This window comes from Mandrillus leucophaeus, unplaced genomic scaffold (assembly GCF_000951045.1).
Source record: "Mandrillus leucophaeus isolate KB7577 unplaced genomic scaffold, Mleu.le_1.0 Scaffold97, whole genome shotgun sequence".
NCBI lineage: Eukaryota > Metazoa > Chordata > Mammalia > Primates > Cercopithecidae > Mandrillus > Mandrillus leucophaeus.
The window spans coordinates 1,292,376-1,359,952 of record NW_012110585.1 but is presented as its reverse complement, the minus strand read 5'-3'; the positions used below and the strand labels follow the sequence as shown (position 1 = coordinate 1,359,952).

At 40.4% G+C, this 67,577-nt stretch overlaps 1 protein-coding gene and 1 long non-coding RNA gene across 2 annotated transcripts; both read right to left on the bottom strand.

The window, feature by feature from the left end:
- Positions 1-36,251: 36,251 nt before the first annotated feature.
- On the bottom strand, positions 36,252-38,324 carry LOC105532565. The gene is made up of 2 exons (XR_001005008.1): positions 38,205-38,324; positions 36,252-38,025 (listed from the first exon to the last, which is right to left on the bottom strand). It is a non-coding gene; the product is annotated as an uncharacterized LOC105532565 (long non-coding RNA).
- A 797-nt stretch (positions 38,325-39,121) lies between these two features.
- ERI1 (exoribonuclease 1) lies at positions 39,122-62,783 on the bottom strand. Its single transcript, XM_011970730.1, has 6 exons — positions 62,597-62,783; positions 58,686-58,896; positions 54,249-54,332; positions 51,906-52,015; positions 49,852-49,966; positions 39,122-40,315 (listed from the first exon to the last, which is right to left on the bottom strand). The coding sequence occupies exons 1-6, from the start codon at positions 62,647-62,649 to the stop codon at positions 40,073-40,075; spliced, it is 816 nt and encodes a 271-aa protein (XP_011826120.1). The 5' UTR covers positions 62,650-62,783; the 3' UTR covers positions 39,122-40,072.
- Between the last annotated feature and the right edge of the window lie 4,794 nt (positions 62,784-67,577).

The following is a 67,577-nucleotide window of genomic DNA, read 5'->3' as shown; positions in this document are numbered from 1 at the left end:
AGCTTGCAGTGAGCCGAGATTGCCACTGCACTCCAGCCTGGGCAACACAGCAAGACTCCGTCTCAAAAAAAAAAAAAAAAAGATTATTTTTCTCCTTCACTATACTAGTTAACCCCTGGGTGATCATTACATTTTATTTCTTCAGTTCATTTTCATTTCTCCCTGAGCCTGAAGGGTTAATCTGTCTGTGGTTGATGTGTGCACACCGTGGGGATTCTTTGTGGCTTTCCTAAGCCCACTGTAAGTCTCTTTGGAAGCAACAACAACAACAAAATGCATGGCTAATAGATTTCCACTTCTAATAATAGGGTCAGTGCTATTCCATGTAAAGACCATGTTCATAATGAAAACAAAGCATTGCAAAAAAAAAAAAAAAAAAAAGAACACCATGTTTAGCATGCGATATTAACCTAATGTTTACACGGAAGCTCTTAAAAGTGAATGTCTTTAGCTGTGTTATTATTATTGTACACAAACTCCTCAGTAATCTCTCATCAGTCTCCAAACCCTGAAAATATTTCCCAAAATGTGTCTGCCTCCTTTCCTCATAGCATATAACACATGTATCCAAGGAAAACTAAGGACAGACTGGGTTTTTGGTTTGTGTGGAAACAATTTCACTTTGCTTGCAAAAGTGAAAAGGTCTGTCTGGGCTCAGCTGATAAAACAAGATGTTTTGGTTTGATAAGATTTTTCTTCCGTGTTGCTTGGTGTGGAGACATACTCAGATTCATTTAGAAAACATTTTTTATTGACTGTGACTCATTAGAAAGAATGTCATGTGCTGGCATTTCATCACTGAACAGGGAATCTTGGCCATATAGGGCCTTTGGCTCAGATAGGATTCAGGAAAGGAATAATGGGCTTCCACGGGACCAGAGGAATGCAAGTAAACACGTGGTGCGCCCAGTGCTCTTCTGTGTCACCTCACTGTGGTGCTGGTGGGGGCAGGCTTGCTCTTGTGACACTGAAGATTAAAACTACACCAGACAACACCAGGAGATGCTGCTTTTCCCTTAGAAGGACTGACAACCTAAGAGGACGATGTACTCTATTAATTAAGGTTTTAGGAATTTGGAAATTTTTAAAAAGGAAATATGACAGGAAGTTCCCATATACATGCAGGCACAATAAATATAAAATACTGGCCAGGCGTGGTGGCTCACACCTGTAATCCCAGAAACTTTGGAAGCCCAAGGTGGGAGGATCACTTCAGTCCAGGAGTTTGAGACCAGCCTGGGCAACAAAGTGAGATCTCTGCTCTACAAAAAATCAAAAAATTAGCTGGGCATAATAGTATGTACCTGTAGTCTCAGCTACTCAGGAGGCTGAGGCCAGAGAATTGCTTGAGCTCAGGAGGTCAAGGCTGCCATGAACCATGTTCTTGCCACTGCACTCCAGCCTGGGTGACAGAGCAAGACCTTGCCTCAAAAATAAAAACTTAAATTTAAATTTAAAAATATGGATCAGGTGCGGTGGCTCATGCCTATAATCCCAGCACTTTGGGAGGCCGAGGAGGGCAGATCACTTGAGGTCAGGAGTTAAAGTCCAGCCTGGCCAACTTGGTGAAACTCCATCTCCACTGGAAAAAAAAAAAATTAGCCAGGCATGGTGGCGAGTGCCCGTAATCCAGGCTACTTGGGAGTCTGAGGTAGGAGAATCACTTGAACCTGGGAGGCGGAGGTTGCAGTAGGCTGAGATTGCACCACTGTACTCCAGGATGGGCAACAGAGCAAGACCATGTCTCAAAAAAACAAAAACGAAAAAATAACACACACAAAAAAATATGGCTGGGTGCAGTGGTTTATACACCTGTAATCCCAGCACTTTGGGAGGCCAAGGCAGGAAGATTGCTTGAGCCTGGGAGTTCAAGACCAGCTTGGGCAACATAGCAAGGCCTCTGTAGAGCATAAAAATTAAAAAATAAATTTTAAAAATAATAAATACAATTTTTATAAAGTACAATGTTTACTTAGTAATGGTGTTTTATAAGGTGTTTCATAGGATTTGACTTTTTTTATGAAGTTAGTTGTGAATAAGTAAAAGACCCTAAACAAAAGGCAAACTGGATTCTATGTAGTTTCATGTCAGTCTTTAGAGTCCTGATTGCATAGAGAAAGATTAATTGAAATATGTTTAAGCCTATTTAAGAAATAAGAGGCTTTCTAATATCAGAAGAATATAATTATTTCATACCAGAAGAACATAATTTTTCAGCGACATTTTAAAATTATTTTTCTCCCTCCTGCACACTGATTCAGCAACATTTTTTAAAGCCTGAGTTAATGCCTCTTCAAAACAATATTTGAATATGGAATGGTTAAAAATTGAACTGGAAAACCAAAAGAAAAATCACCAAAATTCTACTTCTTGTTATTTTATGAAAATCTTACTTCACTGATCTCCTTTACAATGCTTTATTTGCTAACCTGTCCATGAGTAACCTCCCTACAGACACCCCAAACTCTGCCTTCTCTCACGCTTCCCCTTCTTGGAAGTATTTGGGATAAGTTGAGATACTTTACTAAGAGTGGACAATACCCTTCAATAAAGAAGTCTCCTCTTCAATAACAAATAGTGCCTTACATCTTTGGGACGATTTGACAGATTAATGCTACTATGGGGTGGTTAAGATACAGCCTTCTGCAAAGATAAATAATGTTGATTCACTGCGCTTCCAAAATCAAGGACCAAGCCGAAGGCATGAGGCCGGGTGATAAAGTTTATGGCTGAGAAGGCAACCAAGATTCAAACTGACTGACAGCAGAAGCCAGATGAAGGATTATGCATTTGTTCCTTGATGAGTGTGGTGAATAAACATACAAAACTCCCAAAGGCCAGCAGAGTAGAAGAGGGGTGTAAATTAAAGAAAACCACAGAGCGAAAATACAATGAGCAGCTAGACCACACAATGGTTTTGTACTTCAGAGGAGGCCGAAAGATGCACGCCTGTAGGTGGAACTGAATGAAGGGGTGCGAGGCTGAGGAGGTCCTCGAGGCTAAGTCAAGACCTGCAGTTCACCCGAGCACACTCGGTGCTGACGCTGACCCTAACCCTCCACTTCTCTCTCTGAGGCTGCTTCTGTTGGGAGCGGGGCGGAGGGTCACTCTGTTCCTTAGTGCAGTGGCATCGGCTGAAGGGCAGAGCACACGTCAAGATGAAGCTCTGGTGAAGAATTGATCAAAAATAGTGGCAGAGTGAGATGGAAATTTACATCAAAGGGCTGATTTATGAAGGCTTCAAAGACTTAAAAAAAAAAAAAAAGGAACGTAGATTAGTTGTTGCTGAGGGCTGGAGGGGACAGAGATAGAGGTGGCAATGGAAGGATCCTTCAGGTTTCTTCTTGAGGTGATTAAATATTCTGAAATCGAGTGTTAAAGCTCTTTTGGAATTTGTCTAGCAGGTTTTCACCGCAAAAACCCCACAGCAAAAAGCAGAAAGAAAAAATTATGCTAAAATTGGTTGTGGTAATGGTGGCATATATGCTGTGAATAGGCTTTAAAATATTGGAATGCACACTTCAAATGAGTGAATTGTATGGTATGTGAATTATATATCAATAAAGCTTTATAAAACAATAATAAAAACCTTCAAGTCACTAGAAAGGAGAGCCAATGTGGTATGAAAACAAGACTCAACACACCACCTCAGAGGGCTATGAAGTCAAGTCAAAGATCACTGACTCTCTCAAAAGGAAAGCTATTATCAAATGCTAGGGAAAGAACTACAGGAAAACTAAATCATGGCATTCCGGTATTTCATTTCCACTTGGGAGAATTCTGCCTCTCTGTCATTTTGTGTGTGTGTATGTGTGTGACAGGGTCTTGCTCTGTCACCCAGGCTGGAATGCAGTGGTGCAATCTTCGCTCACTGCAGCCTCAACCTCCCAGGTTCAAATGATCCTCCCACCTCAGCCTCCCAAGTAGACGGGACTACAGGCACGCACCACCACGCTTGCTAATTTTGTTTGTCTTTTGCAGAGACGAGGCCTCACTGTGTCACTCAAGCTGGTCTTGAACTCCTGGATTCAAGCAATCCTCCCACCTTGGTCTCCCAAAATGCTGGGATTAGAGGCATGAGCCACTGCACCCAGTCTTTCTCTGTCATTCTATTTCCAAAGTTGAATCACCTTGCCCTGTTGGAGCTCAAAAACTAAGGGTGTGATGAAGGTGTTACAGTTTGAACTCTTTCAAGGAAGGCATCGGCCATAGAGTGAGCCGCAGGAGGACTTTTCCTGTTTCCCTGCAGAATGGGGTACCGTGTTAAAGGAGTCAATTATCCTGTCCTATCTGGAGAAAACATTCCTCAGATGAATGAACTGGAAACTGAAAACTGGAAAAGGTGATTTTATTTCTTTTTGTAATTAGGACATCATTTATAAGACTCATATTTCTTGGATGTTCCCCAAATTTCTCACATAGAGCTGGCATTACTAGAACTTTAAATACGTGCTGCTTTTAATTATATTGAATTCCACTGAGGGAGCGTAAAGGTTAGGCATTTTGTGATGGGTGTGCATTCTACTTCCAAATGTAATAACTAGAACAGAAATTCCAGAAAAGGAAAAGGAGTTATCAAACACTGAAGCCGCTTGGAGAAATGGCTTTGTCGAGTTAGCTGGTTATCATTAGATTTATTACAGTGGTTAGGAAAAACTGATCTCGTAGATGTCTCTAACAATGCCATCATCTGCTTAGAACACTGCCCTGCATTAGACAGCTGTAAACACAAGAACGTTCCCTCGCGAGCTCAATAACCTTAGCAACAGTTCTCTTTCCAAGCAGGCCAAGAAAGATGTGTTGCTTTGGGAAACTGGAAAATCAACAGACCAAAACACCCAGAAGAACTGGGTGGAGAGAAGCTAGAGCCCGTTCACTCTGCAGTCTCTGTAGAGGTACAGAGTGACAGCAGCCATGGGTGCCCTTGGAAGTCTCTGTCCCAGCTCCCAACCCTGCCACCCCGGGGCCTCCACCACAATTCCCTGCCCGGCCCTGCACACACGGGCTGCAAAAATGGTGAGGAGAAAGGAGATTTCAGATGAATTCATCCCCAAGTTACAAACATGGTTCATGGAACTTTAGTAAAAATTATTCAAAAATTTTTACTTTGATCTATAGACATGCGACTTGAACCAGATTCTTTCAGATGCCAAATGTTCTCTTTCTGCGTGCATTTGCAAGGATGGACTCCACTGCTGAAGTGGGCTAATTGATCCTTATGAGCAATGAGTCCTGTGTGTGTTCATTAAGAATGTTCCGTGGATGAATAAGTAGCTGGGAAATGAGTCAATCAATTTCTTCCTTTCTGTTCCATACTAGTAGTTCTGAACCTGCCAATGTGTCCCAAATACAACTAGGTATCTTTAGAGTCCTTTTTGTTTTTCTTGAGACAAGGTCTTGTTCTGTTGCCCAGGCTGGAGCTCAGTGGTGGGATCATAGCTCACTGCAGCCTTGAACTCCTGGGCTCAGGCCATCCTCTGGCCTCAGCCTCCCACAGGGCTACGATTATAGGTTTGAGCCACCACACCCTGCTTCTTCAGAGTACTTCATTTTTATACATACATGTTATTTCTTTTTTATTGTTGTTTTTCTTTAATAGTCTTTTTACTTTTGGTTTGGTGTTTTTGTTTTTTTTCTTTGAGACAGAGTCTCACTCCGTTACCCAGGTTGGAGTGCAGTGGTGCAATCTCAGCTCACTGCAACCTCTGCCTCCCAGGTTCAAGTGATTCTCCTGCCTCAGCCTCCTGAGTAGCTGGGATTACAGGTGCCCACCACCACACCCAGCTAAGTTTTGTATTTTTAGTAGAGGCAGGGTTTCACCATGTTGGCCAGGCTAGTCTCCAACTCCTGACCTCAGGTGATCCACCCACTTCAGCTTCCCAAAGTGCTGGGATTACAGGTATGAGCCACTTCTACCCGGCCATAATAGTCTTCCTGAAATTAAGCAAAACTAATCAATGTTCAGAATGATTGGAGCAACTTTCTAAAACCTGCAAATTCCTCTGTGGACTTACAATAGTTAAAACACTCAAGGAGGAAATAACATGTTCAATAGTGTAATCATTTCCTTCTCTATGATTCTTCCTGCTCCCACATTTGTAAAGTAGTACTTTACTTTTTTTATTTACCTATTTATTTAATAATTTCAACTTTTATTCCAGATTCAGCGGGTACATGTGCCGGTCTGTTACATATGTATATTGCATGATGCTGAGATATGAATGATCTTGTCACTTAGGTGGCAAACATTAGAGTAATTTAAAAGTGCTATTTGAGTGAAATCATTGTCTTCTGTACTCTCGTCTTGAGCAAAAGAAACCATTCTGATTGCCTAACTTGTTTATACTTCTCAAAATACTTTCATACGTGTTTGATGCCCATAACTAAGAGAGGGTGACACAGTCCCCTTTAATCCATCCAGCATTGCCAGGGAAGATTACCAAGGAGGTATTGACATAACGGAATGTTACCACACCTTTTAAAAATCTGTCGGAATAACAATCTTTCTAAAATACATCGCAACAAAGAAATGTAAATTAAAATATGAGTGCTTTTAAAAATTTTTCCTATCATACTAATAAAGATTTTAAAAACCATCATACTCGGCTTCAGAGAGGATTCAAGGGAAAAGATCCTCCTAGACATTCCTAATGGGAGAGTGAATTCTGACATTTTGGGAAGGTGATTTGAGAATATGGATCCAGATGTTCAACCCGTTAACCCCACAATCCTTTTGTCCTTTTAATAAATATTAAAAGTGGCTGGTGTGGTGGCTCATGCCTGTAATCCTAGCACTTTGGGAGGCCGAGGTGGGAGGATGGCTCAAGCCCAGGAGTTTGAGACCAGCCTGGGCAACACAGCGAGACCCTCATCTCTATAAAAAACAAAAAGATTAGCCGAGCGTTGTGGTGCACACCTGTAGTCCCAGCTACCAGGGAGGGCTGAGGCAAGAGGATTGCTTGAGCCAGGGAAGTCAAGGCTGCAGTGAGCCATGATTGCACCACTACTCCAGGCTGGGTGGCAGAGACTCTGTCTCAAAAACTAATAATAAAATTAAAAAATTTTAAAACCTGTGCCAACCACTGTCCGGTCACTCAAGGTACGCAGGTGAACAACAAAAGCCAGCTCTCTGCTCTCAGGAAGCGTACATTCTAATGAAGAGAGAGTAAGACAATACATGTGTACACAGATAAAGAAAGAAGATAAATTCAGACAATGCATTCTAGGAAGAGAAGCAAGCATGGATATGAGGACCCCAAAGGTGAGGGAGAAGGTTGCTTTGCTTGGTGCTCAATAAAGACCCCTCTGGCGAATGGCCAGCGCTCCCACCAATCCAGCCTCCACTCAGCATTCATAAGAGAGCCACTAGCCAGGCATTGTGGCACACACCTGTAGTTCCAGCTACTAGGGGAGGCCGAGGCAGGAGGATCACTTGAGCCCAGAGGTTCCAGCCTGCAGTGAGCTATGATCGTGCCACTGCACTGCAGCCTGGGTAACAGAATGAGATCCTGTTTCCGAAAAGAAGAGAGAAAGAAAGAGAGCATTTACTAAAAGCAAACCCTGAAACCTAACCTAATTTCCCCAAGGGCAGGACAGCCACATGAGGTGCGAGGGAAGTCGTTGGGCGACGTTTCCAGAAACGCTTCCTTAAATCTGAGACAGTCTCAGGTCAACTGTATATCATACTATTTTAGATACATCTGAGAAAATTTGAATTTAAAAAGAAGTTAAGGGCAAGGAGAAAAGCAATTCTGGATTAGATGTTGCTCTGAAACTATATGTTCTCTGCTTCCTCCACGTTTTTAGCCATAAAGCTTTGAGTGAAATTGTTCAAGGTTTAGTGGAAACTTCTTGCTTGGGGAAAGGAGACTGTTGAGGCAAGAATGTTATATAATATTTGTGTGTGGCCAGGTGCGGTGGCTCACACCTGTAATCCCAGCACTTTGGGAGGCTGAGGCGGGCGGATCATGAGGTTAGGAGATCAAGACCATCCTGGCTAACACGTGAAACCCTGTCTCTACTAAAAAATACAAAAAATTAGCCGGGCATGGTGGTGGGAGCCTGTAGTTCCAGCTATTTGGGAGGCTGAGGCAGGAGAATGGCGTTAACCCGGGAGGCAGAGCTTGCAGTGAGCAGAGATAGCGCCACTGCACTCCAGCCTGGGCAACAGAGTGAGACTCTGTCTCAAAAAAAAAAAAAAATTTGTGTGTATATACGTGTGTGTGTGTGTGTGTGTGTGTGTGTATTTGCAGCATAACTTTCTGTGCTCATATGTATGGGAAAGCTGTAGAATAAGTGAAAGAAGCAAAATGAGGTAGAAAAACCTGCTGGGGCAGGAGTTTTTTGACTTGGAGACCTGTCCTGGTTCTGCTCAGACTAGCTGTGTAATCTTGAAATCATTCAGTGAATACCGTGGAACGCAGCTTCTTTAAAACTTGAGGAAATGGGACTGGAACATCTTTAAGGCCTTATCCATGTTATGGAAGGTCTTGTCACCTTTGTTTTCTTTTTTTGAGACAGGCTCTCACTCTGTTGCTCAGGCTGGATTGCAGTGGTGCGATCTTGGCTCACTGCAGCCTTGAGATCCTGGGCTCAAGGGATCCTCTCACCTAAGTCTCCTCAGTAGCTAGGACAATAGGTGCATGCCATCATGCCCAACTAATTTTTGCATCTTTTGTAAAGATGGGGTTTCACCATGTTGTCCAGGCTAGGTCACCTTTCTTTTTTCCCTCCTACTATTGACATTGCACACACACACACACACGCGTGTGCACACAGGTTAAAAATGAAATCCCACCATGACCTTTATAATAAACAAATGCACAGAGCAGGAAAATTCCAGTCATAAAATAATAGACTCTTGATATCTAGAAAACTTAATACAGATTTCAGGCTGATACAGGAATGTGTATACAGTCTTTGAGTATAACATACTTCATGTGCATGAATGATGTACCCTGTAGCTAAATCAACAATGGGGGCTTATATTTGTATAGGTCTTTAGTGTTCACAAAACAATTTTATGTCATAACACTTGCAATTTTGGAGACTCATGCAATTTTTAGAAACAGGTAGGGCAATGAGAATGATTTCCCTTTTACTGAGGCTTAGAAGCGTAAAATGGCTTGGCCAGGTTTATGCAGCAATGGGCAGCCATCAAATCTTCTCCCAGTTCATGGGCATTTATTCCCATCTGCCACGTTGCAAGGCAGCTAGAATGACTGTCACCGTTCATGCTTCCTTCACCCCCTCACTCCACTGCAGCTCAGCTGAGGCCACTGAGAACATCAGAACAGTGAGGCAATGTGATCACCAACTTTCCCAAAATAGAAGCCACCACAGAGATAAACCAGTCAACTGTTTCCTTCTCAACTCACCCGCTTGTCACGTTTTATTCTCTGCAGTGGGGTCTGCCAGACCTCTTATTTCTTCCTTTCTTTTAAATTTCAGGTAAGAACTAGAATACTTAAAATGTTAAATCCCTTCCTTTAAAAACAATGACCGGCACTCATAACTGAACACTCCTTGAAAACATCCTGCATCTTCACAAAGTCATGCATCTGATTCCTTTCTGCCAGTAATCTGTCACCCTCCTTCACCATGCCCAACAACCCAACAAAGGCCAGGTGAACACGAAATCGAATCACTGCCAGTGTTGGCGACTTCAAAAGTCATCAGGTGCTCACCGGTTGCTCTGAAAAGCCATCTTTGCATTGTGCCCATTTTATTGGCAGAGTCCTCAAACTCTTGTTTTCTTGTTATCCAACGCATGGGATCATCGGGGAGCCTGCTGTGTCACAGACGTCCATCTGTGGACACTAACTCTGAGATGACCACCAACCACTTAAAGGAGAAGCAGCAAGTTGTGCAGGTGGAGAAAGGGGAAGAGATGCCCCTGCTAGTGGGAACCCCAGTGAAGAAAATGGGGAGATGAGGCTGACGATGAAGAGGACAAAGAAGAGGAAGAAGGTGGGGAGGAAGGGCAGGAGGAAGAAGGTGGAGGTGAGGAAGAGGGTGGAGATGAATGAAGAAGCTAAGGCCCCTGGTGGCAAGATAAAGAAGATGGTGGTGTTGATATCGCGAAGCAGAAGATGAGGAGGATAACCAGACAGCAGAAAAGTCAAAGAAAAAAAAAGCGGCCGTGACCTATTCACCCTCCACTTCCTGTCTCAGAAACTAGACATGGTCACCTTGGAGAGAGAGGCCCAGCCACTGCAGATAGCGCCACCTGCTGGTGACACACTCTCCACCACCCGCCCAAAACCACAACATGAGTTTGCAACAGGAGAGGAAAAAAGAATCAAAACTTCCAAGGCCCTGCCTTTTTTTTTTTTTTTTTTTTAAGTAATTTTAAAAGGGAGATTTGTTAGTATTTTTGAGTTTCCTTTTATATTTTTGCACATATTGTCAGGAGTCCGCCATTTTTAATGATCTCAGGTGATCAAACCAGCCTCCTGAGCATCTTCTGTCCGACTTCTGACTTTACTTGTGCTGTGACCAAGTTCGTTATCACCTCAAAGGACAAAAGAAAACTCATAGAAAGAAGCAAAAACAATTAAACAATCTTACTCTGAGCATTCCACTAACTTTTTTTGTACATGCATTTAGCTGTACTACAGATGGTTGGTTTGTATGAGACGGTTAAAAAGGCTAAAGATAAAAGATGTATTTATTTATTTACTTATTTGTCTATGAAGTTGCTATTTATTTTATTTTTTTGGTCTATTTCACGGATGTGGGAAACAATGTTGTCCAACGATGAACTAGAATTTTATTATTCTGAGTTGTTCTAACAACAGCAAAAAAGACATCATGCATAAATCTTGTATAAGATCCACATGTGGTTACCAAGATAGGAAATAACTATCCTAATTCAATTAAGTAAAGTTAAACAGAAGACAATACTTTCAGGGATCATTTCTATAGTTTGCTACTAGAGAAGTTTCTCTAAACGTGTAGAGAAAAAAATGTTAAACAGTAATATATGAAGATCATCAAAGAATGGACCAAATGCCACAATGTCATTATCATTTTTATTCATCTCATTAACATGGATAAAACAATTGCCCCTTCTGAGTTCTCAAGGCAGGGATTAGTTATCATGCCCTTCATACCTGAAGCAAGCCCCATGAGTAAATGTGTCTTCTGGTTCAACTCTGGAAATGCTCAGACATTAGTTAAGGGACGATGGGGCACAGAGCAACCTATGAGGTCTTAAATAGAAACTGTCCGTGGCTCCACCCTTTCTCTCGGCGCACATTCACTCCATCAGGAAATCACATCAGCTCTGCCGGATTCCGGGATCTTTTCACTCACCAGCTCCAGGGCCATGTGAGGGCTCTGGGTAATTTGCAGCAGTCTGTCTGCTCCGCCCTCTCCTCCAACTCCTGCCTTTGACCCCCTGCAGTCTGTTTTGAATGCAGCAGCCAGCCAGAGCTACTCTTTTCAAACGCCAGACAGATCTCATCACTCTTGTGGCTGAAAACCTTCTGGTCCTCCCATTTCACCCTTAGGAAAGCCCAAATGCTTGCAACGGCCCCCAAGGCCCTATGAGATCCACCCCTTGGACTTCTCTGGCATCAACTCCTATTCCTCCGATTGCTTGCCCCGTTTTGGCCATCCTGGTTTCCTACTGTTCTTCCCCATGGTTGGTGCCTCTGCCAGATGCAGTGTCCCCAGGCAGCTCCCATGGCTCTCTCACCTCCTTGCTGGGCTCTGTCCTGACCGCGCTTTACATCTGCAGCAGGTTTCAACCTCCAGTTTTCTCCAAACCACTCCCAAACCTTGATGCTCATTTTCCTAAAGCAATGACCATCTTTTAATTTATTTGACAACAGACTTAATGATGTTTACTTTCTTCCTGTCCTCACCAGAATGTACAGTCCATAAAAAGAAAAATTTTTGTCTTTTTCACTGTGCCTAAAACAGTGTCTGGCTCATAGAGAGCCCATAAAAAATATCTGATGAATCAGCAAATGACTAGATTCCTAACACTTGTTTTGCAAACCACAAATTAGTTAACAACTGTGATTTCTAAACTTGGACCTCAAAAGTGATGGAGTCTGTGAGCTACGTGCTGGGTCTTCTAGGTGGCGATTGGAGTTGTTGCCAATCCCTGGTGGGTTTCATTCTGCAATTATAAGTTGTATGAGGCAGCACAGCCCAGAGCTGGGCAAAGCACCTGAAAAAAATAAGTGGCTAACACGTACACAGGAGCCAGGCACAGTGGCTCACGTCAGTAATCCCAGCACTTTGGAAGGCTGAGGCAGGAGGATCACTTGAACCCAAGAGGTCAAGGCTACAGTGAGCAGTGATCGCGCCACCATACTCCAGCCTGGGCGACAGAGCGAGACTCTGTCTCAAACAAAACAAAAAACAAAAAAACAGGCCTGTGTGGTGGCTCAGGCTTGTAATCCTAGCACTTTGGGAGGCCGAGGCAGGCAGATCACTTGAGGTCAGGATTTTGAGATCAGCCTGGCCAACATGGCAAAACCCCATCTGTATAAAAAACACAAAAATTAGCCAGGTATGGTGGTGCCCCCTGTAGTTCCAGCTACTCGGGAGGCTGAGGCAGAAGAATCACTTGAACTTGGAAGACAGAGGTTACAGTGAGCCGAGATCTCACCACTGCACTCCAGTCTGGGTGCAGAGCAACACTTTGTCTCAAAAAACCAACAGACAATTACATGGGGAAAGTGTTCCTGTGTAATTGATGGAATAGTCAAAATTGACGGGTAATCCAAAGTGTTTGATTACATCAAAAGTAATCAGGGAAGTATTTATCAAATCAATACAACCATTTTTCAGCTACTACGTTGGTAAAAGTTTTTAAAAACTATAATAATGCTGGCAAAGGAACGAAAAAAATGTACCTTTAGACCTTGCCTTTTAGAAAACAGAGCCCTTTGCGAAGTTATTTGAAAAATGGACCAAAAGCGTTAAGATGTTCAGGAATTAATTTGTGGGAATTTACCCTAAATTTGGAAATATCTTTATGGACAAATATTTTATTTACAGATGCCTTTATAAAAGCCCAACTTGAAAGCAACCTATATGACTGGCCATAAGAACATGGTTAAGCGAACTATACATGGCTCATTAACTCAATCCTGTTTTTAGTGACTCATTAATAGTTTAACAATGTAGGAAAGTCCTAATGTGATGCCATATAACCCCTTACCCCAACAGATTAGGGGAAAAAGGTCAAATAGCAACAGAGGTAGGAGCAGGACAGAGCTGGTGCTCCTGCATTCTCTGACTTCAGGGAGTGCCCCATCCATCTGATCCCAAATCCCCCGTGACAGTATCTTCCGCTTCCAGCGGAGCTGGGCATCACAGCTCCAAGGCCCAAAAACCTTTCCATTTCCCAACTCTTCTTCACGATGCCTCCTCTAAGCTCCAGGAACCCATAGCACATAGGCACCCTGTGAGATCTCAGAGCTTCTGAGGATCGTGTATGAATTAGGATCCAGAGTAACAATGTTGGAGCTCAGAAAGTGATGCCCCAAAGTGAAGGCCTTAGGAGTGAAGTTTCTCTCTGACCTTCCCCTGCCTTTCTGTCTCTTGTCCCTCATTCTTCCCTGAGGCAAGCCATAGAAACTGGTAATCCTCTTCCCCAAGGTGGGCCATAGAAACCAGAACCCCTTTCCCTCAAAGCCTTAAAAATATTCCTCTCTTGGCCGGCCTGGCCAACATGGCAAAACCCCATCTGTACTAAAAATACAAAAAATTAGCCAGGCATGGTGGTGGGCACCTGTAATCCCAGCTACTTCGGAGGTTGAGGCACCAGAATGGCTTGAACCAGGGAGGCAGAGGTTGCAGTGAGCCAAGATTGCACCACTGCACTCCAGCCTGGGCAACAAAAAAAAACGTTACTCTTACCTTCCCCCACATTTCAATGTATCAGCTGCTCATAAATAAAGCCCCTCATTCCAGAGGGGGTCCTGCCCTACACCAAGGAAGAAGAAATGCTGCAACCCAGAGGCCAACAAGAATCTGAACAGGCAAGCCTGGCTAGGTCTCCCTATTCAGTTTATTACCATCAGCTCTGTTAAATCAAGTCTCCTAAAGCTCTCTCCTTACATATTTTTTTTTTTTTGAGACGGAGTCTCGCTCTGTCGCCCAGGCTGGAGTGCAGAGGCCGGATCTCAGCTCACTGCAAGCTCTGCCTCCCGGGTTTACACCATTCTCCTGCCTCAGCCTCCCAAGTAGCTGGGACTACAGGTGCCCGCCACCTCGCCTGGCTGGTTTTTTGCATTTTTTAAATAGAGACAGGGTTTCACCGTGTTAGCCAGTATGGTCTCGATCTCCTGACCTCGTGATCCACCCGTCTCGGCCTCTCAAAATGCTGGGATTACAGGCGTGAGCCACCGCGCCCAGCCTCTCCTTATATATTTTAAGTTTGACCTAAAGTACCTCATGAACTATACCTGAACGGAGTTGTAAACAGACTGTAGTTTACTTTTGTGCCAATCACCGAGTTTTGGCCAATCAAATGTGGCCAACTGTTTAAATTGCATTCAAATAAGGCAAACACTAAGCTATAACCAATCTTCCTGTGTCTCTGTGCCTCACTTCCATTTTCTGTATGTCACTTTCTTTTTTCTGTCCACAAATCTTCCACCACGGGGCTGTGCTGGAGTCTCTGAGCCTCCTCTGGCTCAGGCGGCTGCTGATTCGCGAATTGTTGTTTCCTCAATTAAACTCTGTGAAATTTAATTCAGCTGAAGTTTTTCTTGTAACAATTTATACCCTTTTTGTCCAATCACATTTCTATTTATTATGTGTTTATTTAATTTATTTATTTATTATTTATTTTTGACACAGAGTCTTGCTTTGTCACCCAGGCTGGAGTGCAATGGCGCGATCTCTGCTCACTGCAGCCTCGACATCCCGGGTTCAAGCGATTCTCCTGCTTCAGCCTCCTGAGTAGCTGGGATTACAGTTGCCCGCCGCCACCGCGCCTGGCTAGTTTTTGTATTTTTAGTAGAAATGGGGATTTGCCATGTTGGCCAGCCTGGTCTCAAACTCCTGGCCTCAAGTGATCCGCCCCCCTTGGCCTCCCAAAGTGCTGGGATGATAGGCGTGGGCTATGGTGCCTGGCCCAATCACATTTCTACATGGCTGTCCCTGCTTCCTTGACCCTAAATGTAAACATGGATAGGTTACTCTGGGTCTTTGGGTCTTTATCCTGAAGCCTCTTGTGCCACATAAAACGATGATCAAATGCATTTGTTGTGCTGTTTCCTTGGTAACCTGTCTTTTGTTGTAGGAGTGTCAGCCCTAAGCCTTACGATGGGGAGGAAAGGGATCACTCCCTTTCTGACTCTACAATCCTCACTTCAGTTACATAATGAATAGAAACAAAAATGTAAGAATAGAAGTATGAAAAAGAGAAGAAATGTATTTGTAGAAAAGGAAAGCTGAATCCCACAAAAAAGTGCAACAGAATAGGATTAAATGGGTACATAACTGATGTGTTTTGATGCGGATCATTTAGCCCTCACAACTGTTTTCTAATGGGAGCCCGCCATACAGATAAGTCCAAAAATAGGTTATTTAAAATGTGCTCTAAAACACCATTCCCACTACAGTTTATATCACCTTTGATGTACTCAATCCCATCATGTTACTTTTACATGGTAAGAGAGTTGGACCAGCTGTGGGGAATTTCAGCAGAATAAATCACAAATCTGATCAACTTCATATATGAATGTGGAAATGGGAGTTGGTTATCACACCCCGTAGCCTATCAGGCCTTAGAACTCTGCGTGCCGCAGGGTGTGGTATAGCCACCTATCACAGATATACTTCCTTTCACTTCCAAACAATCTGTTGAATACCACAAAAGAAAGGAAGAAAGCAGAGAAATAGAAATACTATACTCTGTTATCAATGATTTCAACGTGGTTCTCTGGAGGCAATAGAGGACTTGGCTACTTTTCAGAAGAGAATTCTTACAATCAGTTCCTCCAAAGTTGTTATGGTTTCAACGTCAATTCTCTAACATTCACTGGGTGTCCTACAGTTCAGTTCTGGTACTATCTGGAGTTACCGTCATGTCCCACAAATTAAGGGCTCAGTTCCATAAAACGTCCAGGGCCAGTGGGGTCCCCAGGCTGCCTGCACTTCTACCTGGCTGACTATAAATTTAGGAGTTTCCATGACTGCTTCAGGTTCATTAATAGACTACAGTGACTCATAGAACTCAACAAAGCACTGTATTGATGATTCACGTACAGTTTCCTATAAAGGATACGACTCAAGAACAGCCAAATGGAAGAGACGCATAGGATGAGGTATGGGGCTAGTGGCTGGGGTGTGGAGCTTCCGTTCCCTCTCTGGGCATGCCATCCTAACAGGACATCATGAGCTCACCAACCCAGGAGCTCCTGGAAGCTTGTTGCTCAAGAGTTTTTATTGAGGCATTATGACTTAGGCATGATCAGTTATTTCATTAGCCATTGGCTGGGCGCGGTGGCTCTTGCCTATAATCCCGGTACTTTGGGAGGCCAAGGCAGGCGGATCACTTGAGGTCAGGAGTTCGAGACCAGCGTGGCCATCATGGCGAAACCCCAACTCTACTAAAAATACAAAAATGAGTCAGGTGTGGTGGTGTGCGCCTGTGATCCCAGCTACTCAGGAGGCTGAGGCAGGGGAACCGCTTGAACCCAGGAGGCAGAGGTTGCAGTGTGCTGAGATTGTGCCATTGCACTCCAGCCTGGGGGACAAAGCAAGACTCTGTCTGAAACAGAAACAAAAACAAAAATAAATAAATAAATAAATCATTAGCCACTAGTGATTGAACTCAATCTCCAGTTCTCCTCTTCTCTCCAGCGGTTGAGGGGTGGAGCCCAAAGTTCCCACCCTCTAATCATAAGCTTGGTCTTTGTAGTGTGGCCAGCCTCTCTCTTGAAACTGTTTAAGGACCCACCCTGACTCGCCTCAATAGCATAAACTTAGTTATGATCAGAAAGGATTCATGAATAACAAAAGACATTCCAACCACTCGGAAATTTCCAAGGGTCTTTGATGCTCAGTGCCAGGAGTCAGGGATAAAGACCAAACCTATTTTTTATTACACCATAGTTCTGAAATGTGTTTTCTGGGTAAATCTCTTTATTGCAGTTTCCTTAAATGTATCCCGAAGCTAACATATTTAACCTCCTTGCCAACTGTGCCCCAGTTCTGTGTGCAAAAGATGCCCCTTCATATATGTGCACTTAGCGTGTTCCTTGATTCGTTCACTGATAATAGTGGTATATGCTGCTTACCCAGAATGCTGCTGGTGTCAGTGTCAGTACATTGCCAGAATCCCAGAAGACTCAGTGCTCTAGGAGAGTTCAACCAATTAGCACAAGAATAGAAGGTGACTGTTCTCACACTAGTGGAGTTTGTCCAGTTCTTTTGGTAGCAAGAGACACCTGACTCAATTTTGCTTAAAGAGGATTTAGTTGGGGGGGGAAGTCTATCTAATCCTATACATGGACACGGAAGAATGGAAGAAAGCAGAGAACTAGAACACAGAGAGAGACAAAAACGCTGTCAGGAAGGGTACTAGGAGCAGTAGCTGAAACTCACAGAGAACATCCCATAGAGAACAAGCCCCAAGTTTTAGCCTTGTGCAGACCAGTGTAACAAGAGCTAACACAAATAGGTCAATACAATAATGGCTAACATTTATTGAGTGGTTATTATTCACTAAACACTATTTTAAGTACTTTATAAACATTAATTCTTTCATTTCTCACCATGACCCTATGAGATCTGGGCTGGCATGCCCCTGTTTAACAGAGCAAGGTCATTTATTTAGTGGCATGGCATCTGAGCCTGGGGTCTCAATCCTTACACCATACTCACTCTCTGAGGATGGCTAGAAAATGACTCTGCAGCTACAGTCTGAATTTTAAGCAATTATGGTCAAAATGACCGAAAATTCTCATAAGTGAGTGCATTCACTTGAGAAAATGAAGTGATCATTCAAACTCATACTTAAGGAAAATGTATAACTAATAGGACACTTACAAAGATCTAAATGTACAAACTCAGAAGAACAAAAGAAGTGGTTCTAGGCAGGACCAAGAGGAAGGCACTTCCCTTAGTTGTGCTTCTTTTTTTTTTTTCTTTGAGACAGGGTCTCAACTCTGTCACCCAGACTGGAGTGCAGTGGCGCAGTCTCGGCTCACTGCAACCTCTGCCTCCTGGGTTCAAGTGATCCTTCCACCTCAGCCTCCCAAGTAGCTGGAACTACAGGCGCACGCTACCACGCTCAGCTAATTTTTGTGTTTTTAGTAGAGATGTAAGTTTCACCATGTTGGCTGGGCTGGTCTCGAACTCCTGACCTCAAGCAATCTGCTCGCCTCAGCCTTCCAAAGTGCTGAGATTACAGGCATGAGCCACCATGCCCAGCCCTTAGTTATGCTTCTTAAAAACACCTCCAATTTGAGTATGTTAACAATCTCAGCCCCCTCACCATGTGATGCCCTGAGCCACCTCAGGACTCCACAGAGTCCCCACCAGCAACAAGGCCCTCATCAGACGCAGTCCCTCAACTGTGGGCTTCTCAGCCACCATACTGTAAGAAATAAACTCCTTTTCATGTGTGTGTGTGTGTGTGTGTGTGTGTGTGTGTGTGTGTGTATATACACACACACACATATATATAAAAAAAAATATTTAAATGCCTCTGATTCCCTATGGGAAAGTAATATAATTAATACCAGAACTAATATCTATCATACCCACTTTAAATAGTAATTTAGCCAATAACTCCAGTTCATTCCATAGTCCAAGTTTTGTTACTTTCAGCTAATTCTTTCTGCTATCATTTTAAACTCCAGAATAAAGAATCCACCTCCAAAGATCATTAAAGTTCAGTCTCAAAACCAGATGAACCAGCCCAGGCAAAGAAATGAGCCACTGAAAGAACAATGCCCTAACAAAGCTCATTTCCATCCGAAGGTGCTGCCCTGAGTCACTTTTGCACCCTTCTTATCTCTTTGATCCCCACAACAGAAGAGCAATGGGAATGATACTGTTACTCTTATGGCATAAAGAAGGAAGAAGCCCAGAGTTGCGATGGGATAGACCTAAGTTCCAACAGCTAACAAGTCCTGAAGCTGAGACCAGAATCCAGGCTTCTCCATTCCTTCCGTAAGTCTGGCTCATTTTAGTGACAATTTCCCAGATTTTATATTAATAAGCATCAAAGCTCACTGGCTTGGCCTAACCTCTGGTGACTTACCAGGGAGCAGTGAAATGTGAGGACTCAGATAAGAACAGACCTAGAACAGACCTAGAAAATCTTTGTTTTTTGCTTTTTGTTTTTTTGAGATGGAGTTTCACTCTTGTTGCCCAGGCTGGAGTGTAACGGCGCAATCTCAGCTCACTGCAACCTTGACCTCCTAGGTTCAAGTGATTCTCCTGCCTCAGCCTCCCAAGTAGCTGGGATTACAGGCATGCACCATCACGCCCGGCTAATTTTGTATTTTTAGTAGAGACGGGGTTTCACCATGTTGGCCAGGGTGGTCTCGAACTCCTGACCTCAGGTGATCCGCCCACCTCCACCTCCCAAAGAGATAGAATTACAGGCGTGAGCCATTGCACCCAGCCTTGACCTAGAAAATCTAATAGTAAGGTGAAAATAACTGTCTTTTTTTTTTTTTTTTTTTTTTTTTAGCACTTAGAATGTACCAGGCACTCTGTAAAGTGCCTTACATACATTCTACCTCGTTTATCCTTAAAACATCACTGTGAGGGGTACAGTATTAGCTCTATCTTACAGACGAGGGAGCCGAAGGTTAAACAGGTTAATTTACTGAGGTAACAGTGAGTAATCCTGTATGATGGGGAGGTGTGTGTTCAGGTCTAGAACTTATCCCAGCCAAGTGAATCAACAGGGACAGGAACTCTGCAGGCTGCCCTTGGCATGGGCTGATGGTCATGCACTCAATTTGCCTTCTCTGGGCATGGCTGTCCACTGTCCCGCTCTCCTCACCTGCGGCGTCTGAATGACCAGGTTATCTCTCCATTGACGTCTTCTCTTTGATACAGAAACCCCATCCGGCCTTGGGGAGGCCTAGTATTCTTTTCTTTTGAGGGGAGGTGGGGTTGTGGGGGCTACAGGAGGAGGCCTAGTATTCTGATACTTTTCAAAGGGTGTGCTTCTGAGACATCCCCTCCCTCAATGCAGAAGGATCAACAAATCAAAAGTTGTTTAAATCCTTTACAGTTGGGCACACAATTTAAGAAAACTAATATTTTCATGCAATATTTTTTAAAAGTCAAAGTTAATGCCAAAAAATCCACAAAATTCAAATAAAGACAGGATCCAAAGGTCTACTTGCAGGACTCACCTCACTCCCCTCACCCCAACCTCAGCCCTGTCGGATGCTATCCATATTTCAACACTTGACATTGACATTTTTTTCACCATGAATGTTTTTGCATTAATTTTGCCCTTTTTTTTTGGAGACTGAGTCTCGCTCTCTCGCCCAGGCTGGAGTACGGTGGCGCGATCCCGGCTCACTGCAACCTCTGCCTCCTCAGTTCAAGCGATTCTTTTACCTCAGTCTCCTGAGTAGCTAGGATTACAGGCTCCTGCCACCACACCCGGCATTTTTAGTAGCGACAGGGTTTCACCATGCTGGCCAGGCTGGTGTCAAACTCCTGACCTCAGGTGATTCGCCCACTTCAGCCTCCCAAAGTGCTGGGATTACAGGCGTGAGCCACTGTGCCTTGCTGCCCTTTGTAAAGATGGCATTCAAACATTATTTATGTTGATGGCTGAGTTTACATCTCACTCACCTCCACCTATCTTGGTCCTGGACTGGGTGCATAAAGAACAGAATGATGGCCGAATGTGATGGCTCACGCCTGTAATCCCAGCATTTTGGGAGGCCGAGGTGAGAGGCTTTTTGAGCCCAGGAGTTCAAGACCAGCCTGGGCAACATAGCAAGACCCCATCTCCACTAATAATAATAATAAAAATAAAGTAATTAGCCAGGGGCATGTACCTGTGGTCCCAGCTACTCGGGAGGCTGAGGCGGGAGGATCACCTGAGCTAAGGAGGTTGAGGCTGCAGAGAACTCTGATTGCACCACTGCACTCCAACCTGGACAACAGAGCAAGATTCTGTCTCAAAAAAAGGACAGAATTATGACAGTGGGCTTTGATTTCCAGTGGACCTTTTTCCCGTGTCCTTCCCTGCCTCCTTCACACATCAACTGTTATCTGCTGGCCCCACCAGAAAAGCGACCAGTGACCGCCTGGTGCACACAGTTTACAGCTGGACAACGCCTCACTCCACCAGGCCCTGGGGGAGATGGAGGAAAGGAAAAGTCTTCTCCGTTTTCCACCAGAGCTGTAGGAGGAGTCTGGCTGTCTTTCTTCTTCTTAAGGACACTTTTTAAACCATCAGTTGAGTAATGTGCCAGGAGGGAAATTCCTATGTTGAACCCTCACATCAGTGCTGACATGTAATTCTAATTATTGAACTCCCATCACTGCTTCTCTAATGCAGTGATTTTCAATCTTTAAAAACACAAATCCCTATGCCCAAGCTGCTCTCAGATCGATGAAGCAAACCAGTGCCTCCAGAGGTGACAGCCCAGCGTCTGCGCTGGTCGCAGCTTCCTCGGTGACTCCAGTATGCAGACAAGGTGGAGAACAGTTGCTTTAGAGAAAGACTGGGTTTTGCTTTTCTTCACTCAGGTGTTGTGGCCCTTCCCAGAGGACAATGGCAGGAAAGGCTGTAGAGTCTGAGGGACCTAGGTTCAATTCCTGGCTTTCCCACTTACTGGCTTTGTGGCCTTGGACAAGATAGTTGACTTCCGTTTCCTCAGCTGTGCTGTGGACATAATAACAGAATCTCCCTCTTGGACTTGTTTGAAGAGATCAAGCCAAGGCATCTGGAACATCTGGCATGGTGCCTGGTGGGCGTGTGTGCACTCATGCACCCATGCACCCCAACACACAGCATGCGCAATTAGTATTAGCAGTTATGAATTCCCGTCTTCAAACAAAATGATAGAAGTCCAATTAATAAACAGGTAAAGGTGGAATTGCTCTGTTTGAAGCGGAGGGCAGGGACAGACGCAAGCCCCACTCTACCTTTCTTTCTTTTTAAGAGACAGGGTCTCCCTCTGTTGCCCAGGCTGGAGTGCAGCGGTGCAATCACAGCTCACTGCAGCCTCAAACTCCTGGGCTCAAACCATCCTCCCACCTCAGCCTCCTGAGTAGCTGGGACTACAGATGTGTACCTGTAGTACAGGCATGTAAAAATTAGCCTGACTAATTTTTAAAACATTTTTTATAGAGACGAGGTCTTGCTATGTTGCCCAGGCGGGTCAGGTGACATTTGCTGCTTCCGAACTTCTGCAGCCCATTTCCCATCTCCTGGTGGCAAGCATCTGCCAGCCAGCTGACTGGCTAGGCCCAGGGACCACTCTGTGGCCACAGGAGTGAGCAGAGCAGGGCTACTTGGCCTACGTGGCTTTCTGGCCGCAGGCTGATGAGTGGAGTAAGCCACCACTAGCTGAGCTCACCACCCACCCGAAAGGCACTGCTATAAACTCCCCGTCCCCAGCTGGATGAATGGCTCTGTTTGGTTTTTAGGTGTGGGATGGTGGCTAGAGGCCGGAACATGTTTCCTAAGCAGGTGAATATCTAAGTGCCCTGTGCAGGAAGACCCTCGGGGCATGCTGGTTTGGCAAGGAGTGCTCCGTCTGGGAAAGAGCAGCTTGCCCGTTTTCCCTTTTGGGAACAGCTGTGCTTTATTCGTTTCTTGGGCAGTGTTGATTGTTTCTGCCATATGCTAAAACCTAACAGGTCAAAACTCTCAGCCCAGTTCACAGACCTCTGCCAGCCTCTGGCTGATTACGAGGGTGAGGCAGAAGGTGCAGGCTGCAATCAGCGTGAGTGAGATTGGCTCTGCCTGGAGCTCACCTGTGCCACAGAACTGACTGTATTTCCTCTTCCCGGGGGGAGGCCGATGTGGGCCCTGCTTCTGAGAGTGGAGCTCCCACGGCTTCATTTCTTCCCATCAATACAGCATCTTGAATTTCTTTTTTCACAAGGGGATATTCTTTGGACCAAGCTAATAGCTGCATAAACAACTCAACAGTCAAAGTGTTTTTGTTTTTTCCTCCCTGAGCAAGAGCTCATTTCCAGAGTTGTTTGGGGACAAAGTTGATATTTCAAAACTAGCATGTTTAAAGTGTGTCCCTTCATTGTTCCTTAGGGATGCTATTTGAGTAACAGTCGTAGTCACTGGGCTCTTTAATTGCAAGTAACAGAAACCAACTTGTGCTGGCCTTAGCCGGAGAGGGGAATTTGTCATAGAAATAAAAGAGCGTCTCACGGAAGCAAGGAGAGGAGTGTGGCCGTGTGCAGCGTGGCCTCAGGAACTGCCTTATCTCCTCTAGACAGCCTCGCATACGTGCTGCTCAGGTCTCTCTCTGCTGATTGGCTCTCACTGCCAGGCTGCAAGGAGAAATGTCACTGTCACTGGGGGGGGCGCACTCATCACTGCCACTCAAGAGATGTGCTCAGAAGAATTAGCATCTTTCAGAACTGATTCTCAGGAAAAAGAACCTCATTGGTCAGATTCCATCGGCAACGCCCATGGTGATGGCTGATGGCCCAGTGGGGGTCCTCTCAGTCAAGGTTTCCAGATCTGTCTGAGGATCACAGTTACCTATGGGAATTTATTTTTTTAATTTAATTTTTTTAATTATTTTTTTTCTTTAACACAGGCCCAGCTCCACCCCCTAGAATCTCTGAGTGGAGTCTGGGACTCTGTATTAAAAATTCATCTATAAATATGGCCACACGCAGTGGCTCACGCCTGTAATCTTAACACTTTGCAGGGCTGAGGTGGGCGGATCACTTGAGGTCAGGAATTTGAGACCAGCCTGGCCAACATGGTGAAACCCCATCTCTACTAAAAATACAAAAATATTAGCTGGGTGTGGTGATGCATGCCTGTAATCCGAGCTACTCAGGAGGCTGAGGCAGGAGAATCACTTAAACCCAGGAGGTGGAGGCCACAGTGAGCCGAGATTGCACCACTGCACTGGGTGACAGAGTGAGACTCCATCTCAAAAAAAAAAAAAAAAAAACTCTATAGATTCTGATGATAAATTAGATTTATTTATATTTTAATACAAATAGGGGTCTTGATATGTTACCCAGGCTGATCTCAAATTTCTGGGCTCAACTGATCCTCCTGCCTTGACCTCCCCAGTAGCCGAGATTACAGGCATGAGCCACCATGCCCAGTGTCAATACATTAGATTTGAGAGTCACTGAAACACAGTTTTTGGTATCCATGAATGTTTCTACTAAAGTTTAATGAGAGCCTGCCTGTTAAGCTATCTATTTGTGGAGGCTAGACCTATACGGCTGGAGTGAGCAATTCGTTTCAGTGCAAGTATATGTGAGTGGGATGGGGAAGTCCCTACAGCACTAGCTGCAGAACCAGTCTAGTGGAAATCTGAGAAGCCAGCTCAGGGCTGAATGTAATATTACTACTCTTAAGAGCTTCGTGGTCAGGACTCTAAGACAAGATTTCAGAACAGTTCTCGCCACGTGAAATCTGGCTCAGTGTTAGCCAAGAAGATGCTGCAGGTGTGGCAGGTCAGGGTTAGAGTCAAGGACAGGTTTGGAATCTCTATTTTCACACTGAGGAAAAGGAGAACCCCAATGGGAAAATACCGCCTTGGAGAGTCCAGTGGTGTTCAGTGTTCCTGTGTTTTTATTTCTTCAACATGCTGAGTCTGCTGCTTGGTAAAAGATTGCTTCTCTTTCTAATATCATTGATTTGTTCTTTAAGGCTTAGCTTATGTTTCCACCTGAAGGAGCCCTCTTTGACCCCCTAGTCCATTAAGCTTTGCTTCTGCTCCTACACTGTCCTCTGTGTACTTTGGCCACATCATGGATTGTAATTATTTCTCCATCATCTTCAGTTGATGATGGGTAGTTGGCAATTTGGTAACTAGATCTACTTGTAGGGGGGCCAGTGTGAACTCCCCTACTGAACTGACACAGTGATGTGCCTGCTGGCCTGGCCCCTGGCTTCCCCTCTGTTCCTCACATCCTCCTTATTCCCACACCAAAGTCACCTTGCTTCTTTCAACAATCTCAACACCATTCCAGGATCTGGGATCACTTATCCCCTAATCACAGAAAACTGAAGGAGCTCTAGACTTGTTGCCCTGCATCCAGCATGCCATGCTAACAAGGACATCCTTTCGCACCATGATGAATTTTGAAGATGTTTTATTTGAAGATGTTTTATCTTACTCTATGATTCAGTTATAATTCACTAGGCATGATTCAGATGATATCCCATTTAACTCCTACAACAACCCTATAAAGAGTTTTGTAAGGAAAATTGGGAGCTCATAAAGGTTAAGTAACTTGCTGAGGTCCCACCACCAGCAAGTCTCAGAACTAAGATCTAAACCCAGATCCAATTCCAATCTCTTATAGCCTTAAACACCATGCTACAGGCCTCTTTTGAAACTTACTTTACATTGTGAACTATCTTTCCCTGCTTATGCCTTATTTTCTCAATTAGAATTAAATATTCAGTAAATATTTCTTTGTTGAATATAAACAATACAATTGTGGCCTGTAGTCCCAGCTACTCAGGAGGCTAATTATTCATAATTGAGTCACAAAAGCATCACAAAAGCTGGGCTTGAAATTGGGTGGTTGGGGGAGGGTGCTGCATACACAGGTTTCTCCCCGATATATCACCTACATATCTGAGCCACACAAAAACACACTCGTTGCTCGTCTTAAAGGTGGGAGTTTCAAGAAGACACACGTGTTCTAAAGAATGTCAGAAATGGTTTGCATCAATTATACATGAAGACGTAGAAATAACACTTTAAAAACAAATCAGAATTATGTACCCCATTCCACAGTCAAGCATGGTTCCAAGGCTAGAAACCCAAAGAGATGTACTTAGACATAAGAATAGAATCAAACACAAGCTATTCCAGTGGCAGTGATGAAGCGCCCACAGCCAGGAAGCGCCGCCACACCTTTCTTCTCCAGAGCCTTGCAGACTGCAGAGCGTGCCCTGGGGAACATACGGCGCTGCGCACGGGAGCATGCAGGGTAACTGACTCAAGCAACTGCAGGTACAGGTTAAGCATCCCTTCTCTGAAATGCTAGGGACCAGAAATGTTTCAGATTTTGAATTTCCTCAGATCTTGGAATATTTGCATTGTATTGATATTTATTCGTTGAGCATCACTAATCTGAAATCATGACAACACTCAAAAAGCTTCAGATTTTGGATCGTTTCTGATTCTTGGACTAGGGATTCTCAACCTGTATTACCTCCTCAAAGCATAAGACTTCCCTCCAGCTTTGTCAGCTAACTTTCATTCTAGATACAAAGACCCATTGCATCCAGGCTTCCTCCACGGGCATAAAGCCCCAGAAGGCCTGCAATGTGACAAAGGATGCTACCTCCTCATAAGCACCCCCAAAGAACAGGGAACTGGCAGATTCGAGTATAATGGGAAGGTGTTCCCTGACTTGAGTGACACAAGAGTAGGCTGTGTGTTTGCTGGAGGCAGGAGAGGGGGTAGTAGGTGAGGAAATAAACACCTGTTTGTTTCTTAATATATAAAATTTAAAACACTAGTGACACCTATGAAATACCCAGGAAACTGGAACTCAAAAGAGAGGTCAGGGCAATAGATTTTAGGAACCTTTTGCAGAGAAGGGATAGTTGAAATCTTGTGTGCCACAGGGAGAAATTATCACAGAGTTAGGACCAAGGACACAGCGTATGAAACATTCTGGGTGAGGCATTCTGGCTCTGCAGCCCCCAAGTTCCTTCTCTTCTCTTTACAGAGATTTCTCTTGGCCTTGAGAAATTCCTAATGCTTATCTTATTCTACTATATCTCATTGCTTTCCCCCGGAGGGTTTGGTTTGTTCTTGCTTTTCCAGTTCCTTGAGGTACACTGTTAGGTTGTTCATTTAAAAATCTCTTGGCCAGGCACAGTGGCTCATGCCTGTAATTCTAGCACTTTGGGAAGCCAAGGCAGGAGGATCACCCAAGGTCACGAGTTCAAGACTAGCCTGGTCAACCTGGTGAAACCATGTCTCTACTAAAAATACAAAATTAGCTGGGCGTGGTAGTGCATGCCTGTAGTCCCAGCAACTCGAGAGGCTGAGGCAAGAGAATCTCCTGAACCCGGCAGGCGGAGGTCTCAGTGAGCTGAGATCACACCACTGTACTCCAGCCTGGGCGACAACAGTGAAACTTGAAAGAGAAGAGAAGAGAGAAGACAGAAAAGAGAAAGAGTGTGAGAGAGAGAGAGAGAGAGAGAGAAGGAAATCTCTCTAGTTTTTTAATGTAGCCATGTATTGCTATAAACTTGTTCTCAGTACTGTTTTTGCTATGTCTCATAGGTTTTGGTACATTGTGTTTCTACTTCATTTGTTTCAAGCAAGTTTTAAATCTCATTCTTAATTTCTTCTTTCACCCATTGACCATTCAGGAGCATGTTGTTTAATTTGCATGTGTTTCTTTAGTTTCGAATGTTCCTTGTTATTGATGTTGTTTAATTCCCTTGTGGTCAGATATGATGCTTTATATAATTCCGAGTTTTAGAAAGTTCTTGAGACTTGTTTTGTGTCCTAACCTATGGTCAACCCTGGAGAATGTTCCATGGGCTGATGAAAAGAATGTGTATGCTGCAACACACCTAATTTTTAAAAGCTCCCCCTCCCACTCTCCTATCAAATCATGAAGTGGGAGAATACAAGGAAGTCGTCTGTAGTAAGGAATGTAGGATTTAACACAATTTTTACAACTTCAGGTTTCTTTATATTTTACCTGTTTCTCCTGAATTTCCAGAATCATCACTAATACGTTGTTGCTTGGAATTCCCACATTTTTCTCACCAGACACACAGAATGAACAAAAGTCACGCTCATTGTTCCCCCACTGTACTCTTCATGCATTTCAGGCAGCCTAGCAGAAGTGCAGAGTAATCGCTGAAACACTCAGCGGAGCAAGTGACTGGGGGCTCAGCTGTCTGCACTGAGAACTGTCTCATTACACTATACCTTGTATGCATGCAATTTCAGCAGGGCCCAGGACTGAGTAAGCACTAGACTGAGGAGGGAATAATGCTAACCCAGGTGTTACTGACATTATCAAAGGGCACTCAAAACGCTGGGTGCTGGCAGGCTGACGGAGAGGCTTTTCAACATGAATGAGGCAGGGGCAGGTTTGTGCTCCACTCTTTCTACAAAAGACTCAGCTTGTTTTCTCAGAGCTAAGGAAGTTCCAAACAAGAACCGTATCAAATGTGAACTCACACACACACACACACACACACACACACACACACACACACAATTACTGATGAAAACATTTTACGAACATACAAAAATAACAGAAATTTTCAACATTTCGAACCAGAGGTCTTCATGTGGGATATGTCTCACCCTAGGGCCACCTCGAAACTTTCTAAAGGGTGCCTCAGCAAGGGGAATTTTACAGGATGACCTAATCAATGTGGAATTTAAGGTAATTCTGAGCTTTCATACAGCCCTCTAACAAAAGCAAACCTGTGGCATCCACGCTTTCTTCCGTTCTACAAAACAAAGACACCACTCACCTTCCCAGCCCACTTGGCACTGCTGCCCCAAGGCGGTAGCGAACACAGAGCACAGAGCAGAAGCCTCCTACCCGGAAAGGTTCCTCAAGTCAGCTTAAGGCTTTAAGGGCTTTGTGACTTCCCCTGTTCTAAACTTCTGTAAAGGGGGATTTAGAAATGGGGATGTTCGGAGACTTGTTAGGATATTCAAAATGTGAATATGTGGTAAAGTGACAGTAATGATTTTTATTGAACAAACTGGCCACTTCCCTCTCCAAGACTCCTGCCAAGAAATAAATCACTCTTGGTGGAGGTCCCACCAGCAAACAGCGGCAAGTATCAGTAAGAAATACTGAATGCTACAGACAGCTTTTCTTCTAAGTCACTTTTTCAACTATTTAAAAACTCATCCACAGCACAATCATTGACTGGAAGGACAAACACCCTTGGACAGTCAAAACAAAAAGAGTTTAGTGATGCTGAGTATTTCAGTTGTACTTGGAATAATTTTCAGGACTATCAGAATTTTCATGATGCACTGAAAAAAACCTATAGACAAAACTGATCACAAAAAACAAAAACACTGACCACAATCATATTGTGAAATATTTACTCCAAATACAGTCAAATATCAATTTACTTCATCTTATGAAATGGGAAATATTTACCTCTTAACAGAAAATAAATTAGGTTCTAGATAGCTGCCAGTTAGTTTTTAGCAGGATAGCATTCTATAGGAAAAGCATAATCCTAGTAAAAGTTAATGTTATTTTTTGATTCCTAATTCTAACAAAAGCCAAACATCTTAGTTCAATATACATACACACCTTTATTGAAAGAGTATCTTGCCTTTTATCAACCTAACTTGCTTCCTAAATAACTTGTTTTTGCCACAGATGACTGTGACTTGTTATAAGTTAAATAAGGGAAATTTTAAGTCTTGACACCTTCACTAAGCATTTACAAAAGGTGTTCTGTGATGGTTTTTAATGATTTTTATAAGTTCAAAATACACTAACATGAATTTTCAAGTCAGACTTTTTTTCTGACAAAGTCAGTAGTTTGATTTGATTCATGAAATGAATATTTTGCTTGATTTCATTATATGATGGACATGTACCACGAATTGAATGACTAAATCTGTAGTTCCAAGGTTTTGATGAAACACATAATAAAAATATATTTAAAGCACTAACTGTACCAAGAGTATTATATCCAAAATGCACAGGTTGGATTTTCCCAACCCTTTAAGAATATACTGAAATAAATAAAGGTTTTCCAGGTTAAAGAGTAACAGATATAATTAATAATCATTTGATAGTCTTGGTAAAGCCCTTTGGGTTTACATCCCTAAATATGAGAATGAGTAAATTCTAAGTAAACACCTCCAAAAGTTAGGCAACTTTCAAAATTCTGTTTTCAACAAAAATAAACAAGAAACTAGTTATGCTGTCAGCTGCAGAATGATTTATCATCACAGATGATAGATGACGTGATTTTTTGTCACAGAAGTTAAAGAACTGAGTAAAAGGCTTTTAGGTAAAGCTATAGAATTGATGCTGGACCCTCTTTCATTCTAGCAATGTCATTTTAATTCAGCTATATAACCTAATTGTAAAAACATGTCATTAAAGAATTTCCAAAAATTTTAATATATTTATATCTTGATCCATTAGGCAAATGACTGAGTAAATATAGAATTTAACACATCCTTACGGTCACAATAAATAAATAGATCTCCATGCAATGTAGCCTCCACCTCCTGGGCTCAAGCAATCCTCCCACCTCAGCCCACCAAGTAGCTGGGACTACAGGCTTGTGCCACCATGCCTGGCTTAAGTTTTTGAATTTTTTGTAGAAAGAGGGTTTTGACATGTTGCCCAAGCTGGTCTCGAACTTCTGAGCTCAAGCAATCCACCCACCTCAGCCTCCCAAAGTGCTAGGATTACAGGCATGTGCCACTGCGCTCAGTCACATATAATTTTAAATGTATATACATTTGTTGCAAAGATGTATGACAGTATGATCAATGACTTTCAGGCATAAAAATATAGAGTAAAACCTGATGACAACAAGTTATAAGATGAAAACTGGATGTAGTGGAATTGGTCCCTATACTCCAGCCCAGAGCCTCTGCTCAAACACAGGAGCTGAAAGCTGTAAGCTTCTCTGAGATGGCAGGCGGTGGTGGTGGCTAGAAAGTGACTGCCTTGTCATCAATGGGGACTTTCTAAGTTTAGTGACTGGTCAGTTAATGATGGTGAAACAGTAAGCTTCATCAAAACTTTATTTCTGCAACTTTGTGCGATAGTACAAACTAAAATATATTTTTTCATTATTCTTGCAAAAATATGATCCCACATTTTCACAACTCAATTTTTTGGGGTCCTACCTAGATATTGTGGTGGAGTTTTGCTGTACAGTACTCCCTTATCCACAGGGAATACTTTCCAAGAACCCCAGGATGCCGGACACCTTGGATAACACCAAACCTGATGTTTTTTCCTATACTTATCTATGATCAAGTTTAATTTATAAATTAGGAAAAGAGATTAATAGCAATAACTAGTAAAATAGAACAGTTATAACAATACACTGCAATAAAAGTCATGTGAATGTGGTCTCTCTCAAAATATCTTGTTACTGCACCTTGGATAACTGAAACCATGGAAAGCGGAACCACGGATAAGAGGGGACTACTGTAGTACATTAGAATAAAATCTTGTGGGAGAACTGCAACAAAAATACAAGTTCCAGGAGAAAGAGGAATTTTAAAAACCTTTATGTATTTTCTATGTAGATAATGGTACTAAATTTCTATGGTATGTAGACTCCACTGATTATATAATGAAGCCTGTTTTGTTTTAAAATGTCAATATTTATACTATGCTGGTATTGTATCTTTTGCCCATATTTAACTTAGGAACACCTTTAAATGTGCAAATAGAGAGTTTCCTTTTAAAACAATATTTTTTAAGTATTAGGGAGTACTTGTGCAAAAAAGTTTGAAAAATCAGTGCTCAACACAGAACAAAGGCAAGCAATAACCTTTTTCAAGGCCAAAGATACTTGGAGCAGACTTTTTTTTTTTTTTTTTTTTAAATCAGCAATGTACAGACTGAACTACCAGGAAGGACAGCTTAACATTTGTTTGCTTTTCCTGGCACCTAGAGGGAAAGTCAAGCATAGACAGGGATTACACATTTCTACTGGAGATAGAGCCTGTAAAAATTTATTTATGGTGCACAGTAACAGAAAAGGGGATAGCTCATGTCGGTAACTCTGCCAAAGCAGCAACTCATTCATCACAGCAGTCAAGACTTATGCTACCTTTTGCAATTTCAGGAATAGGTACTAACCTTGGAGGATATGTTTTACCATCACTAATTATTTTTAACTAAGCACCCATTGTGTCTTAGGTTCTTGAGATACAAGAAAGAAAATGTGCCTGAATAATTTACACTCCTGTTGGGGAAACAGAAAAAACCCCAACAACACAGTACAAATGAATCTCTGCAGCACAAATGAAGGGCCCAATGAATACAACAAAAGTGCAGTGAACGAATAGAGGGAGTGGTTGAAAAAGGTCCGGGTCATCTGGGAAGGAGAAGGCTGAAATCAGAGGAGATCTTTAACAAAACAGAATCGAGAGGGTAAGACTGATGGGCTGACTTCCTGGGGACAGAAGTAGGATGGTGCACATGCAATTCAATTATGATGGTGAGGCGAATAACTATTACCCCAGAGCAGATGGCTACTATAAAAGTTGGTAGATGGAAATCGGACTGTGAAGGGTCTTATACGCCAACAGAGAGCTGAGTTTCATCCCATCAGAAATGGGAAGGTTTCTGAGATCAGTGTGCAAAGCAACATTTTAGGAAGGTTTTTTAATGACAGTGGTATATAGGAAGAGACAGCAAGAGAGAAGTCAGTTAAATTTTAGCAATAGTCTGTGTAGCAATGATGAAAACAGGGGTGAGGATAAAGTGACTGGAAAATAAAGGACATTGTGCTAAAAGGGGGAAGGAGGGACCATGAGTTTCATGGTTTCGATCCTATGTGACTGTGATAATCCTGGTCCCACAGACAAAAATAAATCCAAAGGGAAAACAGGTCTATGTTCAAAGGTGCAGAGATGGCAAGCAAGAATGGACACTTGAAAGGGAAGGCTCAACCTCTCCCTTCCATCAATCTGCCATTACCAGTGATGGTGTGCCACACTAAACTAGCAAGCAGAAAATCATAAGCTTTCTCCTCTTCTGTTCTTTTACTCAATTAAATAGAAAAAAAAGGACTTGTATTCTAAACTTGTTCTTGATCATACTATACACAGGCATACCTCAGAGATACTGCAGGTTCAGTTCCAGACCACTGCAATAAAGGGAGTATCACAATAAAGCAACTCACACAAATATTTTGGCTCCCCAATACATATAAAAGTTACATTTAAACAATAGTCTATGAAGTATGCAAAAGCATTATGTCTAAAAAATACATATACACCTGCAAGATTAAATTTCTAGAAAAAGCTAACAATCATGAGTGTTCAGAAAGTCATAATCTTTTTGCTGGTGTAGGATCTTGCCTCAATGTTGAAGGCTACTGAGTGATCAGGGTGGTAGGTGATGAAGATGGGAGTGGCTGTAGCAGTTTCTCAAAATGAGACAACGATGAAGTTTGCTCCATCAACTGATCTTTGTGCTTTCACAAAAGATTTCTCTTTATCATGCTATTTGATAGCATTCTATCCACAGTACAACTTCTTTCAAAATTAGAGTCAATCCTCTCAAACACTGCCACTGGTTTATCAATTAAGCTTATGTAATATTCTAAATCCTTTGCTGTCATTTCAAGAATGGTCACAGCATCTCCACCAGGAATAGATTCCATGTCAATAAATCACTTTCTTTGCCTATCTATAAGAAGTAATTCCTCAAGTTTTATCATGAGGTGGCAGCAATTCAGTCACATCTTCACTTCTAGTTCTCTTGGTATTTCCACCACATCAGCAGTGACTTCTTCCACTGAAGTCTTGGGCCCCTAAAAGTCATCCACGAGGACTAAAATCAGCTTCTTGCAAATTCCTGTTAAGGTTGCTATCTTTACCTCCTCTCACAAATCACAAATGCTTGTAATGGCATTCAGAATGGTGAATCCTTTCCAGAAGGTTTTCAACTGACTTTGCCTAGATCCATCAGAAGAATCACTACCTATGCTAACTACAGCCTTATGAAACGTATTTATTAAATAATAAGACTTGAAAGCCAGAACTACTACTTGATCCATGGGTTGCGGAATGGGATATTGTTTGTAGGCATTAAAACCAACATTAATCTCCTTATACAACTCCATCAGAGCTCTTGGATGACCAGATGCATTGTCAATGATCAGCCATCTTTTGAAAAAATTTTTTTTCCTGAGCACTAAGTCTCAACAGCAGGCTTCAAATATTAAGTAAACAATGTTGTAAACAGATGTGCTGTCACTCAGGCTTTGCCGTTCCCTTTATAGAGCACAGGCAGAGTAGATTTAGCATAAGGGCCCTAGGATTTTCAGAATGGTTAATGAACACTGGCTTCAACTTAAAGTCCCCAGCTACATTAGCTCCTAACAAGAATCGGCCTATCCTCTGAAGCTTTGAAGCCAAGCACTGACTTCTTTCCAGCTATCAAAGTCTTAGATGTTATCTTCTTCTAATAGGCTATTTCATCTACATTGAAAACCTGTTGTCTGGTGTGGCCACCTTCATCAATTATCTTAGCCAGATCTTCCAGTAACTTGCTATAACTTCTACATCAGCACTTGCTGCTTTACCTCGCACTTTTATTTTATGGAGACAGCTTCTTTCCTTAAATTTCATGAGCCAATCTCTGCTGGCTTCCAGTTTTTCTTCTGCAGCTTCCTCACCTCCCTCAACCCTCACAGAATATGAGTTACAGTCTTGCTCTAGATTAGGCTTTGGCTTAAGGAAATGTTGCGGTTTGATGTTTTATCCAAACCACTAAAACTTTCTCCATATCAGCAGTAAGGCTGTTTTGCTTTCTTATCACTTGTGTGCTCACTGGAGCAGCACTTTTAATTTCCTTCAATAACTTTTCCTTTGGATTTACAACTTGGCTAATTTGGATCAAGAGGCATAGCTTTCAGCCCGTCTTAGCTTTTGACATGCCTTCCTCTCTAAGCTTAATCATTTCTAGTTTTTGATTTAAAGTGGAAGACATGTGACTCTTCCTTTCACTTGAACACTTACAGGCCACTGTAGGCTTATTAACTGGCCTAATTTCAATATTATGTCTCAGGGAATAGGTAGGTCAGGAGAGGGAGCGATGGGGAAAACACAGACATTTATCAATTAAGTTTGTTGTCTTATATGGGTGTGGTTTGTGGTGCCCCAAAACAACCATGATAGTAACATCAAAGGTCACTAATTACAAGTCACCCTAAGAGAGATAATAATAATCAAAAAGTTTGAAATATAGGGAGAATTACCAGAATGTAAGACACATGAAGTGAGCAATGCTGTTGGGAAAATGACACCAATAGACTTTCTCCACACAGGATTCACACAAACCTTCAGTATGTTAAAAAAAGAAAGAAAAGAAAATAGTATCTGTAAAGTACAATAAAGAGAAGTGCAATAAAAAGAAGCATGCCTTGTGGCTCCACAATGATTGAGCAGTATTCATCCTAAAACAAATCTAATGAAACTTAACTTGAGAACATTCATTTGCAAGTAGAAAAGCAGATCTGGTTTAAAGCCTCAGGCATCAGCCCCTTACCCAAGTCTTGGTAAGGAATCCAGAAAAACAATTACTTCCACCTCTTAATCCATCCGTCAAGCTTAAGCCCTTTAGCCTGTGTCATTATAAACTCAAGACACTAACGTTTCTCATCTCAAGAACACTGGGGAAATTTTAAAGCAAAAATCCTTCTCCTTCTCCACTTATCCCCATCTCCAAAAAACGTCAGAGCTGGTTACATTAGAAGTTAAAAATACTTTATATTGCTTCAAAGAATGAACATCAAATTATCTCCTGATTTGCAGCATTTAGTAAAACCGCATTGAAAATGTCTAGTTTAAACTGTAGCAGAAAGATGTTTATTCTACCTAGGACAACCTATCTGTTCCTGGAATATCAGGTTAAGCCAAAGTCTACGAGGGGAGGCAGCATACATAGCACAGGGGTAAAGAGCAGTGGCTCAAGTCAGATTGCCAGAGTCTACAGCTCCCACAACTTAAAACTTTGGCAAGTTAACCACTCTGGACCTAATTTTCCCATCTGTACACTGGAGAGAAGGCCTCTCTCCCTCACCAGATTCTTATTAAACAATGGGGTAAAGTACTTAACAGTGTCAATAAATGTTTGGTGCAAGTATCATTATTGCACCTTAACATTCAGCTCTAGGCTCTCATGTGATCAGTCCCATTTCTTGTTTGTTGATGCAACTTACATATTGCATTCGATAAGAGAGGTAAGGGTAGGCAAACTTTCTCTGTAAAGGGCCAGACGGTATTTTTGGCCTTGCTGGCCAGATGGTACCACTGATGCAGCTATTCAACTCTGCCATTGTAGCACAAAAGTGGTCAGAGATGACATGAAAACAAATGAGAATGGTAGTTCTTTCCAAAACTTTATTCAGAGAAACTAAAATTTCGTGTAATTTTCATATTATACAAAATATTATTTTGAGCCATTAACAAATATAAAAACCATAGTTTGTAGGCCATACAAAAACAGGCAGCAGGCCAGATTTGGCCCAGGGGTGGCAGTTTGCTGACCCCTGCTCTAGATTAACAAATTTATTGGCTTTGGAAGCTCTGTGGGGCAGGGAGGCTTGAAATACAGGTTGGTGGTGCAGAAGAAAGAGGAAATTGCTAAGTATAACAGAAAAAAGATGTAAGGCTGTCCTTTATTTATCAACGCTGGATTCAACTATGTGCAAAACATTTTATTATATGTCGCTGGAATCAAAGATGCAGAAGTCACAGTCTCTGGTCTCAAGGAGCTTATACTTCTCCATGGTAGCTTAGAAATGGAAAGTCTTCCTTCAGAGTACAATACATCCTTCCCAGACTTTTACAATGCACCTGTGTGTGCTCATCTGTGAGGCAGGTAGTTTCTCTGGCACCTCTACCTACAGCTGAGGCCAAACACGCATTATTATCTTGACCACCTGTGCTTCTTCCCCTCCCCCATAATCCTACTACCAGTTTTTCTCCTGGTCTCCAAATTATTGTTTTGTATTATCATTTTGGGGATAATACTTGGGGTGATATACTAAAAGTCAACTGGTCCCATCTTTTAAAAAATTACCATTTTAATTAGTCTTCAGAGATACCCTCTCTCTTTTAATAGGTAACATGCTTGTGACTCCTGTGTTTTTTTGTTTCAATCCAGGCAGAAACTTCTCCCTAGGAGGCAGGATAAACAGCTCTATCTCAAGGCAACAAAGACACGTCACAAAAACATTTTTTTCAGAGCAAATGTTAAATACTTGATCCAAAAGAACACAAATAAAGACGAAATATAACACTCTATTATATTTTTCAGTTGGTTATAAAGATCGTGGATTCGAAAAAAATCAGCAGAAATCCACTATGTCAATGTCAGAGCAAATGAAGCATAGAATAAAAATTAACATAGCTAATAATTAATAAATTGTAAATACTATTAATAAGTAACAATAATAGAGTATACTAATATTGTTTTCGTGGGGATACCAGAAAGACATCCATCTCTTACGTGTTTCCTTGTACAAAATTGTACTATTTGTCTTTGAAAGACAACACAATAAAAGTCAGAGTAAAAAGCAGTACTCTCAATGTTTAGTATAATCTCATCAGCAAAATCCCAAATCAAATTGGAAGGGAGGACAGAGACTCAACAGAGGAATTAAAATGGGTTAAGATAGTAAAATCTATGGCTGAGCGCAGAGGCTCACATCCGTAGGAGGACAAAGTGGGCAAATCACTTGAGGTCAGGAGTTCGAGACCAGCCTGACCAATGTGGTGAAACCCCCATCTCTACTAAAAAAACAAAAATTAAGCAGGTGTGGTAGCACGCGCCTGTAATCCCAGCTACTCAGGAGGCTGAGGCAAGAGGATCTCACCTGAGCCCAGGAGGCGGATGTTGCAGTGAGCCAAGATCACGCCACTGCACTCCAGCCTGGCAGACGAGCAAAAACTATCTTGAACAACAACAAAAAATAGGGTACTGAGAGCTTATAATGTTGAAGGTCTTAAAAAGAAATACAACATAAGCTTGTTGGTACTTGGCAAAACGGAAAATAGGCAAAGAAATTAGCAGATAGAGCTAAAACAAAACCGGAAACGTAGTATTTCCTTGTCATCATCAGATTTTCCAATTGCAGTTTCAGCTATTCATGTGCGACTCTGGAAGTGCTGAGAGGCAATTAGAGTTCTGCTAGAGCATGGATTTGAATTCCACAGTAGGATGGCTATATGGAAAAAATCACCTAAAGAGTGTCTAGATCTCCTGCCATCTGTGATTTGCTATTTTCTACTCCTTTGCCCTGGCACAGTAAGGATTTGTAGGAAATTCTTTACGACATTCATTAATACTTTACAGTTTATCATACAGTGCTATCTGGGATTCACAAACATCTCAGCATATATCTGTCTTATCCTAAGAGTTTACCGTATAAACTTAAAGCACTTAGATTTCCTTATTTTACTATAATCTGTAACAGTTTATCTAGGAACACCACACACTCATGCCTTCTGTTATTTACACATTATTCTTTATGATACTGATTATATGACTACTGCTCAAAAGTAGAAATTTATTGGCTTAAGAAATCTACCGCCCTGGGTCAGGCGCGGTGGCTCACGCCTGTAATCCCAGCACTTTGGGAGGCCAAGGTGGGTGGATCACGAGGTCAGGGGTTCGAGACCAGCCTGACCAACATGGTGAAACCCCATCTCTACTAAAAATACAAAAATTAGCTGGGCATGGTGGCGGGAGCCTGTTAATCCCAGCTACTCAGGAGGCTGAGGCAGGAGAATTGCTTGAACCCGGGAGGCGGAGGTTGCAGTGAGCCGAGATCTCGCCACTGCACTCCAGCCTGGGCAAAAGAACGAGACTACATCTTAAAAAAAAAAAAAAAAAGAAAAGAAAAAGAAATCTACCGCCCTATGTAGGTAATTCCCACACCAAGCAAAACATCTACTTTCCTGCTTTTCACCCTATATATCAGGTTTGGAAACCTTTGAGGAAATTCATTTGATTATAAAATATAAATCTTCAGAATAAAGTAGCATCACAATTTTTATTAAAAGGTAAAAGGCAGGAAGCAAGCAATGTCAATGAAATCAAGAAAAACTGTCCCCTGAAATCAAGAAAAATTCAATTCTGAAAATACACGGGTTTAGCCTCTAGATAAGAGTTCTACCCTATCAAGTCGAAATGCACATTTTTGTTTTTAGATTTAGTTAAGAATAACTCAACAGTTAGCAGCCACTTACTATGTAAAATCAGAAAAACAAGTATTTTATTGACTAACTTCACTGGTGGCCAATGAAGTTTTTTAATAACAAAAACATAATATGTGGTAGAAAGTATTGACTTTATTAACCTCACTTATGATATTGAATACAAAGTAAAATTAGGTGGTGACCCTTAATTTTCAGTCTATTTCAAAGCATGGTCCCTCAGATTGCAGAATTAAGGCATATATATGTCAAAAAAGGAAGGAAAATCAAACAACCAAATCCAAAAAGACGCCAGTGATTTATGTATTATGAAGTTTGAGCTACAGTCCTTATGATAGTCCTTTCAGTATTTTCTTCCAAGTTCTCATTAATTCCTTCAGTAACTGAATTTTTAACCAGATCCTATAATCGATCACAATTCTTCCGATTATGAGTTGAAAAGAAACATAGGCAAATATGTATACCAAGTACCTTATGAAATTCATCACATACATGGTGAACTTCATATATAAACTCTGAAAAATCAAAAGGACTATGATATTCTTGAAATCCAAAGGCTAGATAAGACCTACCTTCCAATCACTTCTGCATTTTAAGATATGGTTTCATCTAGTGATGTTAATAAAGAAATACATTACATATTTTAACACCAGTATGATATGACATTCAAGAGAACAGCCAATGAGATTTTGCATTTTAAAACCAAAGAAAATATAGTGAACACCTTAAATTATAAAAGTCAGTTCTAAGCAGGAACTGTTACTGTGTAACGAATACTGCTCATATCAAAAGTGCTGGTGACAAAGAATTCAGTACGCCTTCCTGCAAAATCTGTTCACATACATCTATCTATCTCTATCACCTGTAATAAGATCTTAAATGTTTTAAGGTGCTTAAAGTTTGCACTATAGGACTAATTCAATGAGATTCATGTGCTACCTCTTCATAGCAACTTCAATTGGAATGATCCACACACAAAACTGCTGTTACTTTCTAAAATGTGGCATTTGTGGCGGTGGAGTGCCCTCTATTGGTAAGGAAGAGGACACACTCATTAGCTGTCCTGCATGTATTTTCTCGTTGATTCGGAGTTCACACCCATCCTGAAGCATTCGAACTGCTATTCGGGCGATATTCTTAGAGTCATCAAGACCACAGTGAGGCCGCCCATCATAATCCATTCCTAATTTTTCAAGCATTATTGTCAGTTTGGTTTGGCTTCTAGGAACCTGAAAAATAAACAGCTTAGTAAATAATTCTTTGGTGTTCTAAACTGTAATATAAGCCACAGTTAAGCTGAAAAATAGGAACTGAAAATTAGCACAAATAGCTAAATAAAGCTAGGCAAAGGGCAATACCCCCAGTCAAATAAGGCAAATAAAAAACTCAGGCCTGGCAATGTGGCTCAAAGCCTGTAATTTCAGCACTTTGGGAGGCCAAGGCGGGCAGATCACTTGAGGTCAGGAGTTTGAGACCAGCCTGGCCAACATGGTGAAACCCCATCTCTTCTAAAAATACAAAAAAATTAGCTGGGCGAGGTGGTGCACATCTGTAATCCCAGCTACTCTGGAGGTTGAGGCAGGAGAACTGCCTGAACCTGGGAGGCGGAGGCTGCAGTGAGCTCAGATCAAGCCATTGCACTCCAGCCTGAACAACAAAGCGAGACTCCATCGGGGAAAATAAAAGAAAAAAAAAAAAAAACCTCAAATTTTCAGAGTTCTAAAATATGATCTTAAGAGTTTTAGCTGAAAATACAGACCGAATCCTCAGACATCTGAAACCTCTGCAGTTTTAAAATTTAAAAATAATTTATTAAAGGGAATGTATTGTTCAGGACATGTAAGTTGAATCTACCTTTTTAAACCAAATTAGTTATTTTACATGGTATTTTTCTATCATGTTTTACTTTACTTGACTGATTTCTTAGATAAAAAGACTAGCCTTTTTGGATGGCTAAAGATAATGAAGATTAAGAATGAAAGATGATGTCGTGTGATGTTTTTCAAGTTATTTAAAACCTGTTCCTTGATAAACTAAAAAAAAAAAAAAAAAAAAAACCTCACACTCCCCAAATTCCAATATGCACCTCCACTTTTAAGAATTATTGGCTGGCTGTGGTAGCTCAAGCCTGTATTCCCAGCACTTTGGGAGGCCAAGGAAGGCGGATCACCTGAGGTCAGGAGTTCGAGACCAGCCTGGTCAACACGGTGAAACCCCATCTCTACTAAGAATATAAAAATTATCTGGGTATGGTGGTGTGCACCTGTAATCCCAGCTACTCAAGAGGCTGAAGCGGAAGAATCCCTTGAACCCGGGAGGCAGAGGTTACAGTGAGCTGAGATCACTCCACTGCACTCCAGTCTGGGCATCAGAGTGAGGTTCCATCTCAAAAAAAAAAAAAAAAAAAATTGTTACATTTTCTTCATATTTCTATCAAGATTTGTTAGGTTTTACATTCCATAGTTTGCACAGCTATTTTGCCTATCCATCATGGATCTCAGCTTCTTCATCCATAAAACGGGACTAACGGTTCTACTATTTACTCATAGGGTTACTGGGATAATCACAAAGCAAATCATGTAAAATATCCATAATTATCTTAAGCTGTTATACTGCAATATATCTTGTACCTTCCACTAATTATCACTTGGAAAATGCACTTCTAAAAATAACTTTTCCAAAATACTGGATAACTTAGATGGAAGGGACAAATTACTGGAAATACACAACTTACCAATAATTGAATTACAAAGAAACAGAAAATCTGAATAGACCTATACCTAGGAAGGAGACTGAATCAATAACTGAAAACCTCTAACAAAGAAAAGCTCTGAACCAGATTACTTCACTGCTGAATTCTAGCAAATATTTAAAGAATTAGAACAAAGCCTCCTCAAACTACCACAAAAAAATTGAAGAAGAAATACTTCCCAACTCATTCCATTAAGGTCAGCATCACGTTGATACAAAAGCCTGACAAAGACCTCACGAGGAAAGAAAATTACAGATCAGTATCCCCTATGAATATCATGATGCAATAATCCTTGACAAAATATAAGCAAACCTAAATCAGCAACATATTAAAATAATTATGTGCCATGACCAAGTCGGATTTTATCCTGAAATGCAAGGATGGCTCAACATTTAAAAAACAATGTTAACACAACCATTAACAGAAGGAAGGAGTATAGTAATTTAAAGAGAGTGGTGTTAGCATTAAGATAGACATATAAACTAATAAAACAGAATAGAGTCTAGAAATAAACCTTCACAAATACACTGAATCAATGGGGAAAACAACGGCCTTTTCAACAAATAGTGTTGGGAAAACTGACTATCTACGTGCAAAAGAATGAAGTTGGACCCTTATCTTACACCATATACCAAAATTAACTAAAATTGATGGAAGACCTAAATGTAAGACATACAATTATAAAACTCTTAGAAGAAAACCTATGGAAAAGGCTTTATGACAATGGATTGGATAATGATTTCCTGGATGTCACCAAAACACAGGCAACAAAAGAAAAAATAAAGTGGACTTCATCAACATTAAAAACCTTATTACTAAAGACATTATCAGTAGAGTGAAATGGCAACCCATGGAACAGAAGATACATTTGCAAGAATATATCTGATAAGGAATTAATATGCCGAATAAAGAACTCCTACAACTCAAAACATCATGATACCTCACATTTAGTAAATGAGGAAAGAACCTGAATAGACATTTCTCCAAACATGATATGCCAATGGCTAATAATCACATGAAAAGATGCTCAACGTCACTATTAGGGAAATACAAATCAAAACCAAAATGAGATACCACTTCACACCTATTAGAATGGCCATAAACAAACACATACACACACACACACACACACACACACACACACACACACACCCCAGAAAATAACAAGCATTGACAGGGATATGGAGAATGTAGTACTTTGTGCATTGCTGGTGGGAATGTAAAATGGTACAGCCACTGTGGGAAACAATGTGGAGATTCCTCGAAAAAATTAAACATAGGATGAGCACATGATTCAGCTTCTGGTTATACAGGAAAAAGAATGATATTTGTACACCCATGTTCATAACAGCACTAGTCATGATTGCCAAAACATGGAAGTAACTTAAATGTCCATCAAACGATCAATGGATTTTTTTTTTTAATGTGGTACAGGTTACATATTCCTCATCTGAAATGCTTGGGACCAGAAATGCTTTGGATTTGAAATGTTTTGGATTTTGAAATATTAAATGTTTACATCACACCACTTTTGCATCCCTCATCTGAAAATCCAAAAATCCAAAACCTGAAATGCTACAATGAGAACTTCCTTTGAGTACAATGTCAGTGCTCAAAAAGTTTCAGATTTTGGAGCATTTCAGATATTGAATTTTGGGATTAGGGATACTCAGCCCGTAAATACATACAATGAATTCTTATTCTGCCTCAGAAAGGTAGAATTCTGACACGATACAACATGAACTTTAAAGACATTATGCTCAGTGAAATATGCCAGTCACAACAGATCAAACACTGTATGCTTCTACTTATAAGAGGTATATAGATAAGCCAAACTGAGAGAGACAGAAAGAATGATGATTGCCAGGAGTTGGCGGGAAGGGGAAGTTCAATAGGCACAGAGTTTCAGTTTCAGAATATGAGAGTTCTGGAGAACGATGTGGTGACGGTCGTGCAATGTGAATGTACTTAATGCCACTGAACTGTTGTGCACTTAACAATGATTGGGAGCATTTTTAAGTGAACAGCAAGTGTTATACAGGGTGAACATCCCTAATCCCAAAAACCCAAAATCTGAAATGCTCCAAAATCGGAAACTTTTTCAGCGCCAACGTAACATCACAAGTGGAAGATTCCACACCTCATGTGATGGTTCCCAGTCAAAACACAGGTACATGACGCACAATTAATTTGTGTGTGACTAAGAAAGCGATTGCTTATTGGCAGCATCAGGAATGATACCAAACAACCAGACTGTCCGTATCAGTGGCTGAGACAGTGACAATTTTGCTTTCTAATGGTTCAATGTACATACATTGTTTCATCCACAAAGTTGTATGAAACTTAATTTCAGGCTATGAGGTAAATACGAAACAAAAATGAATTTCATATTTAGACTTGGGTCCTATCTCCAAGATATCTCATTATGTATATGCAAATATTCCATAATCTAAAAAAAAAACCAAATCTGAAACATTTCTTCTGGTCCCAATAATTTCCAATTAGGGATACTCATTATACACAATACTTCAACCTGTATTATGTATATTTTACCATCAAAAAAAAAAAAAGATTAAAATGAAAAGTCCTAGATAATGCCTGAAAAAGAGTTACTAACTTTATTAAACAAAGGCCAGTCACTTCATCATGTTTTTAAAAATGATGTGAAAATCTGGACAAAGAACCAACCAACCTCTTACTTCCTCTGGCTTAGCAAGGAAAAGTTCTCCATCAGGTGTCTGAGTTGAAAGGTGAACAATAGGAAAACAAAAAGGCCAGATTTTGCTGAGCAGTTTGAAGAAGGGCTGCAAAACGTAGCCTCCTTATAGACATTTTTCATCACATGAACCAGCTGAACAAGTCCCTATCAGAAGCTGGAGAAAATGTTTGACTTCAAGTGACAAGATTCTTGCATTTCAAAGGTAATGGAGTATGTCTTTGGAAATAATCATGTTATAACAGAAAACCTTAAAATGTCCCCTTTTTGCTTGGGTTTGGTATCAACTGAGGAAAGCTATTTGAAAGTCTCAAGTCTAACTGAGTACAATCTGGAAAAACTGTAGGACAAAATTAAGTATTTTTCCTCTCTTTCAACACCAGAGTATGATGAGGTAAGGGATCCTTTCTCTCAATCTCTGTTCAGCCTGAGAATCCGACTTTAAGGAAAGAGCTTTATAGGTACAATCTGACTGCACACCGGAGATGAGACTTCATGCTCTGCCCCTAGAAAAGTTGTGGATTTCTGCAAACATAGTATCCTGTCATTCATTTGAAAGCAGTAACATTTCACTGTAGTTTCAACTTTCTACATGTGTAAGCAGGGTTTTTTGTGTTTAACACATATGAAGAGCAAAGGCAGAAATTGTCTAATTTCCAAAGAAAATGAATTCATGTGAGCTTATCTTAAATTCAACCCAGAATTAAGTATTTGTAAAGGGAGGGAAAAAAACAGATTTTACAGGAAGGAGGTATATTTCATCCTTTCCTTTTACTTCAACAACAGCATTTTAATGCGTATACATAGGCCTATAAAGACATAAAGAAGGCTGGGCGTGGTGGCTCATGCCTGTAATCCTAGCACTTCAGGAGGCCAAGGGGGACGAAGTCAGGAGTTCAAAACCAGCCCGGCCAACATAGTGAAACCCAGTCTCTACTAAAAATACAAAAAAATTAGCCAGACATGGTGGCAGGCACCTGTAATCTCAGCTACTTGAGAGGCTGAGGCAGGAGAATTGCTTGAGCCCAGGAGGCGGAGGTTGCAGTGAACTGAGATCACACCACTACACTCCAGTCTGGATGACAGAGTGATACTCCATCTCAAAAAAAATAAAGAAAGAAAGAAACAGCTGTAAAATTTGGAAACGCTAAGCCCACATTTGCACCTGATATGCCAGGCACAAAGAAGTTTGGGTTTTCCCTCCAAAATCTTGTATAAAAATGTGTCTTAGACCATATTTTCATTCATATTACTTCAGCCTACTTTTAGAAAAACCAAGTCCCATTTTAGCCTAAGCCAATTATTTCACAGAAATAATTGTGAAATTATTACAGTTACTACCTTTTAAATTTATGAAAGAGATTAAGCTCCAAGTTTAATTACCCATTTCCACCCTTTGCCCCCAAGAAAGGTTGGATAAAATGTCATTCTTGGCTGGGCGCGATGGCTCACGCCTGTAATCCCAGCACTTTGGGTGGCCAAGGGGGGCGGATTATAATGTTGGGACTTCAACACCAGCCTGGCCAATATGGTGAAACCACATCTCTACTAAAAAACACAAAAAAATCAGCCAGGCGTGGTGGTGCACGCCTGTAATCGCAGCTACTCGGGAGGCTGAGGCAGGAGAACTGCTTGAACCCAGGAGGCGGAGGTTGCAGTGAGCTGAGATCGCACCACTGCACTCCAGCCTGGGTGACAGAGTAAGACTCTGTCTCAAAAAAATTTTTTAAAAAAGGTCATTTTTATTTTTAAAAAAACAAAAATGTTTTGAGACATACCATATAATATACCTTATTAGCATTATAGACAACAGAAACTTGTGACGGAGGGTTTTATTTAAGTCTTAGATAAGATTAAAAAAAAAAAAGGAAACTTAAGTTTCTACTTATACAACTAATTGCATTATAGTTACCTATTATGAAGAGGGGAAAACCACACACAAAAAAAGAGTAGGCTAACAAACTGGCCAAAACAAACAGGTCCACAAAGAGAAACCACTGTTTACTCAAAAAAGCAGGGAGCATTTTATTGCCTTATAATATCTACAACTTTCTGATTACACTAATATACTGTGAGCTATAGATTTATGCATACCTGACTGAAAATTATTTTAAGGTTTATTAATTCTTAATAATAAAAATTATTCCATCTGGGACTTGTAGCAAAAAAAGAACCTAAAGGGGATCGAGCTTCTCAAATGGAGTATAAATTGACATGAAATACAGAAGACAGCGACATCTCTGAAACCACATTCCAGGATACGATTACAAAATCCAGATAAGGGGAAACATAACACGATAAATGACTCAGTTTCTTTAAAGAATAAAATAAAATTGCTACGGAAGAAAAAGAAGAGATTAAAAAAACTAAAGAGACATATTAAGATATCACACATATCAATGACTAAAAAACTTAAGAGACATATTAACCAACTACAAATCTGTGAAGCTTATTCTGATCTGATTCAACACACAAAAGGTAAAAGAAAATATTTATGACTATTTGATGAAGGAATTAGTGCTAATTTTTTAAGATGTGACAATGGTATGGTAGCTGTGTTTCTAAGAAAATGACCCTTAGCTTTTGGAGCTTTGTAATGAAATTTTTACAGACAACATCGTATCTGACTTCTGCTTCAAAATAATAAGGAAGAGGAAAGTGGGTGGGGATACACATGAAACAAGACTGACCATGAGTTTGTAATTGTTGAACCTGGGTCATGAGGACTCATTATACCTATTTCTGTATGTTTGAAATTTTCCAGAACACAATTTTTTAAAAAATTCACAAAATGAGTTCAAAAAAAAAAAAAAAAAAAAAAAAATCCACAAAAGGCCAGGTGCGGTGGATCGCGCCTACAATCCCAGCACTTTGGGAGGCCAAGGCAGGCAGCTCGAGACCAGCCTGGCCAACATGGTGAAACCCTGTCTCTACTGAAAATACAAAATTAGCCAGGTGTGGGGACGGGCGCCTGTAGTCCCAGCTACTCGGGAAGCTGAGACAGGAGAACTGCTTGAACCTGGGAGACAGAGGTTGCAGTGAGCCAAGATAGCGCTACTCCATTCTAACCTGGGCAACAAAATGAGACTCCATCTCAAAGACAAACAAAAAATGCACATAAAAAAGTTATCAAATATGGCCGGGCGCGGTGGCTCAAGCCTGTAATCCCAGCACTTTGGGAGGCCGAGGCGGGTGGATCACGAGGTCAGGAGATCGAGACCATCCTGGCTAACACGGTGAAACCCCGTCTCTACTAAAAATACAAAAAACTAGCCGGGCGTGGTGCCGGGCGCCTGTAGTCCCAGCTACTCGGAGGCTGAGGCAGGAGAATGGCGTGAACCCGGGAGGCGGAGCTTGCAGTGAGCCGAGATTGCGCCACTGCACTCCAGCCTGGGTGACACAGCGCGAGACTCCTTCAAAAAAAAAAAAAAAAAAAGTTATCAAATATAACTAAAGGACTAGCATCCAAAGTAAAAATCTATAAACCAGTAAAAAACACCAGTGACGAAAGAATAGACTACCATTTTTTTTTTAAATGGTCAGAAATTTAAACAAGGGGTTTACAAAAACGCAATCCAGATAGGTAATACCTCAATGAGATGGTATCACACACCCACCAAATTTAAAAAACATTTAAAATGTCTGATAATATCAATGCTGGCAAAAACTTACAGCAACTATAAACTCACAGTGCTGATAAGAGTGCAAACTGGTACAACTCCATTGGAAAACTATTTTTGCATTATCTAGTAATGTCAATGATGTACGTATCCCATGACCCAGCAACTGGACTCCTAGGTTTATATCCCAGAAAAATCAGTGCACAAAGACACCAGGGGACGTGCGGAAGAATGCTTATAACAGTATCTTCATAGAAGCCCCAAATAAAAACCACCTAAATGGCCAAAGTAGAACAGATAAACAAATCTGGTATAATCACACAATGGAAATAATAGCAATAAAGTGAATGAACTGTAGTGACATACATGCTGTGGATGGATTTCAAGCATAATATTGAGAAAAATAAATAAATAAATAATATAGCCAGTATAACACTAATTATATCGTGCTCAAAGCCAGACAAAACTATATAGTATAAGGATATACATTGAAATATTAAAGCTATAAGGAATGATAAGAAAATGATTACCATGAAAGGATGAATTAGGGTTAACTCCATGAGGAAGGAAGGGAGTTAAGTGGGTGGAAGTTACAAGGGTTTTGCTTTATAACAATCTGCAAAACTCTACTTTCTGCATGCATACTTCTCAGTTTTAAAAGACTGTTAAAACAGAAGAGTCTGTAAGGAAAAGCACCTTTTCTCATGAAACTACTTTAGAACATCCTTCTCCAAAATGAAACCGTAAGGGAGAAAAATGACAACATAGGATCTAACGAATGAAGGAGAATCAAAGGAAATCCCCTAAGATGATTTTAAAAGAAGCCTGAAGAACTAATAGTTCAGATTAGAACAGGATTAAAGGCTCCAGGAAGACAGTCTGCAAAGGAAAAAAAGAGGAAAAAAGAAAATCTGACAGACTACGTGAGTGTTTTCAGTTACAAGCAGTGACCTACAGTTTGAATGGAGAGTAAGGGGATAAGTAAACAACGCCAGAAGTAAATTATTACACCTCGAGGAAAGTTGTGAACACTGACTGCTCTGACTGAAAGGTAATAGAGCTATAGTAGGAAGATGCAGGAAGGGAAGGACATGCAGGAGTGGTAGCTTAGTCAAGTTCAATCTTCATCTTTCATTGCAGGAATTCAATAGGTCACAAACGGAAAAGTCAAGAAGTAGTATAAGCATGAAACTTAGAAATACAAAGGTAAATATCTGGGGGGAAAAAAAAAAAAAGAGCTTTACAGAAGTTGAAAGTGTTTGCCTCAGAACAGGAACCAGTTCTGGTGAAGGCTATGGCCGAATACTGACATTCATTGTAAGTCTTGCAATAATATTTTAAACATTTACACCACACACACATATTAACTTTGATAAATGTAAAGTAAAATTAAAATCCAGTGGGGAGCATTTGCTCCATAAACGATCCACATACGGACTGCCCCTACAGTTTCAAACTTGTCAGGTATATATAGTTCACCTATTTAAATAAAGTTAACAGGCTGAATGAGAAAAAGGCTTATCTAATTTGAACATAACTAATTTGGAATCTGGAGAGTAAGAACGAATTATATAGCCTTTTTCCATGAAAAACACCTGGCAAATTACAACTTAACGTACATGCAAAATTTAGCAAATTTATGAAGAACCATATAATTATTAAATATAGAAATTTTACCTTGTAAAAGTTTCCATATGACTTCCGAATATTGATCCACTTTTTAGCAAAAGGAGGGTATTTGAGCCTGCTGAGTTGGCACTGAATGTTCAAGAATTTACTCATATCCCAAGAACTATAAATCAAAAAAAAGACAAAAAATTGATGAAATAAATGGTATACTATTCTTACAAATGAGTTATTTTAAATCTTTTACTGATGTCAACTTTCTCATATTCACATGTAACATTAACCTGACAAAATTAACCTTGCTTCCTACAAAATACTAATTCAAAATAAAGCTTTAAAAAACAAAGAAGTCGGATATATTAAATTTTGCTCACAAACTAATTCCTATTAGGCTCATCTTGATTGTTTTTATGGTTCTGGGCAGGCTTCTATCTTGCTGAGTATTACGCTAAGCTTACTAATTTTAATGCCAGACTTAGCGAAGTTAAGTTGACAGTGTGCTTTGAAACAATACCAAAAACAAAAAAATGGAAGAGACAAAAGCAGCTGGTATCAAACGGTTAAAATACAATTTTTTCTGCTACAACATGTTTCTATAACACTAACCAATTTATTGTAGTTGAGGACAATACTGATTGTGTAATACGGAAATTGTGTTGGTTCACATGTGGTTGTTCTTAAGCAAGGAGAGTCAGAATAATAGCAGTGGAAATTATAAACTTCAGCAGGACATAAAAAAGCCCTCAATTCAACTGCTATACTGGGAACAGGACATAATCCTTTGCATTTTCTTATAATAATGTCGACTATATTATAAGAAAATTAAAAACAAGTTTATGTCCCCAGGATACTAGTGCTTCTGTGCAATTTTAATATACTTTGACGCAACCTTCCCTTCCCTTAGTTGCTTGCCTGAGCTGTGTCCAAATTATTTATGGAGACTCCAATGATTGGTTTTTGTTAGTGCTCTAGTTACAAAATTGCATAGGTTTTGAGTGATCTGTCCCAGAAAATGACACTTTAACAGAACTGCATATACTATATTACGGCAGAAACACCTGTATACTTTAGCAGAGCACTGCTCATTCATTTTAAAATCAGTAATAGATTTCTAAAGGGGTCCATAAACATTTTTCCAAACTTAACAGTTATTATGTGATTAAATTCAATGCTCTTCTCCTATCATATGTGAGGATCTCTAAACTCTCTATGTTGGTGACATCTCAAGGATAGAGGATAATCTGTACAGTTTGAAACAAATTGTTTAGGACGTTCTTTTCAACCTTAATGGCCTTGAGGTATAGGAGTTGCCCTGGCACAATGTCTGTCATCTATGTTTTAATTTTTCTAATCTTCCCATTTAGCTTTTCATTTAACAAATGCTTTTTGGGCATACACTTTAAGTTCACCACTAAGGAAAGCATTATGGAAGATTATCAGGCAGCAAAAGTCCTTCTCTGAAAGAATTTTAAATTTCCTTGCAAAAGTAAGTCTGATGTATGTACATAGATTACGTATCAGAATATATGGTCAGATGTCAACATGAATGGTACATATCATAGAAGTTATAAGGTTTCAAGGAAAAAAGATCAATGGGGTTGTCAGGGTAAAACACAAGATGGGCTTTGAAAAATGATAAAGAAGTTGTCGAGAAGAGACTCTCCCAGTAGAGAGGGAAGCATACGTAAGTACATAGACAAAGGATAAACCATGTGAATTCCTGGGCCAGTCTGACTGAAGAGGATTAATGGCAGGTGAATTAGATTAAACGGGTAGGGTGGGATGCGATGAAAGGGCCTTCAACGCCAAGCTCAAGAGTCTGGACTTTTTTGAGCAAGGAAGTGTCATGATAAAAACAGAGTTGTAGGAAAGTCTTTTTAGCTTTACATATTGATCTTTCTGTAGTGTTCTAGTCCTGGATTGAACTGTGACCACTGCTTTCCTCCTCTCTTTCATCCTTAGGTGAAAGGAAAAACACTATCCCCTGTGGGGTGAGACTCTAGGGTCTTCAATAATAGTTTGTGGTTATTCTAAAAGTTAAATAAATTAGGGTATCTTTAATCTTTAAAAAGTAGATACAAAAAATAATCTTCCTAAATACTTACCCATCTGTTAAAATTGAATATTTATACTTTGTTCCTAATTCCTTCAATTTCATCCAGTCAATTACTTTTTTTAGTACCTGAGGGAAGGTATCAGCTCTGTCTACCTGATCCTGAGGATATAAAAGTAAAATATACAAAAATCAGGGCTGTAGCTTCACGTAGTCCTACAAAATACCCAGACCTAAGTTGGAGGGGAAGAAACAGTATGAGAAAGGCTGATGCTTTAAATTCATCATTTCCTTGGCTTAGCTCCACCTCAAGTTTCATTTTTAAGAAATTTAAAAAATTTCATAACCAAGTACCAGGGACGACTTTCAACTGAAATGTATAATCCTCCCAAAATTAAGATTTAAGATCATCCCCAGTCGTTGGTTCTCTTTTTATAGGCCTCAACATACTGGCTTACTGATTTCTAGAGGCGGGAAAAGAGCAATCTCTTCTAAGTTGAAAGCCACAGCTCCTTAAGTGTCTTCCCATCTCAGGTCTCACAATTTTCCACGCATACTACGTATTGCTGCCAGATTGATCTTCCTAAAACGTAAATCGGGTCCACCCTATCACTCTCATATTTAAATCCTCCACACTCTCCAAGGCTTTCAGGATAAATAGATGCACAAGACCCTTCAGGATCTGGATTGCCTCTGCCTATCTGGACCATTTCTTACCAGCCCATACACATCTGAACCATCCTGAACTACCTGCAGTCCTGCCAGTCCCCACCTGAAATGCCCAGCCATTCTTCCCTGCCTGCCTACCTTTCATGACTCAGCCCAAGTTCGTCAACTTGAGGATGTTTTTCCCCAGGACAGTCTTCTATTCCCTCTGTCATATATGGAAGCCCTTTTCCTAGATGTCCACAACACCCCAATAAAACATTGACTTATCAGGCCTACTGTGACCACTGGACAGACATACATCTATATACACATAAAGATACATATGAATCCTGGCATATATTATAGTAGGCACTCAAATACATGTGGAGTGAATGAACGAACCAACTAAATGAAAAAAGTGCCTACCACATTAGAATACAACCAAAAATCAGAGACCTAAAAATGCATGAAACAAGCTGGGTGTGGTGGCTCATGCCTGTAATTCCAGCACTTTGCGGGGGCCGAAGCAGGCTTGAGGTCAGGAGTTCAAGACCAGCTTGGCCAACACAGTGAAACCAGTCTCTACTAAAAAAAAAAAAAAAAAATTAGCCGGGCATGGAGGTGTATGCCTATAGTCTCAGCTACTTGGGAGACTGAGGCAGGTGAATCGCTTGAACCTGGGAGGCAGAGGTTGCAGTGAGCCAAGATCGTGCCACTGCACTCCAGCCTGGGCAACAGAGTGAGACTCCATCTCAAAAAAATAAAAATAAAAAATAAATGCAACATATAAAGTCAGGTTGTAAACAGATACACTCTAAAACTTATCTCTGGCTGGGCATGGTGGCTCACGTCTGTAATTCCAGCACTTTGGGAGGCCGAGGCAGGAGGATCACTTAAGGTTAGGTGTTTGAGACCAGCCTGGCCAATATGGCAAAACCGTGTCTCTACTAAAAATACAAAAATTAGCCCGGTGTGGTAGCAACGTGCCTGTAGTCCCAGTTACTCAGGAGGTTGAGGCAGGAGAACTGCTTGAGCCCAGGAGGCAGAGGCTGCAGTGAGCCGAGGTCATGCCACTGCACTCGAGCCTGGGTGACAGAGTGAGACTGTCTCAAAAATAAAAATAAAATAAATAAATAAATAAATAAAATTTATCTCCAAGTTCAGTATGGTAACAATTTGCTGATGCTTCCTTTTACAAATGAAATCTTTAGATTCATCACTACAACTCTTTAAGAGGAAAGGCTGAGGAAAATGTTACCAGGTGTAAAATTTGCTGGTTTTTTTTTTTTTTAATTATTACAACACGAAACATCTTTACCAAGCAAGGTATTAAATTGTTTACAACAATAATAATTTTTTAAAACTATGTATAAAATAAATCCCTAATTTTTTTTTTTTTTTTTTTTGAGACGGAGTCTCGCTCTGTCGCCCAGGCTGGAGTGCAGTGGCCAGATCTCAGCTCACTGCAACCTCCACCTCCCGGGTTTACGCCATTCTCCTGCCTCAGCCTCCCAAGTAGCTGGGACTACAGGCGCCCGCCACCTCGCCCGGCTAGTTTTTTGTATTTTTTAGTAGAGACGGGGTTTCACCGTGTTAGCCAGGATGGTCTCGATCTCCTGACCTCGTGATCCGCCCGTCTCGGCCTCCCAAAGGGCTGGGATTACAGGCTTGAGCCACCGCACCCGGCGTAAATCCCTAATTTCAAAAACTCTTTCAAACTCTAGAAAGAAGAACTTAGAATTATAACCTGAGTAATTCCAGTAAGACTGATGCAGAAATCAGACAGCTGCGTGTTAATCTCTGGTCTTACATACTGCTGAAATGTGTCTTCCTGCAAGGGAAGGATAGCAAGTTAAAGTAATTTATATGACTTAAGATACACGATACATGATACATGAAGAATTCATTACAGCAGGTTGTAATTTTATAGGATCTCATAGCATAAACCTTTCTAGTTTTTAAAGATAATTCCCCACACCAAAAGCACTCTTATTTTTTAAATTAAAAAATCATTTGGTTCATAATTAATGCCAGCCTTCAGTTATAATAAATTAGCTTTAAACTATTTCTCTCATTTACTCCTGAATAGTCTTTATTTCCATATAAAAATCCAATGGAACTAAATTCTAAATAGTCAAAATTTAACTGTTAACAATATATACGTAGTTTAAGAGTTGCTAACACAGTGTACCTGTAGCAATGTTGAACCTTTTCAAGAAGCTTTCACGATGGTCTTTTTTTTTTTTTGAGATGGAGTCTCGCTCTGTTGCCCAGGCTGGAGTGCACTGGCACGATCTTGGCTCACTGCAAGCTCCGCCTCCTGGGTTCACGTCATTCTCCTGCCTCAACCTCCCAAGCAGCTGGGACTACAGGTGCCTGCCACCACGCCCGGCTAATTTTTTGTACTTTCAGTAGAGACTGGGTTTCACTGTGTTAGCCAGGATGGTCTCCACCTCCTGACACGATGGTCTTATTTTATGCTCACAACTCCATAAACTAAGTGAGGCCAGTATTGTTATCAGGCTCCAATCTCTAAGTGCTTTTTCCTCTAGCCCAGTAATGCCTCCCTAACCAGAACACACTGAGTCACTTTTGAGAAATTAAGCACAATTTTAAACGCTAAAGATTTAAAGGCAGCAACTGTTAATTCTAGGTAGCAGAGAAAATGACAAAAAATATTCTTTACGGCAGAAGATTTAAAAATTAAGAAAAGTAAAGATTGTATTTCCTAAGAATAAATTCTTTCTACATATCTATTAAGCTATAAATGGTTGTAAAGAATTGTAAATGAGCAACAGTAAAGAACAAAAAAGAACACCTGAGGCCAGATGTGGTGACTAATACCTGTAATCCCAGCACTTTGTGAGGCCAAGGTGGGGGGGGGGGGTTGGATCACTTGAGGTCAGGAGTTCAAGACCAGCCTGGCCAAAGTGGTGAAACCTATCTCTACTAAAAATACAAAAATTAGCTGGGCGAGGTGGCACGCACGTATGGTCCCAACTACTGAGGCTGAGGTGGGCTAATCGCTTGAACCCAGGAGGTAGAGGTTGCAGTGAGCCAAGATTGAGTCACTGCTCTCCAGCCTGGGTGACAGAGCAAGACTCCATCTCAAAAAAAAAAGAATAATTGAACTTCAAAAGTTAAGACACTCTTTACTTACCAGACATATTGCAAAATTCCACTTAACTGAATATCACAGATAAATTAAATCTATATCCTTCTAAAATCACTATTTTATCATTTTAAATGACATTCTTTCAAAAATACATTGCAACTTCCCTTATAATTACAATTCGGTAGTACTAAATAACAGATATTACTAAAATGTTATTATTCACTATTAAAAACTTTTAACAGAAAAATGCTAGAGAGAACTATGCATTCATTGGCCAAATCTTTAATCATCACTTAAATAAATTATGTAAGTTAAAAGGTCATAAGGGTTAAAACTAAAGGAACCTAGATGCCTGTAATCCCAGCTACTCAGGAAGATGAAGCAGGAGACTCACTTGAGCAAGCAAAGGAAAAGCAGAGCAGTAAGGGGGGTCAGAAACATGGGTATAGGCCACACTCTTTAACAGGATAAACAAATAGGCTTTATTTAGAGGTAAGATTTAAGGAAGGACCAGAAGGAAAAATGAGAGGGAGGGAGAGAAGGAGAAAAACATCGGCCAGCAAGACTTCTGGGTAAGAAAATTGGAGCTAAAGTCCTGGCAAGTAATGGGATAAAGCAAGCCTGGCATTTTTGAGAATGAGCAAGCAGGTCAGTATGCCTGGAGAGGAGTGAGTTAAGGAAGAGAGTAGTAAGACAGGAAACAATCAGAGGAAACAACAGGCCAGGGCATGTAAGGAATATGGGTTGTACTCTGAGTTAAATGAGGAGCCAGTGTAGGGTTTTGAGCAGAGGGGTGAAATGATCTGACTTATATTGGATTACTCTGGCAGCTTTGTTGAGAACTGGCTGTAGGATGACACGGACAGAAACACAAAGACCAGTTAGATGGCAAATGCAGTAAGTCACATAAATGACAGGGGCTCAGAATGAAGTCACAGCAATTCAGTTAAGTGACTGGGTTCTGGATATATTTTGAAGGCAGAGCCAAACAGGAATCATTGATGGCCTGGATGTGAGAGAAACAGGAGTCAAAGATGACTCCAAAGTTTTTGAACTGAGCAATTAGAAGGATTCTAATTACAAAAAGCTGCCATCACCCAAGCTACAGGAGGCTAAAGATAGAATGGGCTGGAGGTAAGTTCAACAGGTTGAGACATTTAAATAGAGATATCAAGTAAGCAATCTGGATTTGGAACAGAGGTACGAGTTTGAAATATATATTTGAAAGTCACCAGCATAGAGATAGCTTCTGAAAGCTATGGAAGTAGATAAGATCATCAAGCGAGAGGATGTGAGCTAAGAAGAGGAGCTAGGATTGAGACCTGGGACATCTGATACGGTGAAGCTGGGAAGGAAATGAGGAACCAGCCAAGAAAACTGCAAATAGGGAATCCAGTAGCGCTAGAGAAAAATCAAGCAGAACAAGTTATACCTGAAGAAAATGCTCCAAGGACAAAGTATTCAAACCAGCAATGCAGTGTTAATTATTTTTTTTTAAAGTGAGAATGGCTCACACCTGTAATCCTACCACTTGGGGAAGCTGAGGCAGGTGGATTGCCTGAGCTCAGGAGTTCGAAACCAGCCTGGGCAACATGGTGAGACCTTGTCTCTACTAAAATACAAAAAGTTAGCTGGGTGTGGTGACACGCACCTGTATTCCCAGCTCCTCAGGAGGCTGAGGCACGAGAGCTGCTCGAACTCGGGAGGCGGAGGTTACAGTGAGCTGGGTTCACACCACTGCACTCAAGCCTGAGTTCAAGACTCTATCTCAAAATAGAAAAAAAAAAAGTGAGAATGTTCAATTTTGCCAAGATTTAGGGTAAAGGTCAAAGATGATGTTGATGAGTGATATCAGTGGAATGATAGGATTGAATACATAGTTTAAACTTTATTGAATGTAAACCCACAATGGTATGAATTTGAGAGAATGGAAGAAAAGGAAAGAGATACATATATAAGTACATATAACTTATGTGAAGAATTTTCCCGAAGAGAGGAACAAAGAAATGGGGTAGCTGGCAGCGCAGTGGGATGAAGAGAAGGTTTTTTATGGTGTGAAAAAAATAACATATTTGTGTGTAGTGGGATCAATACAGACGAAAGCTATAAATCATAACATTCAAATGCGGGAGACCTGCTACAGTAACATCCTCGAATAAGAGAGAAGTAAAATCTAGTGACTTATGCAAGATTATTTGCCTTCACAGCTGCCATTTTTCCTTCTAATTTACTGACCTTCAATCTGCTTTGCATGAGAAAATTACAGAAAGACTAATTAAGACTATAAAAGAGATTTTTAATAGCACTAAGAATAACCTATGCATTTTAATTCACAAAGCCTTTTTATACTTACTCCCAAGTGGGTTGGTAGCAACTGAGGATATCATAGAAGTGACTTTTGGAAAGATGAGACGTTAGGATATTCTTGCCCAGATTTTATAAGGCAAGCAGTATTCTTTTAGGGAATTCCTACTATGACTTTCTGAACTAATAATGCACTGACAAGTATCTAAAGCACACATACCATTTGGCTTAGAAACCAGGGCTATATGAGTCATTTCACCCTTAAACTTTCCACTAGAGAGACAGGTTCAAAAGACATTTTTGTAAATTATCATTCTTAGAGATCAGAGTTCACACTAGGCCACAGCAGTGGTTATCAAGCCTGACTGCATATTAAAACCAACTGAAAAGCTTTAAAAAAATGCTGATTTCAGGGGCCCTATCACAGAACTAAATTAGAATCTCCGGGACTAGGGCCAGGCATCTGTATCATTAGTATTTTATTTTTTTACTTACCAGGAGATTCTGATGTCCACGCCCAGATGTTCTAAGCAAATGGAAAAAATATTTTAACTTTCGCTACTGCAAAAAGAAAGCAGTAGTATCTAAAATTGCTTTATTATAAAGCTTTTCTATTAATCAAGCTGATACAAAGTTCACAGCAAAGAAAAAACTTACTTTAGAAGTCTAGTTCTAGCTAAACAGCAAGTGAGGTCCTCCACATAACCAGTAAACACCAGAATAGTTGCTGCTAGAAATACAATTAAAAGATAAAAATTCACTTACTATTTCTAAAGTATGCGTATTCAGTAAAACAACCGGAAATTCAATTATTTCATGTACAAACTCAGGTGGGTTTCCTTCTTCACAAGTGGCTTCAAAGTCAATAATACAAATGTAGTCATAGTAACTGTCAGCACAACTGCTCTCTTTCAACATCAGCTTCTGCTTCTTATAATAGTTTTTCAGTCTCTTCTTTAGAACATCCTTTACTCCTCTAAGCAGAAGAAGAATAGTAGTTACACTTAGGTAAATTCTACAGTCAAGAATCAAAATTCTTACCTGCCGGCACTGGGTTGAACACTGACAATTACAGCATAATTTAGCAAATGCTAGCTAAAATAAATGTAAGAAAAGCAAGACTCAAAGCTAAGTTAGCAAAGAAACAATTAAAATAATGTTCATTACAACATTAACATTTTCCTTCACAAGTAGTTTTTAATTTTAGTAGTATATAACAGTATTTTCTCCAACATACACTGGTATTTCAAACCATATACATTGTCAGCATATACCACCAACACCGTCATATTGCCTTATATATTAAGATAACATATATGATACAAACATTGAAATTAATATAAAATTATTCCACTGGCCAAAATATAAACTTAAGAATACAAAAATTTGGGTTAAGTTGAAGATATAGTATTATCTCTTTCCTTTCTTTTGGCTTTTGTAGGTTAGTCAACTCAAAAGATTCATATGCATATGAAAGCATTATGAGCCTAGCATATAAAGGTGAATGTCTATTGGTTACTTAACAAGGAAAACTAAATTAGAATACACTCTAAGTGAACTGTGTCCAGAGGAACATTATCATACTAGTAGGTTCTTAACTAGAAATAAGTTTCTTAATTTATCATGGGTAGAATATGATTTAGGGGATTTCAATATCACAGGTAGCTTTAAAATATACATTCCACAAATGGGAGTAGTGGGGAGAGAAAGGTCATCCTAACGGTAACAGTGATCAGGTGACTTCATTCTTTAAACAATACGTATTTTTCCAAAAAATAAAGTTGCAACCAGCATTCAGGCTTCTTTCAGTGTTATGCAAATGAATCCTATATTGGCCTGCAAATATGAAGTAGAAGTAAAAATAAGAGGATCTAAATTAACTTGTAGTGCCAAGTAAAGTATCATGTTAACTGATTAATGACTATTTAAAAAAACGTTTTAAACTTTTATTTTCCTTTTTTTTTTTTGAGACAGAGTCTCGCTCTGTCGCCCAGGCTGGAGTGCAGTGGCCGGATCTCAGCTCACTGCAAGCTCTGCCTCCCAGGTTTACGCCATTCTCCTGCCTCAACCTCCCGAGTAGCTGGGACTACAGGCGCCCGCCACCTTGCCTGGCTAGTTTTTTGTAATTTTTTTAGTAGAGACAGGGTTTCACTGTTGTTAGCCAGGATGGTCTCGATCTCCTGACCTCGTGATCCGCCTGCCTCAGCCTCCCAAAGTGCTGGGATTACAGGCTTGAGTCACCGCGCCCGGCCTATTTTCCTTTCTAAACTACAATTAAGCAGTGAAAAAAAATCCTACCCACGAAAATAGTAATAATCGACCAGTTAGCTATTTTAAGACAAAATGTCTTAATATTGTTTCTTTGCTTGAGATTTTCCAAATTATCAAGACCTAGGGAGAAAATCCTTAACCTCTTTCATATTAAGGCACTGTGAGTGACCTCTGTGTCATGTGACAGCTTTGGATTAGTTTCTTTTTTTTATTTTTGTTGGGGGGTGGGAGGTGTGATGGGGGAGAGACTACATTTACCAGAGTTGTCTGCAAAGCTAATGGAAGGACAAACATACAACTGGTTGCTCTGGACAGAAACCTGCTATCTTTAACATCTCCTTTGCTCTTCCAAATATTCACCATATTTGCCAATTCCAACTGAGAAAAATATTCAGAACATGATTCTCTTTAATTCTTTCTGCCATGGCTCTCATTAGCTTTGTGGAGTACAGCAAATGCCTCCATTACCACAACCCTTCAATTCATTCTTTACCTTACTTGAGAACTCAGCACTAATGCCAATTTTCTGCTTAAGTATCTTCAGTGGCTCCCTTCTGCTTACAAGGTAAAATGCAGACTTCAACATAGAGTTCCTTCACAACTTGGCTACAACCTATCATTTCAGTACCACTCTCAAATGTTCCTGAGGTATACTGTGTACTGCAGACAAAACATACTATAAGTCATGGCTTCCACCAGCTGGATGGCTCACGTCTATCATCTCAGCACTTTGGGAGGCAGGTGGATCACTTGAGCTGGAGTTCGAGACCAGGCTGGGCAACATGGAGAAACCCTATCTCCAATAAAAATACAAAAATTAGCCAGGCATGGTGGTGCATGCCTGTAATCCCAGTTACTCGGGAGGCTGAGGCACGAGAATCGCTTGAACCCCGGAGTCGGAGGTTGCAGTGAGCTGAGATTACACCACTGCACTCCAGCCTGGGCGACAGAGCGAGACTCTGTCTCAAAAAAATAAAAAAACTTTAAAAGTCATGTTCTCAGTATGTGTGGTACACTTTTATGTCCTATAACTTTGGTTGCACAACAGCTGAAGAAAAGGCAAGATCATGTTGCAGAAACCATACAAACTGGAATTAGAAAACCTTCTATGTTATTTTTTTGTCTGAAATACCCTCCCTCCCTTTTCTGTTTGGCACAATTCAAATGTCATCTTTCTGAATCCCTGAGAAATATTCTCCTCTGGATCCTCATGCTGTACCTGGCCAGACCTCCAATACAGCATTGGCCACTCTGTATTGTGATGATTTCTTTGTGTGTTTTCCCAAAAGACTGAGATTGTCAAAGTGGGGAACATATCTGTATTTACCTTTATAACTTCAATGCCTAGTGCAGTAGTTAGAATTCAATACAGGCTTGTTGAATAAATGTATAAACACACATCTACATCTCTAGCTCCCATGCAAGCCAGGAGTAAGCAACTGATCTTCACACCTGGGAAGGACAAAAATTTTGCTCGGAAAATCTTCTGTAGGCTACAAGCTGTACCTTCATAACAGAAAGAATCGGGGAATTAGGAATCAAAAATTTCTTCATACATTATGATGTAGACAATCTAGAAATATATTTGTGCTCTTCTGAAGAGTGATGAAACTCTAAAGAGGAAGACTACTACTTTTAAGAGAATTAAGATTCAGAGATGCCTTGAAAAAGTAATAAGAGTTTTCACCTATTTCATACAGGCAACTTTTTTTCTTGATGCCTGGCAGTTCTACTGTTTATCAAAAATCTATGTATTTTTCTGGACTCCAAAAGCCATTCCTGCCCCATGGCCCAAGTCAACGTAAAGTGATTTGTTTCATAAAAAATTACTAAAAACTTAGGTATGTGTATATCTCATTAAAATACACACACAGTTGACTAAGTTGCCTTGTTTTCTCACTCAATATACAGTTAAACATAATGCATACCATCACTGTACATTATTTTTTAGAAACTAAATCAAAACAAAAAATATTCCTGGTAAGTGAATGATGTTTTTCGTTTATCGTACCTGGTTTCAAACAAACTCTTTTTATAAAAAATACAAATGGCAAAAAGAAAATAAAAAAGAAAAATAATCTCACTAATATAACTATCCATCATTTAAATGAGCAACTAAAAAAATAAAAAACACACTTGTTATAATGAGACAGATACTCCTATACATTGCCGGAAGGTCATTAAAACATTCATAGACTTTGATTCAGCAGTCCTATCATCTAGAAGATGGACAAAAATAATCAGAGTTGCACATAAAAAATGTTAATTATGGTGTTTTTGAATTGTTAATAGGGTTAATGTCATTATGGTAGGATTACAGACGATTTTTAATATTTCAATGTTTTCAAGACTTTCTAAAATCAGTATGTACTACTTTTATAATTTTATAAGTTATTTTTAATTACCTGGTTTCAAGCTTGAATTCTGAAAGCTTAGCTCTGAGTTCTTCCTTACTCATTCTATTAATACAGCCATTCGTAATAGCAATCTCTTTGTAAACTGGGTCACTGAAGTCACTCACACTGGAGGTAATGAACTTGGATCCTTTTGTCTCCTGGCCATCAAATCTATACTGTTGAGTTTGCTACGGGAAAAAAAAAAAAAAAAAAAAAGAGATGTAGTTTATAATTAGTACAAACATCACAGATTTAAAGATTCAAACTTCTGAAGCCTCTTCATGCTACATGTTCAATGAAAAGTGTTCACTGCAGCTCCTAAAGGGAGGAAAGGATAAGAAGTAAGATGTGTCTCCAATACAATTTACCCCACTCTATTATGAGTCATGAGGTTCCTCAAAGGAAACAAAGCTAAGTAAAAAGAGGACTGGTGTTGGGAGTCAACACCACCTCAACAGAGAGCCCCAGCTGACTATTTACCAGAAATAGCAGCATGACTTTGGATAGTCACGTATTAGCCTCTGATCTTCAATTTCCTTATCTATAAAATGGCAATTTGGTAATGGTAAATAGTGTTTGGGCAGAATTATTACAAAGATTAAATGAGATTATATGTATCAGGCTCCTAGACCCACAGTAGCAATTAATAAATGGTAACTATTAATATCACAGACTATACAACAAGCCCTTCACAAACAATATGCTAGTATTTACAAATGAACCCATTTTTAAATGAACTTTTACATTACACATGTACAATAACTTCTGATAATTGTTTAACCTGACTTCATTTCACAAAGTTAACAAATATTGCCCAACATAAAAACAAAATGGACTGCAAATCTAATCACAGCTTCCTAGTACTCAAAGCAAAGGAAATGTATTTCATTTCAAAACTTACATTTTCCAAAAGTTATACTTATGTCAGTTGAACAGAAGCAGCACAGAATTATAAATCTTTTCATAAATAAAAATCTGTTAAGAAAAAACCATGACTCAATTCTACTTTCTCCACAGGCAGTCTCAAATTACTAATATGTTAAGTTCCAAAGATTCATTTATAAGTTAATTATTTTCCACATGCACTATCACAAATATTAGCTATGTTCCAGAATTTTCAAAAATACTTAGTACTTACTGTTAATCCCTATGAAAGCTTGCTACCTCAGTTATAATTTACCACATTGTCCTCATATAAACTTTAATTACAGATCAAGAAAGGATAATCACAAAGAGGCCACAGTCCCTGACTTAGAACTGATCCTCATGGTTCAGGAACTATTTCTTAATCTAAGCTCTCAATTTAATGCAACACACATTTCCTGGAAATGTAATGCTAGGTAAGGTGCCAGAGGCCGGGTGCGGTGGCTCAAGCCTGTAATCCCAGCACTTTGGGAGGCCGAGATGGGCGGATCACGAGGTCAGGAGATCGAGACCATCCCGGCTAACATGGTGAAACCCCGTCTCTACTAAAAAAAAATACAAAAAACTAGCTGGGCGCGGTGGCGGGCGCCTGTAGTCCCAGCTACTCCGGAGGCTGAGGCAGGAGAATGGCGTGAACCCGGGAGGCGGAGCTTGCAGTGAGCTGAGATCGGGCCACTGTACTCCAGCCTGGGCGACAGAGCGAGACTCCGTCTCAAAAAAAAAAAAAAAAAAAAAAAAAAAAAAAGGTGCCAGAGTACTCAAGAGTGACTCACCCATCTCCTTTGAGGAAGAAGTCAGCAGTTCCAATGTGTGAACTGTCCATAAATTAAAGAATAGCCACATTGAGGTTCGTTGTTAACAATGTTAAGAAAAAAAAGTATTGCTAGTTGACCAATTCACTTTCAACAATATATTAAATTTACAATTTATTAAATTCTGCTTGATCAGAATTTAATAAAAACTTATCTTTTGACTTTAAATCTACATTGAATTTTAAACTTCATCTTTAGTCAGGTTAAAATTTAGGTCAACATTAAGAAACAGTTTGTCTACCAAAACAGATATCTCAGTTAATTTAAGTAGATTTTCTCTTTGGACAAATCCTCTTTCTCATTCACTTGTTAATTCTCATCCAAAACTGTAGCTACAAAAATTATTCACAAGTAACACGTAGGCCTCTTCTATAGATGCTATAAATTATGACTTCTATAAAGAAAAATTTGCTTCCTTTCCTAGGTCCAGCTCTAGTTCTCTTCCTTCACTGAAGTTCTAGAGACAGCCAAGGTCCAATCCTCAGAAATCAGTGTCTCCTCCCAAATTCCAGATCTACACTAATGATTCACAAAGAAGGATGCTCAAGTCAATCCACCAAGGAGCACAAAGAAAATATTAAAAACCCTACTTGTATTGTCAATCTGCAGAAACACAAAATTAGTTTACAAAATACTTACATTTGCAACAGCATCCACGCCAGTATCTACATCCATCTATCACGTCACATAGAATACTGACCATATAATGAGAAAAGTGATAGATACCACAATATGGAGAGAAACATTCAGCATCACAGAACTGTAACATTTTGCAATATTCACGTGTTCAATTAAGTGGGTGTATGGTTTATATTATCTCAAATAAGAGAATCTTTTACATTCTGGGATGTGGCCATGAAAATCTTCCATACCAAACACAGGTTTACTATCTTGCAACAAAGCACTTTAACTGTTGTTGAACTGAAAGATGAGTTACATATTTTCTATAACAAAAAGACAGGTATTCTAAAATTGCTGTCCTCTTCTTACTGGGAAGGGTACGGGAGCTTGATTTTTAACATTTTTTTAAACGAACACAATCTGTTGTTGCAAGATAAAAGAAAATACATTTTAACAGTAAGCTAGAAAGTAACTGCTTGTCAAAAGAAACTTTAGAGAGAACATTTTGAAAACAGAGGTTTTGGAAATGCTTCTATTATTTTGTTGCCAAAAATCGAGATACTACCTACTAAAAAAAGAAAAGGAAAACCTCTGCACCTGCACACTGAAAAAAAAAACTTAGAAATCTTCTCGATGTTTTATATACTTTATATATACTTTAATAAGTAGGTTCAAATTTCATCAGAACTCTCCAAAAGGAGAAAGTATATTTTAATAATATACTTATTAAAAATATAAATATGCAATAGCTTCTGTTAGTTTTCAAAGACAACTGGCATTAGAGATAATGGAAATTTACCACGTGAATTCAACAAAAAACTTTGCTTGAGATTGAAAAAAACTGTAACATGGCCAGGCGCAGTGGTTCATGCCTGTAACCCCAGGACTCAGGGAGGCCCACGTGGGCAGATCACCTGAGGTCAGGAGCTGGAGACCTGCCTGGCCAACATGGTGAAACCCCATCTCTACTAAAAATACAAAAACTAGCCGGGTGTGGTGGTGGGTTCCTGTAATCCCAGCTACTAGGGAGGCTGAGGCAGGAGAATCACTTGAATCCCGGAGGCAGAGGTTGCAGTGAGCTGAGATCATGCCATTGCACTATAGCCTGGGCAACAAGAATGAAACTCTGTCTCCAAAAAAAAAAAAAAAAAAAAACTGTCATCATTATTATTTTTTGAGACGGGGTCTCACTCTGTCACCCAGGTTGGAGTGCAGTGGCACGATCACAGCTCACTGCAGCCTCCACCCATGGGCTCAGGTGATCCTCCCCACTCAGCCTCCCTAGCGGCTGGGACTATGAGCGAGCGCAACTACGCCCGGCTCCTTTTTGTAAAAAAAAAAAAAAAAAAAGTATCATTATTAAGAGCATGTAACGGTAAGTTTTTAACAATTACTACCGTCACTAAAGCCAATTTGTAACAGAAATCTAGGACTTAAGTAGCTGTAAAAGTGTCAAGACTTTCAAATATAAAGAAGTAGATTCAAACACACTTCTTTTTACTAAAAATAAACTTCGAAATTTATTTTAAAAACCACTTACACGATGAGACTGACACAATGTATCTCAGGTTGAAGAGGGAGGCAGGTGGAAGAGTGGTTCTTTATGAGAGGGAATGAGCAAGTACTCTTTGAAAGTAACAACTTTAGAAGGAGAAAGATAATTGTAAAGATCCAAAGGAAGTGCATGCAGCGCACAAGGAACATAGAGACACCCTTAACAAGAAAGACCTTCCTTCCAACGTAAAAGAACACAAGGAAGCGAGGGGCACTGGGAACAAAAGGGAAAAACTGTGTGAGATCCAATTAGCAACAGAGGCAGGCACCAGACCCCGCAGAGCAGCAAACTGAAGTTACTAAGGAGGAGAATAAGCCAAATTCATGTTATTACAAAGCTCGTTCTAGCTGCCAGATGGAAATTGATTGTGGACGTAAGGAGCAAGAGTTAGGAGGCCTCTTGCAAATACCCACTTCACGAAGTGCTCAACATGTTTATTATTAGGAAAAGATCAATTTTAGTGTTCAATCACAATCCGCAGCGCTAGTTAACAATTTCATTCGTTAAATAAGATAAGTTTCAAGACTGTTCTACAACTTTGCCACTATAACTAGGTTCGACCAATGAGATGTCAAAATTATTAATTCAATCGTACACTATACTATGTTTACATGAGACACCAGTAAATGAGCAAAAGCAGTTAAGACGAAGCTCCACTTAACAGGTAAGAGAGAGGGATGCTGGTGGGTGTTTTTAAATTTTTTTTTAAAGGTATGAAGTGACATACCTAGGGTATATGGTGAGATTTTAAAAAGAGAAAGCCTTGCAAATTACCCATAACGGCTAGATGGAGTGACAACAGCAACCGTCAACATAGAACTAAGTTTAGAGCAGAACTCCCACTTAGAACCTATTCACCCACTATTCACAGAACTGGTCTTGACGATTTCCTCCCTCCCACAGAGTGATTCGGCCCTGATGGGGCTCCAAGACAACCATCCCAGGATAAGGCTAGGGAGCTTGGCGCGGGGGAAGAGGCTGGGGTCCAAGGGCGCGCAGCTGCACCTTCTGCGGGACACCTGAGAAGAAAGGGGTGCCGAGGGCGCTTGGGGCACCGGGCAGCGGGCGCCGACAACCG

Excerpts from the sequence above, each read along its gene's own strand:
- ERI1 (XM_011970730.1), bottom strand. The coding sequence starts at position 62,649 with ATGAGTAAGGAAGAACTCAGAGCTAAGCTTTCAGAATTCAAGCTTGAA. Across the intron at positions 52,016-54,248 it reads GTCTTACTGGAATTACTCAG|GATCAGGTAGACAGAGCTGA; the intron begins GTTATAATTCTA and ends TTATATCCTCAG. Across the intron at positions 40,316-49,851 it reads CATATGGAAACTTTTACAAG|GTTCCTAGAAGCCAAACCAA; the intron begins GTAAAATTTCTA and ends TTTATTTTTCAG.